Source organism: Strongylocentrotus purpuratus, unplaced genomic scaffold (assembly GCF_000002235.5).
Source record: "Strongylocentrotus purpuratus isolate Spur 01 unplaced genomic scaffold, Spur_5.0 spur5_scaffold_21, whole genome shotgun sequence".
Classification (NCBI taxonomy): Eukaryota; Metazoa; Echinodermata; class Echinoidea; order Camarodonta; family Strongylocentrotidae; genus Strongylocentrotus; species Strongylocentrotus purpuratus.
In genome coordinates this window covers 17,961,415-18,033,503 of record NW_022145607.1, presented here as the reverse complement: position 1 = coordinate 18,033,503, position 72,089 = coordinate 17,961,415, and the positions used below count along the sequence as shown (strand labels likewise).

The 72,089-nt window shown below is 35.4% G+C and overlaps 1 protein-coding gene across 1 annotated transcript; it reads right to left on the bottom strand.

Moving 5' to 3' along the window:
• Positions 1–31,559: 31,559 nt before the first annotated feature.
• Positions 31,560–69,119, bottom strand: LOC754459 (E3 ubiquitin-protein ligase SHPRH). Its single transcript, XM_030994207.1, has 27 exons — positions 69,038–69,119; positions 65,421–66,337; positions 64,519–64,710; positions 63,318–63,399; positions 60,889–61,908; positions 60,215–60,401; positions 59,380–59,487; positions 58,188–58,311; positions 57,009–57,133; positions 56,151–56,229; positions 55,537–55,700; positions 54,842–54,949; positions 54,100–54,168; positions 53,248–53,460; positions 51,935–52,111; positions 51,208–51,315; positions 49,664–49,794; positions 42,499–42,678; positions 41,026–41,094; positions 39,688–39,913; positions 38,808–38,951; positions 37,495–37,668; positions 36,308–36,610; positions 35,600–35,695; positions 34,918–35,096; positions 32,939–33,019; positions 31,560–32,169 (listed from the first exon to the last, which is right to left on the bottom strand). Exons 2-27 carry the CDS (start codon positions 66,322–66,324, stop codon positions 32,088–32,090), a joined length of 5,325 nt encoding a protein of 1,774 aa, XP_030850067.1. The 5' UTR covers positions 66,325–66,337; positions 69,038–69,119; the 3' UTR covers positions 31,560–32,087.
• Positions 69,120–72,089: the final 2,970 nt, after the last annotated feature.

The window sequence follows — 72,089 nt, the reverse complement described above, 5'->3', positions numbered from 1 at the left end:
TGGCCAAAATTCATGAATTTCAAAAAGGCTTATTTTCATATCTTTTCATCTTGAGAAGGTGTCTATGACCCTCTCTATTGAAAATATGCTAATTGCAGATCATTTATGAAATGTGAAAAAATGACACTTTTTGACAAAAATGGCAAGGGGTTAGCCCCTCATTTTGGCCAAAATTCATGAATTTTCAAAAAGGCTTATTTTCATATCTTTTCATCTTGAGAAGGTGTCTATGACCCGTGTCTATTTAAAATATGCTTATTGCAGATCATTTCCTGAAATGTTAAAAAATGACACTTTTTGACAAAAATGGCAAGGGGTTAGCCCCTCATTTTGACCAAAATTCATGAATTTTCAAAAAGGCTTATTTTCATATCATTTTAACTCTTTGACCCCAGTCTATTTAAAATATGCTTATTGCAGATCATTTCATGAAATGTGAAAAAATGACACTTTTTGACAAAAATGGCAAGGGGTTAGCCCCTCATTTTGACCAAAATTCATGAATTTTCAAAAAGGCTTATTTTCATATCATTTTAACTCTTTGACCCCAGTCTATTAAAAATATGCTTATTGCAGATCATTTCATGAAATTTGAAAAAATGACACTTTTTGACAAAAATGGCAAGGGGTTAGCCCCTCATTTTGACCAAAATTCATGAATTTTCAAAAAGGCTTATTTTCATATCATTTTAACTCTTTGACCCCAGTCTATTTAAAATATGCTTATTGCAGATCATTTCATGAAATGTGAAAAAATGTCACTTTTTGACAAAAATGGCAAGGGGTTAACCCCTCATTTTGGCCAAAATTCATGAATTTTCAAAAAGGCTTATTTTCATATCTTTTCATCTTGAGAAGGTGTCTATGACCCCTCTCTATTGAAAATATGCTAAGTGCAGATCATTTCCTGAAATGTTAAAAAATGACACTTTTTGACAAAAATGGCAAGGGGTTAGCCCCTCATTTTGGCCAAAATTCATGAATTTTCAAAAAGGCTTATTTTCATATCTTTTCATCTTGAGAAGGTGTCTATGACCCCTGTCTATTCAAAATATGCTATTGCAGATCATTTCATGAAATGTTAAAAAATGTCACTTTTTGACAAAAATGGCAAGGGGTTAGCCCCTCATTTTGGCAAAAATTCATGAATTTTCAAAAAGGCTTATTTTCATATCTTTTTATCTTGAGAAGATGTCTATGACCCTTGTCTTTTCAAAATATGCCATTGCAAATCATTCATGAAATGTTAAAAAATGTCACTTTTTGACAAAAATGGCAAGGGGTTAGCCCCTCATTTTGGCCAAAATTCATGAATTTTCAAAAAGGCTTATTTTCATATCATTTCAACTCTTTGACCCAGTCTATTAAAAATATGCTTATTGCAGATCATTTCATGAAATGTTAAAAAATGTCACTTTTTGACAAAAATGGCAAGGGGTTAACCCCTCATTTTGGCCAAAATTCATGAATTTTCAAAAAGGCTTATTTTCATATCTTTTCATCTTGAGAAGGTGTCTATGACCTGTGTCTATTCAAAATATGCTTATTGCAGATCATTTTATGAAATGTGAAAAAATGACACTTTTTGACAAAAATGGCAAGGGGTTAGCCCCTCATTTTGGCCAAAATTCATGAATTTTCAAAAAGGCTTATTTTCATATCTTTTCATCTTGAGAAGGTGTCTATGACCCCTCTCTATTGAAAATATGCTAAGTGCAGATCATTTTATGAAATGTGAAAAAATGACACTTTTTGACAAAAATGGCAAGGGGTTAACCCCTCATTTTGGCCAAAATTCATGAATTTCAAAAAGGCTTATTTTCATATCTTTTCATCTTGAGAAGGTGTCTATGACCCTCTCTATTGAAAATATGCTATTGCAGATCATTTTATGAAATGTGAAAAAATGACACTTTTTGACAAAAATGGCAAGGGGTTAGCCCCTCATTTTGGCCAAAATTCATGAATTTTCAAAAAGGCTTATTTTCATATCTTTTCATCTTGAGAAGGTGTCTATGACCCCTCTCTATTGAAAATATGCTAAGTGCAGATCATTTTATGAAATGTGAAAAAATGACACTTTTTGACAAAAATGGCAAGGGGTTAACCCCTCATTTTGGCCAAAATTCATGAATTTCAAAAAGGCTTATTTTCATATCTTTTCATCTTGAGAAGGTGTCTATGACCCTCTCTATTGAAAATATGCTAATTGCAGATCATTTTATGAAATGTTAAAAAATGACACTTTTTGACAAAAATGGCAAGGGGTTAGCCCCTCATTTTGGCCAAAATTCATGAATTTTCAAAAAGGCTTATTTTCATATCTTTTCATCTTGAGAAGGTGTCTATGACCCGTGTCTATTCAAAATATGCTTATTGCAGATCATTTCCTGAAATGTTAAAAAATGACACTTTTTGACAAAAATGGCAAGGGGTTAGCCCCTCATTTTGACCAAAATTCATGAATTTTCAAAAAGGCTTATTTTCATATCATTTTAACTCTTTGACCCCAGTCTATTTAAAATATGCTTATTGCAGATCATTTCATGAAATGTGAAAAAATGACACTTTTTGACAAAAATGGCAAGGGGTTAACCCCTCATTTTGGCCAAAATTCATGAATTTTCAAAAAGGCTTTTTTTCATATCATTTTAACTCTTTGACCCCAGTGTATTAAAAATATGCTTATTGCAGATCATTTCATGAAATTTGAAAAAATGACACTTTTTGACAAAAATGGCAAGGGGTTAGCCCCTCATTTTGACCAAAATTCATGAATTTTCAAAAAGGCTTATTTTCATATCATTTTAACTCTTTGACCCCAGTGTATTAAAAATATGCTTATTGCAGATCATTTCATGAAATTTGAAAAAATGACACTTTTTGACAAAAATGGCAAGGGGTTAGCCCCTCATTTTGACCAAAATTCATGAATTTTCAAAAAGGCTTATTTTCATATCATTTTAACTCTTTGACCCCAGTCTATTTAAAATATGCTAAGTGCAGATCATTTTTGAAATGTTAAAAAATGACACTTTTTGACAAAAATGGCAAGGGGTTAGCCCCTCATTTTGGCCAAAATTCATGAATTTTCAAAAAGGCTTATTTTCATATCTTTTCATCTTGAGAAGGTGTCTATGACCCCTGTCTATTCAAAATATGCTATTGCAGATCATTTCATGAAATGTTAAAAAATGTCACTTTTTGACAAAAATGGCAAGGGGTTAGCCCCTCATTTTGGCAAAAATTCATGAATTTTCAAAAAGGCTTATTTTCATATCTTTTTATCTTGAGAAGGTGTCTATGACCCTTGTCTATTCAAAATATGCCATTGCAGATCATTCATGAAATGTTAAAAAATGTCACTTTTTGACAAAAATGGCAAGGGGTTAGCCCCTCATTTTGGCCAAAATTCATGAATTTTCAAAAAGGCTTATTTTCATATCATTTCAACTCTTTGACCCAGTCTATTAAAAATATGCTTATTGCAGATCATTTCATGAAATGTGAAAAAATGTCACTTTTTGACAAAAATGGCAAGGGGTTAGCCCCTCATTTTGGCCAAAATTCATGAATTTTCAAAAAGGCTTATTTTCATACTTTTTATCTTGAGAAGGTGTCTATGACCCCTGTCTATTCAAAATATGCTTATTGCAGATCATTTCCTGAAATGTTAAAAAATGACACTTTTTGACAAAAATGGCAAGGGGTTAACCCCTCATTTTGGCCAAAATTCATGAATTTTCAAAAAGGCTTATTTTCATATCTTTTCATCTTGAGAAGGTGTCTATGACCCGTGTCTATTCAAAATATGCTTATTGCAGATCATTTCCTGAAATGTTAAAAAATGACACTTTTTGACAAAAATGGCAAGGGGTTAGCCCCTCATTTTGACCAAAATTCATGAATTTTCAAAAAGGCTTATTTTCATATCATTTTAACTCTTTGACCCCAGTCTATTAAAAATATGCTTATTGCAGATCATTTCATGAAATTTGAAAAAATGACACTTTTTGACAAAAATGGCAAGGGGTTAGCCCCTCATTTTGACCAAAATTCATGAATTTTCAAAAAGGCTTATTTTCATATCTTTTCATCTTGAGAAGGTGTCTATGACCCCTGTCTATTCAAATTTAAACATTGCAGATCATTTCATGAAATGTGAAAAAATGACACTTTTTGACAAAAATGGCAAGGGGTTAGCCCCTCATTTTGGCCAAAATTCATGAATTTTCAAAAAGGCTTATTTTCATATCTTTTCATCTTGAGAAGGTGTCTATGACCCGTGTCTATTCAAAATATGCTTATTGCAGATCATTTCCTGAAATGTTAAAAAATGACACTTTTTGACAAAAATGGCAAGGGGTTAGCCCCTCATTTTGGCCAAAATTCATGAATTTTCAAAAAGGCTTATTTTCATATCATTTTAACTCTTTGACCCCAGTCTATTTAAAATATGCTTATTGCAGATCATTTCATGAAATGTGAAAAAATGACACTTTTTGACAAAAATGGCAAGGGGTTAACCCCTCATTTTGGCCAAAATTCATGAATTTTCAAAAAGGCTTATTTTCATATCTTTTCATCTTGAGAAGGTGTCTATGACCCCTCTCTATTGAAAATATGCTAAGTGCAGATCATTTCCTGAAATGTTAAAAAATGACACTTTTTGACAAAAATGGCAAGGGGTTAGCCCCTCATTTTGGCCAAAATTCATGAATTTTCAAAAAGGCTTATTTTCTTATCTTTTCATCTTGAGAAGGTGTCTATGACCCCTGTCTATTCAAAATATGCTATTGCAGATCATTTCATGAAATGTTAAAAAATGTCACTTTTTGACAAAAATGGCAAGGGGTTAGCCCCTCATTTTGGCAAAAATTCATGAATTTTCAAAAAGGCTTATTTTCATATCTTTTTATCTTGAGAAGGTGTCTATGACCCTTGTCTTTTCAAAATATGCCATTGCAATCATTCATGAAATGTTAAAAAATGTCACTTTTTGACAAAAATGGCAAGGGGTTAGCCCCTCATTTTGGCCAAAATTCATGAATTTTCAAAAAGGCTTATTTTCATATCATTTCAACTCTTTGACCCAGTCTATTAAAAATATGCTTATTGCAGATCATTTCATGAAATGTAAAAAAATGTCACTTTTTGACAAAAATGGCAAGGGGTTAACCCCTCATTTTGGCCAAAATTCATGAATTTTCAAAAAGGCTTATTTTCATATCTTTTCATCTTGAGAAGGTGTCTATGACCTGTGTCTATTCAAAATATGCTTATTGCAGATCATTTTATGAAATGTGAAAAAATGACACTTTTTGACAAAAATGGCAAGGGGTTAGCCCCTCATTTTGGCCAAAATTCATGAATTTTCAAAAAGGCTTATTTTCATATCTTTTCATCTTGAGAAGGTGTCTATGACCCCTCTCTATTGAAAATATGCTAATTGCAGATCATTTTATGAAATGTAAAAAATGACACTTTTTGACAAAAATGGCAAGGGGTTAACCCCTCATTTTGGCCAAAATTCATGAATTTTCAAAAAGGCTTATTTTCATATCTTTTCATCTTGAGAAGGTGTCTATGACCCGTGTCTATTCAAAATATGCTTATTGCAGATCATTTCCTGAAATGTTAAAAAATGACACTTTTTGACAAAAATGGCAAGGGGTTAGCCCCTCATTTTGACCAAAATTCATGAATTTTCAAAAAGGCTTATTTTCATATCATTTTAACTCTTTGACCCCAGTCTATTAAAAATATGCTTATTGCAGATCAATTTGAAAAAATGACACTTTTTGACAAAAATGGCAAGGGGTTAGCCCCTCATTTTGACCAAAAATCATGAATTTTCAAAAAGGCTTATTTTCATATCTTTTCATCTTGAGAAGGTGTCTATGACCCCTGTCTATTCAAATTTAAACATTGCAGATCATTTAATGAAATGTGAAAAAATGTTTTTTTTTGACAAAAATGGCAAGGGGTTAGCCCCTCATTTTGGCAAAAATTCATGAATTTTCAAAAAGGCTTATTTTCATATCTTTTCATCTTGAGAAGGTGTCTATGACCCGTGTCTATTCAAAATATGCTTATTGCAGATCATTTCCTGAAATGTTAAAAAATGACACTTTTTGACAAAAATGGCAAGGGGTTAGCCCCTCATTTTGGCCAAAATTCATGAATTTTCAAAAAGGCTTATTTTCATATCATTTTAACTCTTTGACCCCAGTCTATTTAAAATATGCTTATTGCAGATCATTTCATGAAATGTGAAAAAATGTCACTTTTTGACAAAAATGGCAAGGGGTTAACCCCTCATTTTGGCCAAAATTCATGAATTTTCAAAAAGGCTTATTTTCATATCTTTTCATCTTGAGAAGGTGTCTATGACCCCTCTCTATTGAAAATATGCTAAGTGCAGATCATTTCCTGAAATGTTAAAAAATGACACTTTTTGACAAAAATGGCAAGGGGTTAGCCCCTCATTTTGGCCAAAATTCATGAATTTTCAAAAAGGCTTATTTTCTTATCTTTTCATCTTGAGAAGGTGTCTATGACCCCTGTCTATTCAAAATATGCTATTGCAGATCATTTCATGAAATGTTAAAAAATGTCACTTTTTGACAAAAATGGCAAGGGGTTAGCCCCTCATTTTGGCAAAAATTATGAATTTTCAAAAAGGCTTATTTTCATATCTTTTTATCTTGAGAAGATGTCTATGACCCTTGTCTTTTCAAAATATGCCATTGCAAATCATTCATGAAATATTAAAAAATGTCACTTTTTGACAAAAATGGCAAGGGGTTAGCCCCTCATTTTGGCCAAAATTCATGATTTTCAAAAAGGCTTATTTTCATATCATTTCAACTCTTTGACCCAGTCTATTAAAAATATGCTTATTGCAGATCATTTCATGAAATGTAAAAAATGTCACTTTTTGACAAAAATGGCAAGGGGTTAACCCCTCATTTTGGCCAAAATTCATGAATTTTTAAAAAGGCTTATTTTCATATCTTTTCATCTTGAGAAGGTGTCTATGACCTGTGTCTATTCAAAATATGCTTATTGCAGATCATTTTATGAAATGTGAAAAAATGACACTTTTTGACAAAAATGGCAAGGGGTTAGCCCCTCATTTTGGCCAAAATTCATGAATTTTCAAAAAGGCTTATTTTCATATCTTTTCATCTTGAGAAGGTGTCTATGACCCCTCTCTATTGAAAATATGCTAAGTGCAGATCATTTTATGAAATGTGAAAAAATGACACTTTTTGACAAAAATGGCAAGGGGTTAACCCCTCATTTTGGCCAAAATTCATGAATTTCTAAAAAGGCTTATTTTCATATCTTTTCATCTTGAGAAGGTGTCTATGACCTCTCTCTATTGAAAATATGCTAAGTGCAGATCATTTTATGAAATGTGAAAAAATGACACTTTTTGACAAAAATGGCAAGGGGTTAGCCCCTCATTTTGGCCAAAATTCATGAATTTTCAAAAAGGCTTATTTTCATATCTTTTCATCTTGAGAAGGTGTCTATGACCCCTCTCTATTGAAAATATGCTAAGTGCAGATCATTTTATGAAATGTGAAAAAATGACACTTTTTGACAAAAATGGCAAGGGGTTAACCCCTCATTTTGGCCAAAATTCATGAATTTCTAAAAAGGCTTATTTTCATATGTTTTCATCTTGAGAAGGTGTCTATGACCTCTCTCTATTGAAAATATGCTAAGTGCAGATCATTTTATGAAATGTTAAAAAATGACACTTTTTGACAAAAATGGCAAGGGGTTAGCCCCTCATTTTGGCCAAAATTCATGAATTTTCAAAAACTCTTATTTTCATATCTTTTCATATTGAGAAGGTGTCTATGACCCGTGTCTATTCAAAATATGCTTATTGCAGATCATTTCCTGAAATGTTAAAAAATGACACTTTTTGACAAAAATGGCAAGGGGTTAGCCCCTCATTTTGACTAAAATTCATAAATTTTCAAAAAGGCTTATTTTCATATCATTTTAACTCTTTGACCCCAGTCTATTTAAAATAGTTTATTGCAGATCATTTCATGAAATGTGAAAAAATGACACTTTTTGACAAAAATGGCAAGGGGTTAACCCCTCATTTTGGCCAAAATTCATGAATTTTCAAAAAGGCTTTTTTTCATATCATTTTAACTCTTTGACCCCAGTGTATTAAAAATATGCTTATTGCAGATCATTTCATGAAATTTGAAAAAATGACACTTTTTGACAAAAATGGCAAGGGGTTAGCCCCTCATTTTGACCAAAATTCATGAATTTTCAAAAAGGCTTATTTTCATATCATTTTAACTCTTTGACCCCAGTGTATTAAAAATATGCTTATTGCAGATCATTCCATGAAATTTGAAAAAATGACACTTTTTGACAAAAATGGCAAGGGGTTAGCCCCTCATTTTGACCAAAATTCATGAATTTTCAAAAAGGCTTATTTACATATCATTTTAACTCTTTGACCCCAGTCTATTTAAAATATGCTAAGTGCAGATCATTTTTTGAAATGTTAAAAAATGACACTTTTTGACAAAAATGGCAAGGGGTTAGCCCCTCATTTTGGCCAAAATTCATGAATTTTCAAAAAGGCTTATTTTCTTATCTTTTCATCTTGAGAAGGTGTCTATGACCCCTGTCTATTCAAAATATGCTATTGCAGATCATTTCATGAAATGTTAAAAAATGTCACTTTTTGACAAAAATGCCAAGGGGTTAGCCCCTCATTTTGGCAAAAATTATGAATTTTCAAAATGGCTTATTTTCATATCTTTTTATCTTGAGAAGATGTCTATGACCCTTGTCTTTTCAAAATATGCCATTGCAAATTATTCATGAAATATTAAAAAATGTCACTTTTTGACAAAAATGGCAAGGGGTTAGCCCCTCATTTTGGCCAAAATTCATGATTTTCAAAAAGGCTTATTTTCATATCATTTCAACTCTTTGACCCAGTCTATTAAAAATATGCTTATTGCAGATCATTTCATGAAATGTGAAAAAATGTCACTTTTTGACAAAAATGGCAAGGGGTTAGCCCCTCATTTTGGCCAAAATTCATGAATTTTCAAAAAGGCTTATTTTCATACTTTTTATCTTCAGAAGGTGTCTATGACCCCTGTCTATTCAAAATATGCTTATTGCAGATCATTTCCTGAAATGTTAAAAAATGACACTTTTTGACAAAAATGGCAAGGGGTTAACCCCTCATTTTGGCCAAAATTCATGAATTTTCAAAAAGGCTTATTTTCATATCTTTTCATCTTGAGAAGGTGTCTATGACCCGTGTCTATTCAAAATATGCTTATTGCAGATCATTTCCTGAAATGTTAAAAAATGACACTTTTTGACAAAAATGGCAAGGGGTTAGCCCCTCATTTTGACCAAAATTCATGAATTTTCAAAAAGGCTTATTTTCATATCATTTTAACTCTTTGACCCCAGTGTATTAAAAATATGCTTATTGCAGATCATTTCATGAAATTTGAAAAAATGACACTTTTTGACAAAAATGGCAAGGGGTTAGCCCCTCATTTTGACCAAAAATCATGAATTTTCAAAAAGGCTTATTTTCATATCCTTTCATCCTGAGAAGGTGTCTATGACCCCTGTCTATTCAAATTTAAACATTGCAAATCATTTAATGAAATGTGAAAAAAATGTTTTTTTTGACAAAAATGGCAAGGGGTTAGCCCCTCATTTTGGCAAAAATTCATGAATTTTCAAAAAGGCTTATTTTCATATCTTTTCATCTTGAGAAGGTGTCTATGACCCCTTTCTATTCAAAATATGCTATTGCAGATCATTTCATGAAATGTTAAAAAATGTCACTTTTTGACAAAAATGGCAAGGGGTTAGCCCCTCATTTTGGCAAAATTCATGAATTTTCAAAAAGGCTTATTTTCATATCTTTTCATCTTGAGAAGGTGTCTATGACCCCTGTCTATTCAAAATATGCTTATTGCAGATCATTTCATGAAATGTTAAAAAATGACACTTTTTGACAAAAATGGCAAGGGGTTAACCCCTCATTTTGGCCAAAATTCATGAATTTTCAAAAAGGCTTATTTTCATATCTTTTCATCTTGAGAAGGTGTCTATGACCCCTCACTATTGAAAATATGCGAAGTGCAGATCATTTTATGAAATGTGAAAAAATGACACTTTTTGACAAAAATGGCAAGGGGTTAACCCCTCATTTTGGCCAAAATTCATGAATTTTCAAAAAGGCTTATTTTCATATCATTTTAACTCTTTAACCCCAGTCTATTTAAAATATGCTTATTGCAGATCATTTCATGAAATGTGAAAAAATGTCACTTTTTGACAAAAATGGCAAGGGGTTAGCCCTCATTTTGGCCAAAATTCATGAATTTTCAAAAAGGCTTTTTTTCATATCTTTTCATCTTGAGAAGGTGTCTATGACCCGTGTCTATTTAAAATATGCTTATTGCAGATCATTTCCTGAAATGTTAAAAAATGACACTTTTTGACAAAAATGGCAAGGGGTTAGCCCCTCATTTTGGCCAAAATTCATGAATTTTTAAAAAGGCTTATTTTCATATCTTTTCATCTTGAGAAGGTGTCTATGACCCGTGTCTATTCAAAATATGCTTATTGCAGATCATTTCCTGAAATGTTAAAAAATGACACTTTTTGACAAAAATGGCAAGGGGTTAGCCCCTCATTTTGGCCAAAATTCATGAATTTTCAAAAAGGCTTATTTTTATATCTTTTCATCTTGAGAAGGTGTCTATGACCCGTGTCTATTCAAAATATGCTTATTGCAGATCATTTTATGAAATGTGAAAAAATGACACTTTTTGACAAAAATGGCAAGGGGTTAGCCCCTCATTTTGACCAAAATTCATGAATTTTCAAAAAGGCTTATTTTCATATCATTTTAACTCTTTGACCCCAGTCTATTGAAAATATGCTAAGTGCAGATCATTCTATGAAATGTGAAAAAATGACACTTTTTGACAAAAATGGCAAGGGGTTAACCCCTCATTTTGGCCAAAATTCATGAATTTTCAAAAAGGCTTATTTTCATATCTTTTCATCTTGAGAAGGTGTCTATGACCCGTGTCTATTCAAAATATGCTTATTGCAGATCATTTTATGAAATTTGAAAAAATGACACTTTTTGACAAAAATGGCAAGGGGTTAGCCCCTCATTTTGGCCAAAATTCATGAATTTCAAAAAGGCTTATTTTCATATCTTTTCATCTTGAGAAGGTGTCTATGACCCGTGTCTATTCAAAATATGCTAATTGCAGATCATTTTATGAAATGTGAAAAAATGACACTTTTTGACAAAAATGGCAAGGGGTTAGCCCCTCATTTTGGCCAAAATTCATGAATTTTCAAAAAGGCTTATTTTCATATCTTTTCATCTTGAGAAGGTGTCTATGACCCGTGTCTATTCAAAATATGCTTATTGCAGATCATTTTATGAAATGTGAAAAAATGACACTTTTTGACAAAAATGGCAAAGGGTTAGCCCCTCATTTTGACCAAAATTCATGAATTTTCAAAAAGGCTTATTTTCATATCATTTTAACTCTTTGACCCCAGTCTATTGAAAATATGCTAATTGCAGATCATTCTATGAAATGTGAAAAAATGACACTTTTTGACAAAAATGGCAAGGGGTTAGCCCCTCATTTTGGCCAAAATTCATGAATTTTCAAAAAGGCTTATTTTCATATCTTTTCATCTTGAGAAGGTGTTTATGACCCCTCTCTATTGAAAATATGCTAAGTGCAGATCATTTTATGAAATGTGAAAAAATGACACTTTTTGACAAAAATGGCAAGGGGTTAACCCCTCATTTTGGCCAAAATTCATGAATTTTCAAAAAGGCTTATTTTCATATCATTTTAACTCTTTAACCTCAGTCTATTTAAAATATGCTTATTGCAGATCATTTCATGAAATGTGAAAAAATGTCACTTTTTGACAAAAATGGCAAGGGGTTAGCCCCTCATTTTGGCCAAAATTCATGAATTTTCAAAAAGGCTTATTTTCATATCTTTTCATCTTGAGAAGGTGTCTATGACCCGTGTCTATTTAAAATATGCTTATTGCAGATCATTTCCTGAAATGTTAAAAAATGACACTTTTTGACAAAAATGGCAAGGGGTTAGCCCCTCATTTTGGCCAAAATTCATGAATTTTTAAAAAGGCTTATTTTCATATCTTTTCATCTTGAGAAGGTGTCTATGACCCGTGTCTATTCAAAATGCTTATTGCAGATCATTTCCTGAAATGTTAAAAAATGACACTTTTTGACAAAAATGGCAAGGGGTTAGCCCCTCATTTTGGCCAAAATTCATGAATTTTCAAAAAGGCTTATTTTCATATCTTTTCATCTTGAGAAGGTGTCTATGACCTCTCTCTATTGAAAATATGCTAAGTGCAGATCATTTTATGAAATTTGAAAAAATGACACTTTTTGACAAAAATGGCAAGGGGTTAACCCTCATTTTGGCAAAATTCATGAATTTTCGAAAAGGCTTATTTTTATATCTTTTCATCTTGAGAAGGTGTCTATGACCCGTGTCTATTCAAAATATGCTTATTGCAGATCATTTTATGAAATGTGAAAAAATGACACTTTTTGACAAAAATGGCAAAGGGTTAGCCCCTCATTTTGACCAAAATTCATAAATTTTCAAAAAGGCTTATTTTCATATCATTTTAACTCTTTGACCCCAGTCTATTGAAAATATGCTAAGTGCAGATCATTCTATGAAATGTGAAAAAATGACACTTTTTGACAAAAATGGCAAGGGGTTAACCCCTCATTTTGGCCAAAATTCATGAATTTTTAAAAAGGCTTATTTTCATATCTTTTCATCTTGAGAAGGTGTCTATGACCTGTGTATATTCAAAATATGCTTATTGCAGATCATTTTATGAAATGTGAAAAAATGACACTTTTTGACAAAAATGGCAAGGGGTTAGCCCTCATTTTGGCAAAATTCATGAATTTTCAAAAAGGCTTATTTTATATCTTTTCATCTTGAGAAGGTGTCTATGACCCGTGTCTATTCAAAATATGCTTATTGCAGATCATTTTATGAAATGTGAAAAAATGACACTTTTTGACAAAAATGGCAAAGGGTTAGCCCCTCATTTTGACCAAAATTCATGAATTTTCAAAAAGGCTTATTTTCATATCATTTTAACTCTTTGACCCCAGTCTATTGAAAATATGCTAAGTGCAGATCATTCTATGAAATGTGAAAAAATGACACTTTTTGACAAAAATGGCAAGGGGTTAACCCCTCATTTTGGCCAAAATTCATGAATTTTTAAAAAGGCTTATTTTCATATCTTTTCATCTTGAGAAGGTGTCTATGACCTGTGTATATTCAAAATATGCTTATTGCAGATCATTTTATGAAATGTGAAAAAATGACACTTTTTGACAAAAATGGCAAGGGGTTAGCCCCTCATTTTGGCCAAAATTCATGAATTTCTAAAAGGCTTATTTTCATATCTTTTCATCTTGAGAAGGTGTCTATGACCCGTGTCTATTCAAAATATGCTTATTGCAGATCATTTCATAAAAAGGGAAAAAATGACACTTTTTGACAAAAATGGCAAGGGGTTAGCCCCTCATTTTGGCCAAAATTCATGAATTTTCAAAAAGGCTTATTTTCATATCTTTTGATCTTGAGAAGGTGTCTATGACCCGTGTCTATTCAAAATATGCTTATTGCAGATCATTTTATGAAATGTGAAAAAATGACACTTTTTGACAAAAATGGCAAAGGGTTAGCCCCTCATTTTGACCAAAATTCATAAATTTTCAAAAAGGCTTATTTTCATATCATTTTAACTCTTTGACCCCAGTCTATTGAAAATATGCTAAGTGCAGATCATTCTATGAAATGTGAAAAAATGACACTTTTTGACAAAAATGGCAAGGGGTTAACCCCTCATTTTGGCCAAAATTCATGAATTTTCAAAAAGGCTTATTTACATATCATTTTAACTCTTTGACCCCAGTCTATTGAAAATATGCTAAGTGCAGATCATTCTATGAAATGTGAAAAAATGACACTTTTTGACAAAAATGGCAAGGGGTTAACCCCTCATTTTGGCCAAAATTCATGAATTTTCAAAAAGGCTTATTTACATATCATTTTAACTCTTTGACCCCAGTCTATTTAAAATATGCTTATTGCAGATCATTTCATGAAATGTGAAAAAATGACACTTTTTGACAAAAATGGCAAGGGGTTAACCCCTCATTTTGGCCAAAATTCATGAATTTTTAAAAAGGCTTATTTTCATATCTTTTCATCTTGAGAAGGTGTCTATGACCTGTGTATTTCAAAATATGCTTATTGCAGATCATTTTATGAAATGTGAAAAAATGACACTTTTTGACAAAAATGGCAAGGGGTTAGCCCCTCATTTTGGCCAAAATTCATGAATTTTAAAAAGGCTTATTTTCATATCTTTTCATCTTGAGAAGGTGTCTATGACCCGTGTCTATTCAAAACATGCTTATTGCAGATCATTTCCTGAAATGTTAAAAAATGACACTTTTTGACAAAAATGGCAAGGGGTTAGCCCCTCATTTTGGCCAAAATTCATGAATTTTCAAAAAGGCTTATTTTCATATCTTTTCATCTTGAGAAGGTGTTTATGACCCCTCTCTATTGAAAATATGCTAAGTGCAGATCATTTTATGAAATGTGAAAAAATGACACTTTTGGACAAAAATGGCAAGGGGTTAACCCCTCATTTTGGCCAAAATTCATGAATTTTCAAAAAGGCTTATTTACATATCATTTTCATCTTTGACCCCAGTCTATTTAAAATGTGCTTATTGCAGATCATTTCATGAAATGTGAAAAAATGACACTTTTTGACAAAAATGGCAAGGGGTTAGCCCCTCATTTTGGCCAAAATTCATGAATTTTCGAAAAGGCTTATTTTCATATCTTTTCATCTTGAGAAGGTGTCTATGACCCGTGTCTATTGAAAATATGCTAACTGCAAATCATTTCCTGAAATGTTAAAAAATGACACTTTTTGACAAAAATGGCAAAGGGTTAGCCCCTCATTTTGGACAAAATTCATGAATTTTCAAAAAGGCTTATTTTCATATCTTTTCATCTTGAGAAGGTGTCTATGACCCGTGTCTATTCAAAATATGCTTATTGCAGATCATTTTATGAAATGTGAAAAAATGACACTTTTTGACAAAAATGGCAAAGGGTTAGCCCCTCATTTTGACCAAAATTCATAAATTTTCAAAAAGGCTTATTTTCATATCATTTTAACTCTTTGACCCCAGTCTATTGAAAATATGCTAAGTGCAGATCATTCTATGAAATGTGAAAAAATGACACTTTTTGACAAAAATGGCAAGGGGTTAACCCCTCATTTTGGCCAAAATTCATGAATTTTCAAAAAGTCTTATTTTCATATCTTTTCATCTTGAGAAGGTGTCTATGACCCGTGTCTATTCAAAACATGCTTATTGCAGATCATTTTATGAAATTTGAAAAAATGACACTTTTTGACAAAAATGGCAAGGGGTTAGCCCCTCATTTTGGCCAAAATTCATGAATTTCTAAATAGGCTTATTTTCATATCTTTTCATCTTGAGAAGGTGTCTATGACCCGTGTCTATTCAAAATATGCTAATTGCAGATCATTTTATGAAATGTGAAAAAATGACACTTTTTGACAAAAATGGCAAGGGGTTAGCCCCTCATTTTGGCCAAAATTCATGAATTTTCAAAAAGGCTTATTTTCATATCTTTTCATCTTGAGAAGGTGTCTATGACCTCTCTCTATTGAAAATATGCTAAGTGCAGATCATTTTATGAAATTTGAAAAAATGACACTTTTTGACAAAAATGGCAAGGGGTTAACCTCTCATTTTGGCAAAATTCATGAATTTTCGAAAAGGCTTTTTTTTTTTTATATCGTTTCATCTTGAGAAGGTGTCTATGACCCTTCTCTATTGAAAATATTCTAACTGCAAATCATTTCCTGAAATGTTAAAAAATGACACTTTTTGACAAAAATGGCAAGGGGTTAGCCCCTCATTTTGGACAAAATTCATGAATTTTTAAAAAGGCTTTTTTTCATATCTTTTCATCTTGAGAAGGTGTCTATGACCCGTGTCTATTCAAAATATGCTTATTGCAGATCATTTTATGAAATGTTAAAAAATGACACTTTTTGACAAAAATGGCAAGGGGTTAACCCCTCATTTTGGCCAAAATTCATGAATTTTCAAAAAGGCTTATTTTCATATCTTTTCATCTTGAGAAGGTGTCCATGACCCGTGTCTAATCAAAATATGCTTATTGCAGATCATTTCATGAAATTTGAAAAAATGACACTTTTTGACAAAAATGGCAAGGGGTTAGCCCCCTCATTTTGGCCAAAATTCATGAATTTCTAAAAGGCTTATTTTCATATCTTTTCATCTTGAGAAGGTGTCTATGACCCGTGTCTATTCAAAATATGCTTATTGCAGATCATTTTATGAAATGTGAAAAAATGACACTTTTTGACAAAAATGGCAAAGGGTTAGCCCCTCATTTTGACCAAAATTCATAAATTTTCAAAAAGGTTTATTTTCATTTCATTTTAACTCTTTGACCCCAGTCTATTGAAAATATGCTAAGTGCAGATCATTCTATGAAATGTGAAAAAAAATGACACTTTTTGACAAAAATGGCAAGGGGTTAACCCCTCATTTTGGCCAAAATTCATGAATTTTCAAAAAGTCTTATTTTCATATCTTTTCATCTTGAGAAGGTGTCTATGACCCATGTCTATTCAAAATATGCTTATTGCAGATCATTTTATGAAATGTGAAAAAATGACACTTTTTGACAAAAATGGCAAGGGGTTAGCCCCTCATTTTGGCCAAAATTCATGAATTTTCAAAAAGGCTTATTTACATATCATTTTAACTCTTTGACCCCAGTCTATTTAAAATGTGCTTATTGCAGATTATTTCATGAAATGTGAAAAAATGACACTTTTTGACAAAAATGGCAAGGGGTTAGCCCCTCATTTTGGCCAAAATTCATGAATTTTCAAAAAGGCTTATTTTCATATCATTTTAACTCTTTGACCCCAGTCTATTTAAAATGTGCTTATTGCAGATCATTTTATGAAAAGTGAAAAAATGACACTTTTTGACAAAAATGGCAAAGGGTTAGCCCCTCATTTTGACCAAAATTCATAAATTTTCAAAAAGGCTTATTTTCATATCATTTTAACTCTTTGACCCCAGTCTATTTAAAATGTGCTTATTGCAGATTATTTCATGAAATGTGAAAAAATGTCACTTTTTGACAAAAATGGCAAGGGGTTAACCCCTCATTTTGGCCAAACTTCATGAATTTTCGAAAAGGCTTATTTTCATATCTTTTCATCTTGAGAAGGTTTTTATGACCCTTCTCTATTGAAAATATGCTAAGTGCAAATCATTTCCTGAAATGTTAAAAAATGACACTTTTTGACAAAAATGGCAAGGGGTTAGCCCCTCATTTTGGCCAAAATTCATGAATTTTTAAAAAGGCTTATTTTCATATCTTTTCATCTTGAGAAGGTGTCTATGACCCGTGTCTATTCAAAACATGCTTATTGCAGATCATTTCCTGAAATGTTAAAAAATGACACTTTTTGACAAAAATGGCAAGGGGTTAGTTAATCCCTCATTTTGGCCAAAATTCATGAATTTTCAAAAAGGCTTATTTTCATATCTTTTCATCTTGAGAAGGTGTCTATGACCCCTCTCTATTGAAAATATGCTAAGTGCAGATCATTTTATGAAATGTGAAAAAATGACACTTTTTGACAAAAATGGCAAGGGGTTAACCCCTCATTTTGGCCAAAATTCATGAATTTTCAAAAAGGCTTATTTTCATATCTTTTCATCTTGAGAAGGTGTCTATGACCTCTCTCTATTGAAAATATGCTAAGTGCAGATCATTTTATGAAATGTGAAAAAAATGACACTTTTTGACAAAAATGGCAAGGGGTTAGCCCCTCATTTTGGCCAAAATTCATGAATTTTCAAAAAGTCTTATTTTCATATCTTTTCATCTTGAGAAGGTGTCTATGACCCGTGTCTATTCAAAATATGGTTATTGCAGATCATTTCATGAAATTTGAAAAAATGACACATTTTGACAAAAATGGCAAGGGGTTAGCCCCTCATTTTGGCCAAAATTCATGAATTTCTAAAAAGGCTTATTTTCATATCTTTTCATCTTGAGAAGGTGTCTATGACCCGTGTCTATTCAAAATATGCTTATTGCAGATCATTTTATGAAATGTGAAAAAATGACACTTTTTGACAAAAATGGCAAGGGGTTAGCCCCTCATTTTGGCCAAAATTCATGAATTTTCAAAAAGGCTTATTTTCATATCTTTTCATCTTGAGAAGGTGTCTATGACCCGTGTCTATTCAAAATATGCTTATTGCAGATCATTTTATGAAATGTGAAAAAATGACACTTTTTGACAAAAATGGCAAAGGGTTAGCCCCTCATTTTGACCAAAATTCATAAATTTTCAAAAAGGCTTATTTTCATATCATTTTAACTCTTTGACCCCAGTCTATTGAAAATATGCTAAGTGCAGATCATTCTATGAAATGTGAAAAAATGACACTTTTTGACAAAAATGGCAAGGGCTTAACCCCTCATTTTGGCCAAAATTCATGAATTTCTAAAAGGCTTATTTTCATATCTTTTTATCTTGAGAAGGTGTCTATGACCCGTGTCTATTCAAAATATGCTTATTGCAGATCATTTTATGAAATGTGAAAAAATGACACTTTTTGACAAAAATGGCAAGGGGTTAGCCCCTCATTTTGGCCAAAATTCATGAATTTTCAAAAAGGCTTATTTTCATATCTTTTCATCTTGAGAAGGTGTCTATGACCCGTGTCTATTCAAAATATGCTTATTGCAGATCATTTTATGAAATGTGAAAAAATGACACTTTTTGACAAAAATGGCAAAGGGTTAGCCCCTCATTTTGACCAAAATTCATGAATTTTCAAAAAGGCTTATTTTCATATCATTTTAACTCTTTGACCCCAGTCTATTGAAAATATGCTAAGTGCAGATCATTCTATGAAATGTGAAAAAATGACACTTTTTGACAAAAATGGCAAGGGGTTAACCCCTCATTTTGGCCAAAATTCATGAATTTTCAAAAAGGCTTATTTTCATATCTTTTCATCTTGAGAAGGTGTCTATGACCCCTCTCTATTGAAAATATGCTAAGTGCAGATCATTTCCTGAAATGTTAAAAAATGACACTTTTTGACAAAAATGGCAAGGGGTTAGCCCCTCATTTTGACCAAAATTCATGAATTTTCAAAAAGGCTCCTTTCCATATCCTTTCATCCTGAGAAGGTGTCTATGACCCCTGTCTATTCAAATTTAAACATTGCAAATCATGTAATGAAATGTTAAAAAATGTCACTTTTTGACAAAAATGGCAAGGGGTTAGCCCCTCATTTTGACCAAAATTTATGAATTTTCAAAAAGGCTTATTTTCATATCGTTTTAACTCTTTGACCCCAGTCTATTAAAAATATGCTTATTGCAGATCATTTCATGAAATGTGAAAAATGTCACTTTTTGACAAAAACGGCAAGGGGTTAACCCCTCATTTTGGCCAAAATTCATGAATTTTCGAAAAGGCTTATTTTTATATCTTTTCATCTTGAGAAGGTGTCTATGACCCTTCTTTATTGAAAATATGCTAACTGCAAATCATTTCCTGAAATGTTAAAAAATGACACTTTTTGACAAAAATGGCAAGGGGTTAGCCCCTCATTTTGGCCAAAATTCATGAATTTTTAAAAAGGCTTATTTTCATATCTTTTCATCTTGAGAAGGTGTCTATGACCCGTGTCTAATCAAAATATGCTTATTGCAGATCATTTTATGAAATTTGAAAAAATGACACTTTTTGACAAAAATGGCAAGGGGTTAGCCCCTCATTTTGGCCAAAATTCATGAATTTTCAAAAAGGCTTATTTTCATATCTTTTCATCTTGAGAAGGTGTCTATGACCCCTCTCTATTGAAAATATGCTAAGTGCAGATCATTTCCTGAAATGTTAAAAAATGACACTTTTTGACAAAAATGGCAAAGGGTTAACCCCTCATTTTGGCCAAAATTCATGAATTTTCAAAAAGGCTTATTTTCATATCTTTTCATCTTGAGAAGATGTCTATGACCCGTGTCTATTCAAAATATGCTTATTGCAGATCATTTCCTGAAATGTGAAAAAATGACACTTTTTGACAAAAATGGCAAAGGGTTAGCCCCTCATTTTGACCAAAATTCATAAATTTTCAAAAAGGCTTATTTTCATATCATTTTAACTCTTTGACCCCAGTCTATTGAAAATATGCTAAGTGCAGATCATTCTATGAAATGTGAAAAAATGACACTTTTTGACAAAAATGGTAAGGGGTTAACCCCTCATTTTCGCCAAAATTCATGAATTTTCAAAAAGGCTTATTTTCATATCTTTTCATCTTGAGAAGGTGTCTATGACCCCTCTCTATTGAAAATATGCTAAGTGCAGATCATTTCCTGAAATGTTAAAAAATGACACTTTTTGACAAAAATGGCAAGGGGTTAGCCCCTCATTTTGACCAAAATTCATGAATTTTCAAAAAGGCTCCTTTCCATATCCTTTCATCCTGAGAAGGTGTCTATGACCCCTGTCTATTCAAATTTAAACATTGCAAATCATTTAATGAAATGTTAAAAAATGTCACTTTTTGACAAAAATGGCTAGGGGTTAGCCCCTCATTTTGACCAAAATTCATGAATTTTCAAAAAGGCTCCTTTCCATATCCTTTCATCCTGAGAAGGTGTCTAAGACCCTTCTCTATTGAAAATATGCTAACTGCAAATCATTTCCTGAAATGTTAAAAAATGACACTTTTTGACAAAAATGGCAAGGGGTTAGCCCCTCATTTTGGCCAAAATTCATGAATTTTTAAAAAGGCTTATTTTCATATCTTTTCATCTTGAGAAGGTGTCTATGACCCGTGTCTATTCAAAATATGCTTATTGCAGATCATTTTATGAAATGTGAAAAAATGACACTTTTTGACAAAAATGGCAAGGGGTTAACGTTAACCCCTCATTTTGGCCAAAATTCATGAATTTTCATATCTTTTCATCTTGAGAAGGTGTCTATGACCCGTGTCTATTCAAAATATGCTTATTGCAGATCATTTCCTGAAATGTTAAAAAATGACACTTTTTGACAAAAATGGCAAAGGGGTTAGCCCCTCATTTTGACCAAAATTCATAAATTTTCAAAAAGGCTTATTTTCATATCATTTTAACTCTTTGACCCCAGTCTATTGAAAATATGCTAAGTGCAGATCATTCTATGAAATGTGAAAAAATGACACTTTTTGACAAAAATGGCAAGGGGTTAACCCCTCATTTTGGCCAAAATTCATGAATTTTCAAAAAGGCTTATTTTGATATCTTTTCATCTTGAGAAGGTGTCTATGACCTCTCTCTATTGAAAATATGCTAAGTGCAGATCATTTTATGAAATGTGAAAAAATGACACTTTTTGACAAAAATGGCAAGGGGTTAACCCCTCATTTTGGCCAAAATTCATAAATTTTCAAAAAGGCTTATTTTCATATCTTTTCATCTTGAGAAGGTGTCTATGACCCTTCTCTATTGAAAACATGCTAAGTGCAGATCATTTCCTGAAATGTTAAAAAATGACACTTTTTGACAAAAATGGCAAGGGGTTAACCCCTCATTTTCGCCAAAATTCATGAATTTTCAAAAAGGCTTATTTTCATATCTTTTCATCTTGAGAAGGAGTCTATGACCCCTCTCTATTGAAAATATGCTAAGTGCAGATCATTTCCTGAAATGTTAAAAAATGACACTTTTTGACGAAAATGGCAAGGGGTTAGCCCCTCATTTTGACCAAAATTCATGAATTTTCAAAAAGGCTCCTTTCCATATCCTTTCATCCTGAGAAGGTGTCTATGACCCCTGTCTATTCAAATTTAAACATTGCAAATCATTTAATGAAATGTTAAAAAATGTCACTTTTTGACAAAAATGGCAAGGGGTTAGCCCCTCATTTTGACCAAAATTTATGAATTTTCAAAAAGGCTTATTTTCATATCGTTTTAACTCTTTGACCCCAGTCTATTAAAAATATGCTTATTGCAGATCATTTCATGAAATGTGAAAAATGTCACTTTTTGACAAAAACGGCAAGGGGTTAACCCCTCATTTTGGCCAAAATTCATGAATTTTCAAAAAGGCTTATTTTGATATCTTTTCATCTTGAGAAGGTGTCTATGACCTCTCTCTATTGAAAATATGCTAAGTGCAGATCATTTTATGAAATGTGAAAAAATGACACTTTTTGACAAAAATGGCAAGGGGTTAACCCCTCATTTTGGCCAAAATTCATGAATTTTCAAAAAAGCTTTTTTTCATATCTTTTCATCTTGAGAAGGTGTCTATGACCCTTCTCTATTGAAAATATGCTAAGTGCAGATCATTTCCTGAAATGTTAAAAAATGACACTTTTTGACAAAAATGGCAAAGGGTTAACCCCTCATTTTGGCCAAAATTCATGAATTTTCAAAAAGGCTTATTTTCATATCTTTTCATCTTGAGAAGATGTCTATGACCCGTGTCTATTCAAAATATGCTTATTGCAGATCATTTCCTGAAATGTGAAAAAATGACACTTTTTGACAAAAATGGCAAAGGGTTAGCCCCTCATTTTGACCAAAATTCATAAATTTTCAAAAAGGCTTATTTTCATATCATTTTAACTCTTTGACCCCAGTCTATTGAAAATATGCTAAGTGCAGATCATTCTATGAAATGTGAAAAAATGACACTTTTTGACAAAAATGGCAAGGGGTTAGCCCCTCATTTTGACCAAAATTCATGAATTTTCAAAAAGGCTCCTTTCCATATCCTTTCATCCTGAGAAGGTGTCTATGACCCCTGTCTATTCAAATTTAAACATTGCAAATCATTTAATGAAATGTTAAAAAATGTCACTTTTTGACAAAAATGGCTAGGGGTTAGCCCCTCATTTTGACCAAAATTCATGAATTTTCAAAAAGGCTCCTTTCCATATCCTTTCATCCTGAGAAGGTGTCTATGACCCTTCTCTATTGAAAATATGCTAACTGCAAATCATTTCCTGAAATGTTAAAAAATGACACTTTTTGACAAAAATGGCCAAAATTCATGAATTTTTAAAAAGGCTTATTTTCATATCTTTTCATCTTGAGAAGGTGTCTATGACCCGTGTCTATTCAAAATATGCTTATTGCAGATCATTTTATGAAATGTGAAAAAATGACACTTTTTGACAAAAATGGCAAGGGGTTAACGTTAACCCCTCATTTTGGCCAAAATTCATGAATTTTCATATCTTTTCATCTTGAGAAGGTGTCTATGACCCGTGTCTATTCAAAATATGCTTATTGCAGATCATTTCCTGAAATGTTAAAAAATGACACTTTTTGACAAAAATGGCAAAGGGTTAGCCCCTCATTTTGACCAAAATTCATAAATTTTCAAAAAGGCTTATTTTCATATCATTTTAACTCTTTGACCCCAGTCTATTGAAAATATGCTAAGTGCAGATCATTTCCTGAAATGTTAAAAAATGACACTTTTTGACAAAAATGGCAAGGGGTTAACGTTAACCCCTCATTTTGGCCAAAATTCATGAATTTTCATATCTTTTCATCTTGAGAAGGTGTCTATGACCCGTGTCTATTCAAAATATGCTTATTGCAGATCATTTTATGAAATGTTAAAAAATGACACTTTTTGACAAAAATGGCAAAGGGTTAGCCCCTCATTTTGACCAAAATTCATAAATTTTCAAAAAGGCTTATTTTCATATCATTTTAACTCTTTGACCCCAGTCTATTGAAAATATGCTAAGTGCAGATCATTTCCTGAAATGTTAAAAAATGACACTTTTTGACAAAAATGGCAAGGGGTTAACCCCTCATTTTGACCAAAATTCATGAATTTTCAAAAAGGCTCCTTTCCATATCCTTTCATCCTGAGAAGGTGTCTATGACCCCTGTCTTTTAAAAATATGCTTTTTGCAAATCATTTCCTGAAATGTTAAAAAATGACACTTTTTGACAAAAATGGCAAGGGGTAAGCTCCTTTTTTGGCAAAAATTCATGAATTTTCAAAAAGGCTCTTTCCATATCCTTTCATCCTGAGAAGGTGTCTATGACCCCTGTCTATTCAAATTTAAACATTGCAAATCATTTAATGAAATGTTAAAAAATGACACTTTTTGACAAAAATGGCAAGGGGTTAGCCCCTCATTTTGACCAAAATTCATGAATTTTCAAAAAGGCTTATTTTCATATCACTTTAACTCTTTGACCCCAGTGTATTAAAAATATGCTTATTGCAGATCATTTCATGAAATGTGAAAAAATGTCACTTTTTGACAAAAATGGCAAGGGGTTAAACCCCTCATTTTGGCCAAAAGTTCATGAATTTTCAAAAAGGCTTATTTTCATATCTTTTCATCTTTAAAAGATGTTTATAAATCCGGTCTATTGAAAATATGCTATTGCAGATTATTTCATGAAATGTGAAAAAATGTCACTTTTTGACAAAAATGGCATTTTTGGCCAAAATTCATGAATTTTCAAAAAGGCTTATTTTCATATCTTTTCATCTTGAGAAGGTGTCTATGACCCCCGTCTATTAAAAATATGCTTATTGCAAATCATTTCCTGAAATGTTAAAAAATGACACTTTTTGACAAAAATGGCAAGGGGTAAGCTCCTTTTTTTGGCCAAAATTCATGAATTTTCAAAAAGGCTCCTTTCCATATCCTTTCATCCTGAGAAGGTGTCTATGACCCCTGTCTATTCAAATTTAAACATTGCAAATCATTTAATGAAATGTTAAAAAATGTCACTTTTTGACAAAAATGCATTTTGGCCAAAAGTCATGAATTTTCAAAAAGGCTTATTTTCATGTCTTTTCATCTTGAGAAGGTGTCTATGATCCCTCTCTATTGAAAATATGCTAAGTGCAGATCATTTTATGAAATGTTAAAAAATGACACTTTTTGACAAAATGCCAAGGGGTTAGCCCCTCATTTTGGCCCAAAGTCATGAATTTTCAAAAAGGCTTATTTTCATATCATTTTATCTTGAGAAGGTGTCTATGACCCTTGTCTATTCAAATTTAAACATTGCAAATCATTTAATGAAATGTTAAAAAAATGTCACTTTTTGACAATGGCAAGGGGTTGAACCCCTCATTTTGGCAAAAATTCATGTATTGTCAAAAAGGCTTATTTTCATATCTTTTCATCTTGAGAAGGTGTCTATGACCCCGGCCTGTCTATTGAAAATATGCTTATTGCAGATCATTTCATGAAATGTGAAAAATTTCATTTTTTGACAAAAAATTTCAAGGGGTTAGCCCCTCATTTTGGCAAAAATTCATGAATTTTCAAAAAGGCTTATTTTCATATCTTTTCATCTTAAGAAGATATTTATGACTCCAGTCTATTGGAAATATGCTATTACAGATTATTTCCTGAAATGTGAAAAAATGTCACTTTTTGACAAACATGGCAAGGGGTTAGCCCCCATTTTGGCCAAAAGTCATAAATTTTCAAAAAGGCTTATTTTCATGTCATTTCAACTCTTTGACCCCAGTCTATTAAAAACATGCTTATTGCAGATCATTTCATGAAATGTGAAAAAATGTCACTTTTTGACAAAAATGGCAAGGGGTTAACCCCTCATTTTGGCCAAAAGTTCATGAATTTTCAAAAAGGCTTATTTTCATATCTTTTCATCTTTAAAAGATGTTTATAAATCCGGTCTATTGAAAATATGCTATTGCAGATTATTTCATGAAATGTGAAAAAATGTCACTTTTTGACAAAAATGGCATTTTTGGCCAAAATTCATGAATTTTCAAAAAGGCTTATTTTCATATCTTTTCATCTTGAGAAGGTGTCTATGACCCCCGTCTATTAAAAATATGCTTATTGCAAATCATTTCCTGAAATGTTAAAAAATGACACTTTTTGACAAAAATGGCAAGGGGTAAGCTCCTTTTTTTGGCCAAAATTCATGAATTTTCAAAAAGGCTCCTTTCCATATCCTTTCATCCTGAGAAGGTGTCTATGACCCCTGTCTATTCAAATTTAAACATTGCAAATCATTTAATGAAATGTTAAAAAATGTCACTTTTTGACAAAAATGCATTTTGGCCAAAAGTCATGAATTTTCAAAAAGGCTTATTTTCATGTCTTTTCATCTTGAGAAGGTGTCTATGATCCCTCTCTATTGAAAATATGCTAAGTGCAGATCATTTTATGAAATGTTAAAAAATGACACTTTTTGACAAAATGCCAAGGGGTTAGCCCCTCATTTTGGCCCAAAGTCATGAATTTTCAAAAAGGCTTATTTTCATATCATTTTATCTTGAGAAGGTGTCTATGACCCTTGTCTATTCAAATTTAAACATTGCAAATCATTTAATGAAATGTTAAAAAAATGTCACTTTTTGACAATGGCAAGGGGTTGAACCCCTCATTTTGGCAAAAATTCATGTATTGTCAAAAAGGCTTATTTTCATATCTTTTCATCTTGAGAAGGTGTCTATGACCCCGGCCTGTCTATTGAAAATATGCTTATTGCAGATCATTTCATGAAATGTGAAAAATTTCATTTTTTGACAAAAAATTTCAAGGGGTTAGCCCCTCATTTTGGCAAAAATTCATGAATTTTCAAAAAGGCTTATTTTCATATCTTTTCATCTTAAGAAGATATTTATGACTCCAGTCTATTGGAAATATGCTATTACAGATTATTTCCTGAAATGTGAAAAAATGTCACTTTTTGACAAACATGGCAAGGGGTTAGCCCCCATTTTGGCCAAAAGTCATAAATTTTCAAAAAGGCTTATTTTCATGTCATTTCAACTCTTTGACCCCAGTCTATTAAAAACATGCTTATTGCAGATCATTTCATGAAATGTGAAAAAATGTCACTTTTTGACAAAAATGGCAAGGGGTTAACCCCTCATTTTGCCCAAAATTCATGAATTTTCAAAAAGGCTTATTTTCATATCTTTTCATCTTGAGAAGGTGTCTATGACCCGTGTCTATTAAAAATATGCTTACTGCAGATCATTTCATGAAATGTTAAAAATTGAAACTTTTTGACAATAATGGCAATGGCCTATGAATTCTTAAAAAGGCTTATTTTCATTTCTTTGACACTTGTCTATTTGAAATATGATATAGCAGATCATTTCGTGAAAAAAATGAAACTTTTTGACAAACATGGCAAGGGGTTAGCCCATTATTTTGGGGCAAAATTCATGAATTTTCAAAAAGTCTTATTTTCATTTGTGGAAGGTGTGTTTGCCCCCTTTCAATTTGAAATATGATATTACAAATCATTTCATGAAATGTGAAAAAATGTTAGCCATCATTTTAGGTCAAAATTCATGAATTTTCAAAAAGGCTGATTTTCATATCTTTTCATCTCTTTGTCCCTGTCTATTGAAAATATGACATTGCGGATCATTTCATGAAATGTTAATGTTTTTTTAAAAAATGGCAAGGGGTTAGCCCATCTTCTTTGGCCAAAATGTATAAATTTTCAAAAAGGCTTATTTCCATATACTTTCATCTTAAGAAGGTGTCTTTGACCTTGTCTATTCAAATTATGATATTGCAAATCATTTCATGAAATGTGAAAAAAATGGCTAGGTGTCTATGACCCCTGTCAATAGTGATTTGCCATACATTGTCTAGTTTTATATTTGGAATTATCATAGTGTATTGGAATTTCAAGAATACATCATGATCTCTAATATATGGGTGGCAGGAAACCTGCAGTGGTTGCCCCATTCCACTACACCCTAAGATAAGGTAGGTTATTGAACCCCCAAAGTCAGGTTGAGCTCACCCATGTACCGAAGTTTGTCACTTTGTCATACGCATGATTTAAAACTAGATTATGAGTGGGTAAAAGAAAACAATCTGGCATTAAACCACAAAAAAAAAACAGAATTTATGTTATTTGGCTCACAAATTAAATTGGCTAAACTTGAAAAATCTATATGCATTCAACTCGAGCAACACCAAATCTGTCAGGTTTATATCTATAAATACTTGGGAGTCTGGCTAGATCCAACATTGAGCTGGAAAGATCACGTGACAAAAACAAGTAAAAAGATGGGGTCAAGGATAGCATTACTTGGTCGTTCAAAAAGATACCTACCTTTGGAGGGACTGAAGCTTCTTGCCAATGCATTAATTTTGGCTTTATTTGAATATTGTTGTAATACAAGGTCTAATTGTTCACAAAATGTCCGAGATGTAATCATTAAACATTTTTTGAAAATCAAACTCCCGTCTATACATGTATTTTACAAATGTTTCAAAAAAGATGAACATAACATTAGAACACGCAGTGCACAAAGTGCAGGATTAATTTTTCCCAAAATAAAAACCCAGATGGGGAAACAAAGTTTTTCGTTTGATGGCGCGGCTTTCTGGAATACATTACCTAATTTTTAAAAAAATGCGCCATCAAATTCTTCATTTACTCTTTTGTTTTGGCGATATAATAATTAAAAATCATTGAACTGGTCCATTGTGTTGTGTTTGTTTTTCTTTTGTTCGAAAATGTTGTAACTTAATTGATTTGTTTTGATTTGGATTGTTTGTTTTCAACATGTTTGTTAATTTTGTATTTATGTTGTAGGGCCTCCATGGAAAACAGTTTTTAACTACTGATGGAGATACCCTACTAAAAAAAAGATTGATAATAAAAATAAATAAATAAAAAATGAGCATCTTAAATTCAATACAACAGGGGAGCATGAAAATGATGGACGTGTTTACATAATCTGGATTTTTTTTTTTTTTTTTTTTTGGGGGGGGGGGTCCGACATCACCTTTCAGGCTCTTTTTCTGACAATTTGTTCAAGGGGTAAATTCAACGGCTACATTCAGGTTTTAATAAAAAGTCAATTAAAAACGATATTTGTATATTTCCAAATTTAATGAAAACATTGGATAGATAATTTTCTTTTTAAGCATGATTTTTCATGTCCCAAAGACAGAGTTCAATGACCTTTAAAGATAGTTTGTCCCTGTTGCAGCCAACATCAAATTCTATAGAACTTTGCAGGAATTATGAATATGTCAGGTATGTCCTATCTGTGAAATTTAAATGTTAGCAGTGTCCTAGTATTCAAATTAATTATGCAAGGAAACCTGTTTACTTTCTAGACTTTCCTGTCGCACACTATTTAGTGACTGACATCTTTTTTTCTTTGGTAATAACATACATAAAATGAGCTTTAATAACCCACTACTAGTAATGGCCAAAAATAAACTGATTGAATCTTTGTGCAGCACAAAACGTATGACCATTCGGTACAAGGGTCCGAAAATTCAAGTAAAGTTCTAAATAAGTATTGTCTGTCAAATGCTGTTGGAATTTACCTTTTTTGTTGTTGGAAAGGTTAAATTCCGCAAAAAGCCCTTTTGTTTTGAGGGAAGTTCTAAATTAGTATTGCTGTTGGAAAATAACGACCATACTGTAAGTGATTGCAATCACCTAAGTAATAGTCTGATTTTCAGACCCTTTATAGTCCAATGGTTGTATGTTTTGTGCTGCACAAAGATTCAATCAGTTTAATTTTACAAGTACTGTAGTGGGTTATTGATGTAGACAAATGCTCATGTTATGTACAGTATGTTATTACAACAACAAAAAAAGTCAGTCAGTCACTCACTAGTGTCTGACAGTGAAGGTAAACAGGTTTCCTTGCATAGTTTACATACTAGGACACTGATGATGTTTAAATTTCACAGATAGGACATACATGACTCTTAATGGCTGCAAAGGGGACATAGTATCTTTAAAATTATATTCTTAAAATAATGCTCTAAATATTTTCACTTTTTGTAAACAAAAACAAAATAAATAAAATTGAATGGAAGACGTACATTAAAGAAATGGCCTATCAAATCAAATGTACTACAAATAAATTAGGCATCCTTTAACTTTTTGCAATGTCCAAAATCTAATCGGTAATACTAGTTATTTATGCTGCCCAGTGCCATCAACTATTCATGTGATGTTACCTGCATAATATGCAAAATAGATATTTCACTGCTCTGAATTTAAAAAAGTTGGAAAGCAAATGAAAAATATTACATCTCCAATTTTTTGGTATGATTCAATTTTATAACAGGTGTTGAACTCTGTTGTTAGGACATGGAAAATAACAGACAAATTTGACCAGGGAGGGGGGGGGGGGTGAAATGCCACAGCATGGACACAGTTTGGCTGATGGGGCTAAATTTTAGGCTTTAAAAGCCTTAATTAACCCAGTACCAAATTTAGGGTTAAAGATTGAGTTCTGGTCAAGGGGCATTTTTCATATATTTTCCACCCTGACCCAGTAAACTCTTCTCTCAAAGAAGGCAGGTTTAAGTTTCAACCAAATTTTCATGATTTCACATGGAATGACACTACTAAATCTTTTGTGTATAAAACCAAACAAACATACCGTACAGTGGAATTAAATTATGCAGAGAGTTATAACAAGATACCAGATATAACATTATAAATATCGTGGTCTCATCTCCACTGTTCTTGTTATGTACTACACATTGACGTATGCCTTTTAGAGATTGGGAAAGAATTCTATGTACTTCCAAGTTCAAGGATAACACTCATTTTAATCTCAATAGTACGGGAAACCAGGGAGACATACCCCCCTGGCTAAAAAAAAAGGGGGGGGGACTTTTGTAGCAGAATGTTCAATCACACTTTTGCACACCTCCTCCCTGCTAGAGAATCCTGGATCCACCACAAAAGGCCTAAGGGTGATGGTTGCATGAATTCTTGGGACAACTACTCAACCATCATATGAGGACTATTTTTAAATTTACAATGAGTTGTTGATAACATACATGTAATACAGCAATACAACTGATAAAGCAAAACATCTATAAAAGATAACTATAGGGAGGGGAAAAGAATATCAGGATTGTGGAAAATTATAAAATGGTGGGGAAGACAATGGTGAAGACCATTTCTTCATCAATAAACCCTTCCCCCGAAAGAAATATATAAATCCTGCGTACCTGTGGATGTTACAGGTGTTCATGGAGACACAGGTGTAACATTAACATCTGATCAACCGAATACAAAAATATATTACCCTTTTTGACATATACATGTATATATACATACTGACATGATTTCTGGCAGCAATACACTGTCCTGAGGTCTCATTGCACCTAATTGTACATACACCTACCTTACACACACACTGTTTGTTTCAAAACAAAATACAGAAACCCATTTTCAACCCCTTTGAAATTATAACTGTACACATGAATATGGGTGATGGAAAGACACTGAGGGGTCCGGTCTGATCAGTGATAAGGCATTCATCTTAAAGAGGGTTTACAATTGGTACAAAATATCAAGGTGTTTCATCAAAACATTTTGATCACCGAGGGACATGATTTTGATGAATTACATCTAGATCTAACGGTACTTCAAGTGGGTTTAACCAATTTTTTTGTGCTTGTAATCAGGAATATTTGAGAAGTAAATCTAATGCTTTCCTTCTATTCCAGTTTAAATGAGCCATTTGTAAGGTCGTCTCAATTATGGGTTGGTGTTTTTGAGGTTTTAAATGTACGTAAAGAAATGTCATGCCCCAAATCATCAAAGTGAAAATCTTCAAGTTCCATTCAGCCTAATAATACGAGATTTCTCTCTTTTTTTGTACCTTGGATTAAAATTTTGCAAATGCACTTTCTCATACATCTCAATGTCATTTTGTGACTAAGAATTGTAAACACATCTAGTGAATTAACCCTTAATTTGCCTGAGTTAAATGGAAGAATTTAGACAAAGACATCTGTGATCTATCTGAAGGATGTAGTGGCTCGCTGGATTAAGTTTCCGATGTGAACAGCTCTTTGAGGTCAGAGAAGGTCATATCTCCAGTGTCGGTCTCCACCGAGTTCAATCCATCCCTGATTGAAGAAAGCAAATGAGAGAAAGAGTCTATTACAATGTACACTGTACAACAAGAACATTTGGGGATTTTGTAAAGTTGATTAGAGTCATGCTACAAAGTGACGGGCCATTTTCATAATGTAACCAAATTTATTGCATACATTTTTGAGAAGTGCCTATTTAAATACAATTATTTGTAACAAGTGGATAAAATAATTTTTATCGAGGCACTTCTCAAAGATGTTTGCATTATGAAAAGAGCTTATTGATTACATTACTAAAAAGACACTAAATTTTGGCAAGTCGCATATTTTCTTTCAATAAAATGGCTATGGTTAGCAACTCATCCATGGTAAATTCACCTTTTTTATATATGTACACTAGTAACATGACGGACAAAGAAAGCGGACAAAATATACAGTTCCTTATTCTGCTCTCAACAATTGCTATGGTAGACAAAGGAATATCCTTTCACTGCTATTATGTAAAAATCTGTAGAACAGGTGTCACATGCATATTCACCTGTTCTACACGTTTTTAAATAATAGCAGTGAAGGGATGTTTCTTTGTCTACCATAGCAATTGTTTAGGGTAGAATGAGGAACTGTATATTTTGTCCGCTTTCTTTGTCCATCATTTTCATAGTGGTAGTTCTGTTTTCTTTCTCTCTCTCTCTCTCTCAAAGATTTATCTCCACTTTGCATTCATATGAAGTGCATACAGAAGTGCATAAAAAAGCTACAAAATACGGTCTTGTGGGACCTACAGTCAAGCACGAGCTCTTACCTGATAATGTGAGTGCTGAGGTAGCTGTGAAGTTTCTCTTCAATTGTTTCATGGACGAGGTAACGATGGACAACAGTTGGCCTGGCAACAAAAATCAATTACGAAAACAGAATTTAGATTATTCTAAAATGATACATATAACATGATCACAAACGTTAGGCTTCAAAGAAATCAACCTGAGGCAATTTCAAAAGCCTTGTTCATCACCTTTAGAATGTATAAGCATAATATTTTACTTTATCCAGATTTGATTTCTATTAGGCAGTATTAGAAAGCTGATTGGTCCACAGCTTGTCACATGACATCATTTGCAGGGATCGTATTTAGCATAGATCACTCCTGATCATTTTTTAACGGGTACATTTTTGCTTGATACCATACATGTATCTAAGCAAACCTGCAGCCGAGCGCATTTTACGAGAAAAACAAACTTTAAGGGAAAAACTTAATTTGAGAAGAAAAAAGAATTGGATTTAAACAAATTGACCCTCCCCCCCAACAACCACAATTCCCCGAAATTTAGAATTTGTGATACATGTACATGTCAGAAAAACACTGTCTTCAAGAGGGCGACATGCATTCATTAAAAATATGTTCATTTGACCAGTTTGTCAATATAACCATCAAAGGTGACCGGCTAGGAAAGTATAAGGATTTTGATACTCGCAATCGATATTACGTGACGCGCTGTGGACCAATCACATCTGTCTAAGCTATCTAATATAACAAAGTATAATCAAGGCTATGTAATATAACAGATATTGACTAGTAGGGTGACAATAATATTCTACTCGAAAATGTATGGGTGAGTCTTTACAGAAGTTATATTGAAACTTATATCTTTAATATAGTATGGCCACAAGGAACCCTTAACCCTACGTTAACTGGGGGGGGGGTCAATTTGACCCCCCCTGTAGAAATTTCGCGACTACTCCGAAACCACGGCAGATATAAAATTTTTCTTTCCTGACTTTTTACTTTCGAGTCTTACGCATCTTTTAAAACGATTTTTTTGAAAATCGGACCTACGGTTACAAGGTCACGTGACCTTTTGTCTTTGCATGTCAGCCCGAAAATCGCTCATTTTCGTGATTTGTGTACAAAACATATGTAAAAGTCATTTTCCCTAAAAATAGATAAAACATTGGTTATTCAGTCTTGTTTAAAGTTTAGATGTTTGTTTTGGGGTCAAAATAGTTGAATTGTAGTTATAAATGAAATAAAACAACAAAAACAATAAAATACATAAGTTAAAAAAACAATGAAATACATAAGAAATTATAAAAAACAAGAGATAACATAAGGAATAACCAGCCTCTTCCAATTTTTTGTGTTGTATTATTACTCCAAATGGTCTAATAAATATATGTGGTGAAAAAGAATAGGTAAACATGAATAATCTATGATTTATGGGCAGAAATGTGAATTTGATGACCTTATTTGCATAAATTACCATAAATATGCAAATGAGTGAATTTTTCAAAAATTTGAAATTACCATAGTATTCTATACACTTCACTTGACATGCATGCAAATTTTCGCGGCGATCGGCGGTGAAACGGCCGAGATCTTAGGGGGGGGGGTCAAATTGACCCCCCCCCCCCAGTAAAAACCTGGTCTGAAATAGCCCAGTTAAAATAGGGTTAAAGGGAGTGTAGCTTGGCAAATACGGATTAACGCCATCTACTTCTTCTTTTGGACAACTGTATGTAAACTAATGGACTTGATTAACAGTAGTCAGCGACTTAATCTCTACATGGTCATCACACTTCGGTTTCGCGATGTTGTCCGTAGTCGTATTATACCCGAGTCAGCCCACAGACATGGAGTCTCGTCGTGCTACACCCCCTTTAACATAAAGAACAAAATATTGTGTTGGTGATTGGTACATTTTAAATAGCAATATATGCATATCTATTTAAATGAAACCCTGATGTTATATTTATTTAAGGAACATTGTGAAATGGTCGAGATCTCACTTTGTTTGCCCAATACGATGCACCCTGCCGACGGCTTGCATCTCGCTTGCTGGGTTGAGGATGGGTTCTACCAGAAGAACGTGAGTGGCCTCTATGAGGTTCAGACCCTTGCTACCACTGTGAACCGGTAGGAGGAGAGCTGTGATGTCTGCTTCATGCTTGAAATCCATCAATGCAGCCTGAATACAGATACAAGGTCAAATGGTAGTGATACAGTCAAACCACCTGTCTACAAAGACCACATTTTTTGTTTCCCTTGAAAAAAAAATTTCATTGACACATGTACTAAAGGAACCTGCCTATAAAGACCACTTTCCTTGTCTCTCTTGGGTGGTCTTTATAGACAGGTTTCAATGTAGTAATAACAATATTTGCTGTGCAAGTAACAATATAATGCCAGAGTGTTGAAAAGGGGGAATCGGGGCATATTTCATGCAAATGTGAAACAACAATTCCAACAAAAACTGCAAGGAGCTAATTCATCAGTTTTGGCACAACATCAGACTTTTTTTTATTTGGGCCTATTTTCATATATCATATGTCATCAAACCAGGGTAAATGTAACCCCAACTTGTCGAAAAGGGGTTATTTTTTAACACATTTAAAAATATAAAAAATGAAATACAAATTTAACAAAATCAAAATGTGAAATCAATTTAAATCAATAGCTAAATGACCTCACCTGGAAATGTTTTGGTCCTCCCTGCTTGCCAGCATTCCTGAATTTGATCTGATTCTGAGTCAGAGCTTTGGAGATGAGTTCAAGCACCTCAGACCACTAGGGAGAAAATAATTATTTTAACAAATTGTTGAAAGGAAGCATATTTAGAAGATCAGTTTCCACAACAAATTTAGTATCAGAGCCTCAAGAGTCACTACAGTGATAAATCATGTTTAAACAAAATTCTCGGGACAGAGATGGGATAATTTTATAGCGGTTTGTCAGATATTCACAATGGTTCCTAAAATTCAGATGTCATGCAATGGCATTCAAAAGCAGCAGAAATTATGAAATGTGACAAGAATACATGTAGGTCTTTATAGAATGCAGAATGCCTACTAACAAAAATGGATCAGAGACCCATTAACAAAGTGTGAAAATAGGATATGGAGAAAATGAGAAAAAGAGAAAACGAAGAAAGATAGGAGGTGACAGCGAATTTACGTATGTTCAGATAAAGAGTTGGCCATTACAAAATTTAAACAAAATGGAATGTGATGAGAGAGAGAGAGAGATAGAGAGAGAGAGGGGGGGGGGGAGAGGTGGAAGGAAGACAGAGGATTTTTGTGATTAATGGAAAGGTTCCTACAGAACAATGAGAGACATTCAAAACATCAAATAAATGCTAGTTTCCTAGCCTTACAAGATAAATAAGGAATTGCTACTCACAGTGGAGAAGACGATAGCCTTCGCTCCCGGCTCCTTCAGCTGTATCCCCTTCAAAGTTCTTACCACTGCCTCAATCTTTGTAGAGTGATCTCCCTGGACCTTGATACTCTCCTCTGCCGCCGCCTGCTCGGCTGCATCCTGCTGCTGCAGAGTCACACTGACGTAGGAGACGTCGACGCCTTCGGTGGGCATGCGGCAGACGGCACACTTGACGGGGCTCTGACGACCGGCGATGTGGACGCGTTTTAGCATGGTCTCCATGCACTCGTTGCAGAAGCAGTGCCCACATTGCAGGACTGTCCACTGTGAACAGAGGACACGCAATGAGGCATAAAAACTTCCCATTTACAAATAATCACATGCAGCCACTTGCTAATGTCATGTTACAATTGTTATAAGACCTGATAATAGTTTCTATAAACAAGGTGCATTTTCCTTTACATTTGTAGATGCGCACACATTATATTTACACATGTACAAGGAAAGGCTTAGATTAATTCCGCAAAGCTTGAATCGTTTAATAGTTACTTGAGCACGTCAGTATTGAAAGCATTTTCTCCCAATCTGAATGCTTTTAAATGGATACATCTCATAATTAATCTTGATGAAAGCCACAATTTGAATTTATTTACATTATAACCAGTGACCTGTTCAGATTTCAAGACATGATCCAATGGAGACACCAAGCTAGTCGACTCATTTTATTTTACTGCAAAGACAAAACTATTTTTTTTAAATTTAGTCTTGAAACAGAAGTATGGAAGGACACATGGTAGGATTATGTTGGTAACTTTTGCATGTATATGAACCAATGAAGGTCCACTCATACAGAGTAACATTTTCATAAATTTCCTAGAATTTCATAGAAGTACTTTCATGACAGTTGAGTTTCATATCAAATATTCACTAACTAAAAAATATTGAATCTTAAGCAGCTTTGTTACAGAATGACCAAAAATATGCCCTTCTATGACATTCTGTAACTATATCAAATCCACTATTTCATGAATTTGATGAATGGTTGATAGGAAACCCAAATGATCTGAAAAAAGCTCATACTAGATATTTTCAGTAAAACGTATATAATATTTTTTAATCAATCTTGAAAGTTCTCTGGAAATGTCATTTTGTAAAGCTTGGAAATGTTACCAAATACATTACAATGATACTGAAAATGACTGAACTACCTGTTTGCCAAGGGGTCTGACACAGATAGGACAGGGCTCCGGATTATAACCGTCCTTCAGGTCATACTGAGCTTTGTTGAGATTCCGTAGGTAGACCAGCTGACCTAGCTTACGTCTGAGGTCATTCTTGGCAAAGAGACGGTCGTTCAGGAAACTGTACCTCTGCTGGTCAATCTGAAAGATAGAGGTGGTAGTGGTTAAATGACCCGACAGCTAAGAAAGCATAAATGCTTGTTAGTAAGCAACCAGGGAACCGATGGCATTAGGTCCTCTCCGAGAGACCTGGTAATGGGGATTAATGCCTTACCAAAGGGCACTAGCGCATCACCTTTGTTTCGAACCCGGGTCGCCGGATTACGAGACCACTGCTATACCAACTGAGCTATCGCGCCTCCTCTAGAGGTGCAAGTACATGTAAGGTGCCTGAAAGAAACTACACACACATATGCTCTCTGTATTATCAGGATTCTTTTAACTCATTGACTACTGAATTATCTAGATCCCATTGGCATAATACAGAGACCTCTCGATTCCAGTAGGCTATGGGTTAAAGGTAAAGACCGGAAGTGGTAAAATTGCGTTTCAAGGGTTTCGGGTACAAAATATCTATTCAATATTGTTTAAATTTTGCCTTCAGAGGTTTAGATGGCAATACTTCAACCTAAATTCGCAAAAAAACAGAAATATATGCCCAAATGATCAATGTTAAAGGGCATTCGCGACATCTATCTAGGCCAGATCGATATGATAATTTACCAAATATATCAATTTTGTAGGAGATTCGGTTTCTTGGCAAAACTTGTATCATCACGTATTAGTCAACACATATTCTTACACGTGATTGGTAATAAGAGCTTCCATTTCATTTTTTGAGAGGGGGGCGCTTCCAAAACTGGTCTATACCTTTAACTGACTAATGTGAGGTTCATGCAATAAGCCTTGGGGAATTAGAAAAGCCAACATGAAAACTACATTGTATTACACATTTTTTGTATTCTATTTTAAAAGGGTTTGAGCGTATACAGTTTGTATAATCAAATATACATGTACATAAATGCTGATGTTGTGAGCACATACATCACAATTCCTTGAAAGATCTATATGCGCTTGACTTTTCTGCAAGCTTTTGGGTTGGCAACAAGGAAGTTGGTATGGCCCAAGCTATCACACCACAAGTCAATATGATGCTAACATGTTATTGCCTGGAGTCGCAAACATTTTATGCATGCTGTATATTCAAAACTGAGCAAAACTTGTTCATGAACTACTACTAATATCGGTAGTTACTTCAAATACTGTATAAAGTGACATACCTCATGAGGTTCGATGATGTAAGGCTGAGAGGCTGGGTCCGTTTCCTCTCCTGGTAATTTGACCCTTAACCTCAACATCGCCATCTCCAGTTCATCCATGGCTGCCACTCGGTCACGCATAGCACCCCAGTAGGCTCTCAGGGGCTGAAGGAAATGAGATCAACATTAAAATTCTTTAAAAGTTTGATAATTTGACTTTGTGTTCCTAAGCATGCTGCTTTCACAAGTTAGGAGGAAAAGGCCTGAATGGTTGTAGTCATTGAAATTGCTCTTTTCCTTCAAAGCAAAAATGTGGGAACATGCTCTTGAATATATTATGTTTTCTAATACATTTGTACATTCTTTGTGTTGCCAATCATTTTCACTCATTGGTTTAAACTTTGAATGATTGAAATCAACAAATCTATATATGTTGATTTGCCAAAAGTGAATGAATTGTTCTTCATGATACAAATAGATAAATCTTCTTTGCTCCACTTCTTAGTGATCCCTATGAATTTAGTTTCTTTCCTTTGCTTTCCTAACCGAACCTTAAAAACCTTTCATGTTCACTTTTATCTATAGAACTTCAATTATTGCTTTCCTCCCTTCTAAATTCATATCTTGAACAACATGTATTTCTATGCACTTTCCTACATATCGGTACATGTATACCTTCGGTGCAAAAGTATAATTCATCTTTTCCTTTCCTTGTTTACTTCACCTTTTAAATCCTACTTAGATTATCATTATAAAACCTATTGTCCTACACATTTCACTACTCAGAAAACATTCAAATTTACTTTCCTTTCCTAGCAAACTACATATTCTTCTTCTTCTTTACATATGTCCTTTTCACTCTCTCGAAACCTTCCTCTCTCCACCGGCTCTTGCAACATACCTTAAATTCTTTCCTCTGCTGTTCCAGCATCTCCAAGAAGTTGGTCCCCTCCTCCAGCGTGATGTCATCTGCACTGCAGCTCCTCAGGAAGCTGTGAAGGATACGTAGCGCCCTCTCATGATCGCTGGCAGCCCAGTTACCGCGAGGTCCTCCAGCCATCAGGTTGAAGCGGTCTTGGTTAGGGTCAGCGTTGGCAGGACCAGCTACCTCCTGGACCTCTAAATTCCTGAAATACAAAAGAATAATGAGTCCTGGGGAGTGTTTCACAAAGAATAACATCGACTTATAGTTGGACTTAAATATGGCATGCCGCTGTTTGCTCTCACCATTTTGATCTTCAGATAATATTTTTTCCTTCAATAATGAATTATCAAAAAAATATAAATTATGTAGATTTGTGACCATGAGTTGTACGTCCCTTGAGAGACCAATGCCAATAAACGGTGAGAGCGAACAGTGGCATGAGTGGCCTGCCATAGTTAAAGACACTCAGTAGTTAGCTCTCATGGGGAATTCAACACCGTTCGGGTGTTTGCCCAATAACAGGTGTTGTGAATCACCAGGGTTAGCCTTGAGTTTTAAGACCATTATATTTGACCTTATGTATATGCTTTGCTTTTCCCTCACCCGATCCGAAGCGTGATCCGAAGCTAGACTCTCCGAAAGATAAGGGGGTAATTCTTGATTGGCCTAGGTTTGCTGTGTGCAGATTTGTACTCCCATTAATGGTTTTCCCACCAAGTCTAGTGTCAGCGAATTATGGCCTTCTGCACATGGAAACTGATGCATGACTCCCTTTAAGTCAAACTTAAAGTCGACCTCAGTCTTTGTGAAACACCCCCAGGTGCGAATTTGTAATACTTTGCCACAAAGTGCAGACCCAGTTTGGTGCATTTCTATCCACACATTGCTTTACATATATTTGTATGCATCTATAGAACACAGAGTAAGATAAAACACACACTTTAGGCCTATGTCTGCTGAATGAATCTTATTATTACTATTATTACTCTCAGGTACAAGTCAAAGCCCATTCGATTAAAGTAGATTGAAAAATGCTCTTGAAATATCAACAACAACAAAATTTTGCAACAGCATTTTTTGAGTAGATGATGTTTATAGTCTAAGAATAAAGGATGACTTTCACATCTCCATCTTTTTCTCTTTAGAATATATATCTTAAATGCAGGTGAACATAACTTTACTCTTTGGATTTTCTCTTTCATAGTAACTGTTTTCTATTTTTTCCTGCATATTATGACCACAAATTAATCTTGACCACTGCTGTTTATTCCCACAAATATAAAAGTGTTTTACTCTATCTGATACTGTACATACCTGACATCAAAGGAGAAGAGTTTCATCTCATACTTCTGAAGCTGATCCTCTACTTTACAAAAGGCACATCTATAGAAATAGAAATAGAAAGAGATAGAGAGATAGAGAGATAGAGAGATAGAGAGAGAGAGAGAGAGAGAGAAATGGAAAGAGAGAGAGAGAGAGAGAGAGGGGGGGGGGGTAAATTTATTGCTTGTGCGGCAATTCTGTAAAGTATGTCAACCAATAATACTTTTATTTTGGGTGTAATTTATAATGTACGTTACATGTATATGTATATACAGAACAATAACATGTTCATGCATGCCGTTGTGATACAGAAGCCATCATACATCCCAGTGATGGTGTGGACAGCTTAAAGGTGAAGACCAGTATTAGAAACGCCCCAATTTCAAAAAATAAAATGGAAGCTCTTATTACCAATCATGTGAAAGAATGTTTTTACTAATAAATGAGGATAAAAATTTTGCCGGGAAACCGCCTACTAATTGATATATTTGGTAAATTAGTTTATCTACATGGTCTGTGAGAGATAAACGCATGTGTCGCGCACGTGTTCGTATAGTCCCATATACATCTTTCTGTGTACAGTGCTTGTAACTTTACGAAGACTGGGCCAAATTTCTTATCATTTTGATGATTCCAGAACCTTGCAGTACACACTAATACCGTATTTGCCGGCGTAAAGGCCGCAGTATTTTTGGAAGAGAAAATATCAAAAAGTCGGGGTGCGGCCTTTACGACGAAAGAGTAAAAAAAAAAAAAAAACGAAGTCAAAATCAGCACGAATTTACCCATATAGGACTACAAACGGTAAAATAACTATACCACTATGGTACAGGACATTTTCAAACATCTTACCGACAATTTTCTCTTGCATTGTTGACATGAAGACGAAAATAACTTCCTAAAACAACATTTGCCGATATATATCTTTATCTAAGTTTGTGCCAATGCATTGCAAAAGTAAAGGAAGGGACCGTTTAACGGACCAGCCGCGAAGCATCCATCTGAAGTCGCCATTTTGTTTTTCCATTTCATGCCATTTCGCATTACACCCTACATTATGGTAGGGGTATATCGGCCAGCAAATCTGCCTGCGATCATCTTTTTAGCTAAACTTCGGTAAATTATAAGAATATTGATGAATTTGGTATCAGTTTGTAAAAAAAATTAGTGTTTTAAGAGAAAATTACGATTATTTTGTTTTGTCCGTTTTTTGTTTTTTTCCCTCTTTGAAATGTCAAAGTTGGGGTGCGGCCTATGCGGCGGTGCGGCCTTATCACCGGCAAATACGGTAGTTATATGCTAGATGATCAACCTTTTCTGATTGATTCCACAACGTTTCTTTCACAATGCAATCGCATGACCATAACTGGTCTTTACCTTTAGGTCAAGTCAAGCATGCAATATAAAACTGCTTAACAAAAATTGAGGGTATTATGATCTTTCTTTCTTTCTTTTTGAGCTTACGTGTGTTTGTGCCTCCCTTTGAATGGTCTAAGATGGCAGTCTGTTGCTTCTGCTAAGAGAGCCTTATCCTTGAGTTTGTCTTGGAGACTGGTCACCCCATCCCAGGCTGACTCGTAGAGCTTGGCTAGCTCCTCTAGCTCAGAGACAAGGACAAACTGGAATCCTCTTGCATCTCGGAATCTGCAGAGAAATTGAAAGCTTGTAAGTGACATGTATCCAATTATTAAAATGTAGTTGGTCTACTCTCCTATCTCCTGACTGGTTGAATAATATTGAGCTAAAGCAAAGTTTATATAAGGCCATAACAGATACATTAATCCTTTTTTTTTTTGCATGGCGCATAACACATAGGCATACTTGCACCTCTCTATGAGCTTTACAGAATAGAATACAGGAGGAGCAGAAATGGTGCACGGTTCATAATTGTGAGATCTTACAAATCAAAGTGCTAAATAGATATAGTTTCAAATTACTTCTGAACTTTCTTTTCTTTTACATTGTCTGTGATATATACATGTATGTAGTCAACACAAAATACAGATTATCATTATTTGAAATGAACATTAGGAAAACATCTCATTTGAGCTCTGCTCACCAGTTCACCACTTTTCCTGGAGCTACCATAATCTGATAGGAGCACTGACCACTGATAAAGGGATTACCAGTAGGGTCCATGGGGAGAGAGACAGTGGTCAATCATAGCCTAGTTACTGATAAAGGGATTACCAGCTGGTATCTGATATCCAGTCCAGATTCATAGTCTTCTCATCGCAGACCCTACACCTATATTTATAATAGGCCTGGATTCAGTGTGTCTAAAGTCTCACTTCATATTGTTTTTTTTTAGCAAGTACTAGCTATTTAAGTTTCTTTTACGTATAGAAGAGAACATTGATGTGCTTGGCAATGGAAAAATGCAGAAGGAAAATATAAAGGGAGGATAAAATAGGGAAAGACGGGTGATAATAAGGAAAGATGGAAATGGAGGGAAAGAAGGAAGAGAAAATAAAGAATAGCATAAGGAAAGATGGAAAAGGAAGATAAAAAGTTTAAAAAGAAATACATAAGGAAAGATGGAAACAGAAGATAAAGAAGGTTAGAAAAAAAAGAAATACATGAGAAAAGATAGAGAGAATAAAACAAGGTGAAAATAGAGGAATACATAAGGAAAGATGAAAAAGATAAAATTAGGAGAAAATAAAGAATAACATAAGGAAAGATGGAAAAGGAAGATAAAAGAAGGTTTAAAAAGAAATACACAGGGAAAGATGGAAACAGAAGATAATGAAGGTTAGACATAAAGAAATACATGAGAAAAGATAGAGAGAATAAAACAAGGTGAAAATAGAGGAATACATAAGGAAAGATGAAAATTAGAAAGACGGAGAAAATAAAGAAGGGCATAAGGAAAGATGGCTAAAGAAGATAAAATTAGGAGAAAATAAAGAAATATATAATGAAAATTAGAAAAGAGATGCTGAAAGAAGGAGAAAAATAAAGAATAATATCAGCCGAAAGGTATATAGAACAAAGGTGATAATAGTGAAAAACATGAGGAAAGATGGAAAGGAAACATTGAGAAGATATAGAAGTTAATTGGACAAATAAACTTTAAAAAAACCACCAACCAACAAGCGTTAACTGGACCAAACTTTGATTGGTCATGTTGCTGCATAATAACCTAAAAAGGGCGACTTGAAATAATCGCACTGTCACAAGTATTTTAGTTTTTCTGCATAAATATAATCATTACCTTAAAACATAAAGGTTAGATGGCGTATGTATTGAACCAAATCATTAATAGGCAAGCTTGCCCAGTACCTCTTTGATCAAACGACACGGCAAATTTTTAAGAACACTAAAAGAAAATACACTGAAAAACGGCCGATCAGAGTGCCGGGCGCATTAACGGTACTGCATGTGACAAGCTGTTCCGAATTGGGTGGTGGAGTAACGCCTTTAACCGAGGCTATATTTGTCGAACTTACCCGACTTTCAAATGGAGAATCTCACTTTTCGGTGAACGGGGACCGAAATACCCCACTTGCGTGTCTGGTATTACAGACCGCTTTCTTTCCCGATATCTTCGCGTACACCAAGCTTCGTGAGAATGAGCAATCTCAGAATCTTGATGAATGTTGTCCTTGTAGTGTGAGGTTCATGAGTAATTATTGTTATAAACTACGACATATAGTATGGATGATAATGTTTGTCAAGTTTATTGCGGACTATGTCATCCTCATAAAAGTATTAGATCAAGTAAAAAGGCTTCAATTAAAATAGTTAAACATGACCAGAAATCATTTCGATGTTAAGATATTTTTGACGCACTTCTCGTCGATCGTCATGATATTAAATTTATAACATACAACGAAACGAGGACATCATAATCATAAAGACGTTCGTTGTGCAGATATGTATTTGCTTATTAATACATACAGTGACAAAAAGAATAATGCGCTATATAATCATATGCAAAAAACCAAGAGGTTTCGGAGAAAGGTAAAAAATCATCCGAGCAGTCAATTAGGCAATTCTTCAACAATCTTTAGTATCAAAAAGTGAAAAAGGTTTAACTGTCGTGATAAAAATGAGCTTGTCATAGAGATTTATTATACAAGTGAGCATCGAAATGTTTCTTTAACGAACTGCTATAAAATTTTGAAACCAAATACACTTGTGCTGAAATTTCATATCCTCGGTATCGAGAAGCATTATGTTCCATTATGGTTGCATCAACTATTGTAAAATAGATTAAGTCCTTCGATGTCTTGTAATGCCCTAATTACTCGGCTAATTATTATCTTTCTAAAGGATTGTAGATTTGAGAGTTTCTGTTTCTTTCGTGTTACATGCAATGGACATTCAATCATCACGGCTTGATGTGTTGTGGGGAAATAAATATTGTATCCTATACGTATACAGATCATATTAAATCGAATAAAAGTTTGATGAAATTCAATTCTTATCTTGCCAGAATCATCATTTTTTTTAAATACCGTCTTTATAACGAATTCCAAGAAATATGCCGTCTGCCTAAACAACCACCCCCCCCCCCTATTTCAAATTTGACGTCTGAGCCCCGGCCACTCCCTATTTTCAAATCCTTGATCTGCCGTTTGGGGGGGGGGGCAAGAAATAGGCAAAGAAAGTTGAGTAGACCTTGAGATTACGCACAGAATAAATGTAACGAAAACAATATTTACAACATTCTATTCTTGCTTTAATACCTCAAAAATATTTAACGGTCAAACCAACAAAATGTATGTTTTCCCGGCCTTTCCTTATAGGCCTAGGCCTACACCATTTTTCTAAACGCGTTCGAGATTATTTCGTCTATGCGAATAAATTTGGTGGCGGAGTAACGCCTTTAACAGAGGCTATATTTGTCGACCTTACCCGACTTTCAAATGGAGAATCTCACTTTTCGGTGAACGGGGACCGAAATACCCCACTTGCGTGTCTGGTATTACAGACCGCTTTCTTTCCCGATATCTTCGCGTACACCAAGCTTCGTGAGAATGAGCAATCTCAGAATCTTGATGAATGTTGTCCTTGTAGTGTGAGGTTCATGAGTAATTATTGTTATAAACTACGACATATAGTATGGATGATAATGTTTGTCAAGTTTATTGCGGACTATGTCATCCTCATAAAAGTATTAGATCAAGTAAAAAGGCTTCAATTAAAATAGTTAAACATGACCAGAAATCATTTCGATGTTAAGATATTTTTGACGCACTTCTCGTCGATCGTCATGATATTAAATTTATAACATACAACGAAACGAGGACATCATAATCATAAAGACGTTCGTTGTGCAGATATGTATTTGCTTATTAATACATACAGTGACAAAAAGAATAATGCGCTATATAATCATATGCAAAAAACCAAGAGGTTTCGGAGAAAGGTAAAAAATCATCCGAGCAGTCAATTAGGCAATTCTTCAACAATCTTTAGTATCAAAAAGTGAAAAAGGTTTAACTGTCGTGATAAAAATGAGCTTGTCATAGAGATTTATTATACAAGTGAGCATCAAAATGTTTCTTTAACGAACTGCTATAAAATTTTGAAACCAAATACACTTGTGCTGAAATTTCATATCCTCGGTATCGAGAAGCATTATGTTCCATTATGGTTGCATCAACTATTGTAAAATAGATTAAGTCCTTCGATGTCTTGTAATGCCCTAATTACTCGGCTAATTATTATCTTTCTAAAGGATTGTAGATTTGAGAGTTTCTGTTTCTTTCGTGTTACATGCAATGGACATTCAATCATCACGGCTTGATGTGTTGTGGGGAAATAAATATTGTATCCTATACGTATACAGATCATATTAAATCGAATAAAAGTTTGATGAAATTCAATTCTTATCTTGCCAGAATCATCATTTTTTTTAAATACCGTCTTTATAACGAATTCCAAGAAATATGCCGTCTGCCTAAACAACCACCCCCCCCCCCTATTTCAAATTTGACGTCTGAGCCCCGGCCACTCCCTATTTTCAAATCCTTGATCTGCCGTTTGGGGGGGGGGGCAAGAAATAGGCAAAGAAAGTTGAGTAGACCTTGAGATTACGCACAGAATAAATGTAACGAAAACAATATTTACAACATTCTATTCTTGCTTTAATACCTCAAAAATATTTAACGGTCAAACCAACAAAATGTATGTTTTCCCGGCCTTTCCTTATAGGCCTAGGCCTACACCATTTTTCTAAACGCGTTCGAGATTATTTCGTCTATGCGAATAAATTTGGTGGCGGAGTAACGCTTTTAACAGAGGCTATATTTGTCGACCTTACCCGACTTTCAAATGGAGAATCTCACTTTTCGGTGAACGGGGACCGAAATACCCCACTTGCGTGTCTGGTATTACAGACCGCTTTCTTTCCCGATATCTTCGCGTACACCAAGCTTCGTGAGAATGAGCAATCTCAGAATCTGGATGAATGTTGTCCTTGTAGTGTGAGGTTCATGAGTAATTATTGTTATAAACTACGACATATAGTATGGATGATAATGTTTGTCAAGTTTATTGCGGACTATGTCATCCTCATAAAAGTATTAGATCAAGTAAAAAGGCTTCAATTAAAATAGTTAAACATGACCAGAAATCATTTCGATGTTAAGATATTTTTGACGCACTTCTCGTCGATCGTCATGATATTAAATTTATAACATACAACGAAACGAGGACATCATAATCATAAAGACGTTCGTTGTGCAGATATGTATTTGCTTATTAATACATACCGTGACAAGAAGAATAATGCGCTATAATCATGAGCAAAAAAACAAGAGGTTTCGGAGAAAGGTAAAAAATCATCCGAGCAGTCAATTAGGCAATTCTTCAACAATCTTTAGTATCAAAAAGTGAAAAGCTTTAACTGTTGTGATAAAAATGAGCTTGTCATAGAGATTTATTATACAAGTGAGCATCGAAATGTTTCTTTAACGAACTGCTATAAAATTTTGAAACCAAATACACTTGTGCTGAAATTTCATATCCTCAGTATCGAGAAGCATAATGTTCCATTATGGTTGCATCAACTATTGTAAAATAGATTAAGTCCTTCGATGTCTTGTAATGCCCTAATTACTCGGCTAATTATTATCTTTCTAAAGGATTGTAGATTTGAGAGTTTCTGTTTCTTTCGTGTTACATGCAATGGACATTCAATCATCACGGCTTGATGTGTTGTGGGGAAATAAATATTGTATCCTAAACGTATACAGATCATATTAAATCAAATAAAAGTTTGATGAAATTCAATTCTTATCTTGCCAGAATCATCATTTTTTTAAATACCGTCTTTATAACGAATTCCAAGAAATATGCCGTCTGCCTAAACAACCACCCCCCCCCCCCCCTATTTCAAATTTGATGTCTGAGCCCCGGCCACTCCCTATTTTCAAATCCTTGATCTGCCGTTTGGGGGGGGGGCAAGAAATAGGCAAAGAAAGTTGAGTAGACCCTGAGATTACGCACAGAATAAATGTAACGAAAACAATATTTACAACATTCTATTCTTGCTTTAATACCTCAAAAATATTTAACGGTCAAACCAACAAAATGTATGTTTTCCCGGCCTTTCCTTATAGGCCTAGGCCTACACCATTTTTCTAAACGCGTTCGAGATTATTTCGTCTATGCGAATAAATTTGGTGGCGGAGTAACGCCTTTAACAGAGGCTATATTTGTCGAACTTACCCAACTTTCAAATGGAGAATCTTACTTTTCGGTGAACGGGGACCGAAATACCCCACTTGCGTGTCTGGTATTACAGACCGCTTTCTTTCCCGATATCTTCGCGTACACCAAGCTTCGTGAGAATGAGCAATCTCAGAATCTGGATGAATGTTGTCCTTGTAGTGTGAGGTTCATGAGTAATTATTGTTATAAACTACGACATATAGTATGGATGATAATGTTTGTCAAGTTTATTGCAGACTATGTCATCCTCATAAAAGTATTAGAGGCTTCAATTAAAATAGTTAAACATGACCAGAAATCATTTCGATGTTAAGATATTTTTGACAATTTTAGACAATATCATATTTAATTGTGTCCATGTACTATATCGAACTAGACAATTATGATGAAACTTGAAAGGAACATAATTATAACCAGGAAGTTCCTGATATAAAGTGAAGCAAGGAAGATGAAACTGGCATCTCCCATGTATACCGGTAGCTATGAGAATGGACATAATCCGAACCTATATGAGACTGCGAATAAGACTAGAACATCATGGAGGAGTTCCAAGCAGTACTTATCAAGGTTGGGCTGGCGATGTCCTGGCAAAGTTTGTTTATACTGCAGATTAGGGACTCTACCTCTCTCTTGCTCTGTGGTGAGCTTACCACCAAAATGCACCCCACTTTCGGGTCCAAAGTGGGGTGAAGTTTAAATGGACTGTTTTCGTCATGCCTCCACAGAAAATCAGACAGGATACTGGGATCAAGCATTTCATACAGATATTTAAAAAACAAATTAATTGTTCACATAATTTTCACATGATTAGAGGCTGCAGTTAATCCCAATAAGTCTACACAGTTTGAATTTTACTGATTTCAAAATTAGTCTACTGCACCAAAAATATGTACAACATTGATACAACTGCCTGGTAATTGATTCTTCATAGTATTAGGCTTACTTATCAGCTAGTCCCATAACTTCACTCTTGGCCTCAAGTTCAGTCTTGAGTCTGTCCACAAGGTCCGGGCCTAGTCCCTGGTATATGGCCCATTGTATGCCGTCTAGATACCATGCAGGACCAGGTGGAATCTAAACAAATTAACAAAACACAAAACAAAAAATAAAATGTTAATAATAATAAAAATGACAACAACATTGGTGTCCATGACCTGTAAAATGAATGTTCAATAATTAATCTGGTGGAACAGCTGGAATCTGGAGGGGGGGGGGGGGATTTGAAAGCTTACAGGTGCCAAGGGGTCCAAATGACCCCCCCCCCCCCCCAAGATCTTGACCATGAAAGGTCTGATCAACACAAAATTGTGTATGTACGTTGAGACATGTAAGAGGACTGCTTCACTGCTATGTATCGAACTACAATTAAGATTTATAGTTTCAACTAATTTCTACAACAAAAAAAATACAACAAATGTAATATAACTTACAGTTCAGATGTCAAAACTGTAAAGTAAATAAAGGTGAGGGCTGACAAAGTCTTTGCACCCATGACATGAGGTGCATGGGACTTGCCAGTGTACAGCATTTACTAAGCCTACACAACACATGGCTTGTAACTGTCCCCTACTACGTTCCTAACATCTCCTCACCACACAGCTAGCACACATCTGTGTCTCACAAGATCTAAGAGTAATTAGGCTCTCTATGCACTGCCCAAAATTCCTTTCATTCACCACACAAAAGATCACACCTGTTTAAAGAACTAATTTACCCCTAAATAGTTCCTGTATTGGTTGGCAACGAAACCTATTCACCTTGCAGGCTTGCTAAATTCTTTTTCTATTCAACTACATGTAACAGTTTTAAGAATGTGAAAACATGCATTCACATTGTCACATACACTTTACACTTTAGGGATCATTTTGTACAATGTAAAGCACTCATCACAGCTGAGTGGATTCCTTTTCCCATAGCAGTTCAGAGATTTTTAAATGTCTAAATGAATCAGTTTTATCTCCTCAAATTGGCACCACTTTTTGTACTTCCACTCTTTCATAGTTCAAGAAATAAAAAAAGTTTATCGAATGAATAACCAGTGTTAATGAAAACTAAAATATTCAAAAAGACATTGCCAAATTGTACAAACAAAACAGTCATTATAAATTTTATTCTGCGTTGCCAATTTAGAGAGTTCAATGATTTGTTGTTGTTGAATTGCTCTCATTCATGAAGGGCACAATCCACTGTAACAGAAATTGACTCAAATTATCAAGAAAATTTTGCATTTTCTGCTTGTGTAAAAAAATTATTTCAGATCATTCTGGATCAGCAGATAAAAATAAAAGGTAACTAAACAGAGGTACTAAACTGCTATGGGTTCTAAATGTCGCCTGAATTTTCTCATTCCATACAAGTATGAAATGTGTAACATTTGCAATATTTTGTTTGTTATATATTTGTAAAAATGCAAAAGAAAATTAATATCAAACAGAAATAAATAAAATCAAATCTGTTTTCAGTAAGCAATGGGTTAACAGTGTATACCTTCTCTTGCTGCTCCAAAACCTTGTCTCTGATTGGCTGCAGTGTATATAGGCTACTGGTGACAAGGTACGCTGTTTTCTGCAAGTACTGGTCTCTTAGAAACACCATCTACCGGTAGAGTAAAAATTACAAAATGAATAAGAAGAATATGTAAACATGATATCACCAAATGGGTGATGCAGAGCTGACTGACCATTTGCTCTGGCAAATAACACATTCAGTTTGCAGGCACATATCCTAGCCAATCTTGATGTGTGGCAGTGAATGAACTGCTGGGTTATGTTAGGCAACATGTACAGATAGGACAAGATGAGGATGATGAATATGAATATGATTGTAATGATGATGATGTTGATAATGATGATGATGATGGTGATGATGATGATGATGGTGATGGTGATGGTGATGATGATGATGATGATGACGATGATGATGATGATGGTGGTGATGATGGTGATGATGACGATGGTGATAATGATGATGATATTGTGATGACAATGACGATGATGAGGGTGATGATGATAACGATGATGATGATGATGATGATGATGATGATGATGATAATGATGATGATAATGTGATGATAATGATGAGGGTGATGATGATGATTATGATGATGATTATGATGATGAGGATGATGATGATGATGATTATGATAATAACATCAACAATTCCACACTCGATCATGATCATGTTAACATCCCTACATTCCAGTGTCATGCCTCACCCTTTGCGCGAGGTCACCATCCTCCGGGCTGGGTTCAACGACCTCTGGTCTGTCCTTGAGTATCTCGTTGAGGTTATGAATAGCATGCATCATCTGGAGCTTGTCTGTCTTGATGTGGTCTTTGTGTTCCTCGGCTGACTTCAGAGCCTCCCGATACAAGGCAACGGCTTCTGGGAGCTACAATGTAATAAAAATAGTTTGTTCTTATATAGCGATTTTCAGGACTGCAGGCCCTCTCAAAGCGCTTTACAGATATATACTATTACCCCGGTCATCGAATGCAGGCTTAATCGCACACAATGTATGCACATTCTCTACTTTCTGGGGAGCATTCCATCCAGGCGTCATTTTTTACAAGCGCACACTTGCTCATCTAACCACATTAACTTTCGCATTCTACCGGGTACCAATTTAACACCTAGGTGGAGAGTGGCAAATGTAGATCAATGTCTTGCCAAAGGACATTAGTGCCGTGGCAGGAGTGATCCGCAGTACGGTGACATATCCACTCGACCACGACACCTCTATGCATTGATGCATTGAAGACAACATAATTGCTGATACAGTCTTCTGGGGGACAATCAATACAGCTTTGTCAAATACTGTCTGTTGATTTCCTCTGTATTGTATCAAGGTTTACTTGTACTGTATATATGAGGTTTTCTTGTACTTTGTATGACTTTCATGTCAATATAACTTGTGATATTTCATAAATTGCAAATAATAATAATAATAATAATAATAATAATTTTTAGCTTTTACATAGCGCTTAATACAAATGTCTCTAAGCGCTTTACAAATATATAGATGATAAAAAATAATAACAATTGCCTTCAGAGTAAGAGCGCTATCCAAATGTAGGCTTATTCATTCCATTGTGTTGTTAAAAAAAAAAACATGATGGACTACCGATGCATAAGTGTAATTGAAACTTCGCCAGTGATCAAGATTGCAAAAAATTCCATTTTGTAAAATGTTAGAATTAAATAGAATCACAACATGAAATATTTCCTTTAGGTACACTTCATTGCCTTGGATTGTCCTGAACAATATGCAAAAAGTTAAACCCCCTCTGCACTAGTTTGGCATGGAGGGATTAGACCTCCCTGCAAGGTCACTGGCAGGTGGTTATCTCATCAAATCAGCTCTCGATTAACATAAGAAAAAGGGCATCATGGGGGATCAACAGGTACTGCTTAGGCATTGTTGACTGTATAGAGGGCGCAAGTAGCTATAAGTAGTGCACTGGGGCTTTAAGGTCACAATAATAATTTTTTGTATACAAAATATTCTCTGGGAAACTTCTATAATACCTCATTCTTGATGCAGTGTACAGCCGCCAGTGCATTCATGGCACAGACCAGCTGACGATGCGCCCCATCGCTCTCAACCTCAGCCTTAGCGATCATGGTCTTGAGGAGATCCTCCATGCTCAGCTGCTTCTTCTTCTGCAGGGTGGTGAACTCACCCCGGACCACGTGGGGATGACAGCAGGCCTGGCGCACCCTCAGGAGGGGACCCAGGAGCTGAGGGGGGAAGGGGGAGGGGTCGAGGAATTAATAATAATAAAAATAAAAGGCATTTCTATAGTGCCGTCTATCTAGAAATTCTATTCCGAGGCGCACTACCGGTAATTATTACCCTGGCTTTAGCCTAGCTGCCATTACAGCGCTCTAGCATTTCAAGGAATTAATTCCTGCCAGGTACTCATTTACCTCACCTGAGTCGAGTGTGGCAAATGAAGAATAATGCCTTGCCAAAGGATGTTAGTGCCTATCGGGTATCGAAATACAACCTTTAAATTTCAAGTCAAGTGTTTAAACCACTCGACTACGACATTCTACAAGTAATTACAAGTAGAGCTGGGACGAAAATCCCCTTGGACCACTATAAAGGGGATAGGACTGAGAGGATTCTTTAAGAAGGTTATCAAATGACCCAAACTCAACTTCATCTTTAAATATACCAATACTGATGTAATATACTTTCAGCGAGAATAATGAAATGAACTTCAACATTCCATACAGAAAGTGGGGGATATAAATACCCAGAGAGGACAAGAAATAATAAATAAATTGTATTTTCTTGAATAAAAAGGGAAACTATAGAATGTTTTACAGCATCAATACTCGGAAGCCAAAATGTCAAGCTAAGAATTTACTTACACTCTGAAGTGACTGCCTGTCCAGGGTGGACAGCTTGGTTTCAGGAAGGACACTGGTCTTGCGAGAGTTCTGATTTACAGAAAGAAAAAGCAATGAGATATACCATAAAAAAGTTGTGTGAGTCAAAAAAAGTTTACACCTAGAAATTAATTCTCTTACTTTAATACTTTTGCCCAAGTCAATATTTGCAATCTCTCAAACAATGCCTCTTGTTCATCCAAGCGCGAACACATACCACACAAAAATGATACCAAACTATTTGGGATATAACACTCTTTCAAAACATGTATGATAACTTCTCGTTCATAATTGACTTTTAAAATAAATGACAATTTTCTGAGTGTAATTTTTTTGACTCACACCGTATAGAGCGAGTTAACTGTTTCATACATTCAAAGATACCCGATCAAACATCAAAGATCATACATATTGCATGAAGAAAATTCAAATATGAATGATCAAAATTGGCTGGGAAGACAATTGTAACAAAAATGTTGTCAGGTAATTGTTTACCATTGGTCCCAAATGAGGAGAATATGATTACAAAGGATTAAAAAGACAGTTGTAATTTCCATCACTTCAACAACAAAATATATATATATATATATATAATAATAATAATAATAATAAAGCCATTTTTATATATCGCATAATAACAAATTCTCTTTGAGCTTTAAACCAATCAATTATACAATATATTACATGATTAATCTAAAGATTTAAAATATAATTATATACTCACAGATGTGAAGTTGATCGAGCACTCCTCATGCTTCCTCTTGTAGAAGTATGTCTCTACAGGTGAGAAATCCAACCAGTGGATTTCCTCCCTCTGAGGTGGGAGTGCTATCTATATACATGTATCAACAGAAGTAAATTGGTTTATAAATGGATATCATGTACAGAACAACTGAGAAATCAAATTCAACAAGTGGATTTTCTCCCTCTGAGGTGGGAGTGCTATCTATAGAACGACAACAGAAGTAAATTTTATCATATCACATCCCAAACATTCCCAAACAAATCTAAGATTGGGGCACAGATGGTGATTGTATTGAAGGGAAGTCCACTCTGGCATCATTTTGATTAAACATAGGCCTAGAACTGAGTGATGCAGAGTAGTGAACTTGAGAGGACTGAATTTAAGGATACAAAATAAGTGGATTTTTACAGTAATAATCAACCAAAAGCAAAAGTGGAGTGTGGAACATCCGTGTAATCTTTGTCACACTTATTAAGATGCCCACTCCTAGATGACCAATGCTTCCTGGAAGACGTAGTGGCAGCAAATGAGAAGGCTCTTCAGTGTGCAAGAGCCTGGCAGAACATTTGAGATCAGATCATGGACACGAAAGAAGAAGCTAATTGGCAGCTCTGCAACTTACATATACCTTGTGTCTAATCAAAGCTTTAGTGGGAGAAAAATAATTGGCGTACCTGGTCTATGACATCCCTCTTTGCGGAGCGCCAGAAGATCTTGCAGAGTGCCTTCTGGAGTGGTTCTCGGTTCCCTTGGCTGTAAGGGATGCTGAGGAGTAGGTCCCACCAGTCCTTAACCCAGTAAGGCTCAACACCAAGAAACAGGAACAGGCCATACAGATCTACAATGGGGAAAGTGAACACAGATGAAGCGGATCTATACAACCAATGTTGACAAAAGTAGGAATTGTGCTAGTGTAATATCGAAAAAGAGAAGTAAGCACATAATTTATTGAGCATTTAATTCCAACTAACATATAATGGCACCCAAGAAAGGAAGCATGGCTCGATGCATCAGGTCAGCAAAAAGCACTGCTAATGTGTGTTTTACAACTACATGGTTCTACTTCTTTCTTTTCTAATGAATATACAGACACCAGACATTATTTTTCCAAATCGCTGCCACTAGTAAGATTCACATAATTGACAATTATTGAGTCCAACAAACAAAAGGACATCTAAATTATGAAAGTACTGTACAATTTCTAAACAACACTATAAAGACAAAAGAGGACACCAACAAAATCATTCAACTCAGTGGGGACTGGCAAAGCAGTAATCATCTCACTCACCATCAAGGCTCTTCTGTATGGGAGTTCCTGTCACACACCATCTGTTCCTTGCAGACAATCTGTTAGCCATCTTAGCAGACTGGATAGAAAGATAACAACAGGTCAATGATATACATGACAACATGTATGTAATCTTAAATTATCAAATGAAGTTATGAAGCATTATTAAATAATATTAGCCTTTTCGTAAATACTATCTGCACATGGGCAGATAAAGGTCATTTCTGATAAAATTGTAAAATCCACCGACAGAAATACGTACTCATGTTATGTAATCATTATTCATGTGTGCACCTACAGTACATTCTTATGATACAAGAGGGCAAACAAAAGCTTTTCATGAAGCACATACACAACTTTGGCATTGATTATTCTAAAATACACAAAGTGGGACTTCTCTATGAGTAAAAGATCTGTGGATATTTGGGGTCTTTTTACCCATGTGCTAACTACGAAATGGCCTATTGGCTGTGAGCAGGTCAAGGATAATGCATTCGTAAGGAGGAAAATGGCTATAAAGCTTCTGCCTGTCAAATCAAATTTGAGAAAACCCAGTTGGACGACTAAAGTAAGCTAGTTTACAGTGGGAAACATTAAATGGAACACCATGGGGAGGACAGTCATCACCATTGCACATTTAGAATCCACTGCACTCAGAAGGAAACCCCTGTGTAATGGTACACATGCATACTGCCTTCAGTTATACTAAGAGCAAAGACCTGATGGTCACACTGATCAAGCTTGAGTTTTGTTGATAATACTAATAATTTGGGACATCAACAGACTTTGTACATCAGTATTTCAACAAATGATAATTTGCAATGCCATTGCTAGTAATTATTTATCTTGAAGTCTCACCTTTGCTGTAGTGCTCTCGATCATCTGTGCCTCATCCAGGCATATTCTCCACCATTCTACACAGGGTAGAGGGCTGGGTGTGGTCTGGTACCGCTTACCATGGCGAAGACTACGACCCTCAGTGCCTGTAAAGATTGATTTGTATTTTACAGGCTTTGTAGAGCATTTACCAACAAGTATTTATGCTTTCTTAGCAGTCAGGTAAAATAACCAACACTACATACTTAAAGGGGGTGTAGCATGGCAAATACTGGTTAAAGCCATCTACGACTTCTTTTGGATAACTGCACGTACACGAATGGACTTGATTAACGGTCAGCGAAATAGACCAAAGTTCTCCTCATGCTTCGGTTTTGCATATGTTGCTGGCACGTGAATACTGCGGTCGATTCAATTTTCAATTAATATTAAAACATGCAATGTTTTTACACTGTACCTATATTAATAATAAGTTTTATCTTCCGTGCTCCCTTCCACATATACTTAACAGTCTCTCTATGGATTTTTGTATTTATTTGTAAGGTATGTCTTTACCATTTCATTTGAATAGCTGTTATCGCTTCAGTGAAGTCGCACTGAATGAATATGAAATGCAGTGATGACATCCTGAAACAGTAAACAATATCAACAACCTTACTACTGGAGATGCGAAGGTCGAGGGTTTGAATCCCGACACGGCACTAATATCCTTTGGCAAGATATTAATCTGCACTTGTTACTCTCCACCCAGGTGTTAAATGGGTACCCGGTAGGATGCGACCATCATTGTTGGTCAAACAGTTCTAAGCGTCAAGTAACGCCTGGCTAGAATGATCCCCAGGGAGTGGAAATTGTGCACACATTGTGTGCGGGCAAGTATTGAATCCAATGACCGGGGTAATAGTATATCTGTAAAGTGCTTAGAGACACCATGGATGTATTAAGCTCATATAAGCGCCATTAAGCGCCACTCATCCTCTCCAAGCACTATAGTTCTTCTTAGAACTATAAGCTAAGAAAGATAACCAACAGTCTTTTTCAAGACTACACAAACAGTCCTTTTCAGGACTACACACCCTTAAGAAAGATTACCGAGAGTCCTTTTCAGGACTCTTCAATCCTCTCTCTCTCTCTCACTCACATGGTGCACCGCAAGCCTACTGTATAAAAGCAGAATTATTATTATTAGAGGTGTGGTACCTGGTTGAGAGAGATTGGCATAGTCTAGCTCCACCCGGAGTGTGTTGTAGGTTGTGATGACTATGTCACACTCTGCAAGGGTGCGAGGTTGGACGTAGCCCTGCTTCTTCACACCCTCATATACCTGGGAAATGAAATATGATTTGATTTTTCCAAATATAATAACTGAATAACAAAGAACATATAACGTAAGGTAAAATACAAAATATACAAGCAATAATAACTTCACATCAAAATGTTTTTGTGCAAGAGACCGCAATCTCTAGAATCTCTCTCCGATGCTTGACTAGAATGGCGGCCTTCATGACGAAATAGTCAAGATTATTAAAAACTGTATTTTATGACTAACGCTACTTCATCCAAAACAACACACATTTTTCTTGGCTACATTTATCACATACAAGTTGTATCACGAGAGTAGTAGACTAGCTTTTGTACATGTATATGTTATATAGAATTACTTTTTTGTACAAATCTCTACCTTGATCATTGGTTGAATGTGCATGATTTTGTCATGACTGATGTGTTCGATCAACCAATGAACATCCCCAAATTGCCAATGTGAGATGCTTGTAGGATACTTAACAGGAGAGAATGGGCAATTTGCCGTTGAAAATGGCACACACACACACACAACATATAAAACGAGGGTGGGGAAAAAAACCAATTACGATTTTATTTCATCACATGTATCTCAATCATGTTCTTGGGGTATCTGATAGAGCAACTCAATAGAAAACAAATTGGTGATTTATGAATTTTACCTGACCTATAGCTACAACACCTATCCCAGGGACTTGGTAATTGAGAAATGAATGCCTCACTGAAAAGCACTAGCATATCCACTAGGTTTCTAACCTTGGACCCCTGATTACAAGAGTACTGGGGCCTGTTTCACAAAACTTGTCATCAGTGACAAATGACAGTAAGCTACTGAAATCCTTGCTTCTGATTGGCTATCAGCAGATTTGTCACTAATTTTTGTCATTTGTCATTGAAAAAAGGCTTTGTGAAATGGGTCCCAGCTCTACTACAGTTATACCTGTCTCAGTGGCCACCTCTCTACAGTTTAAAGGCCACCTGTCTACAGAGGCCACGTTTTCTGTTTCCCTTGCACGGCCATTGTAGACAGGTTTGACAGTACTAACTTATCAAGCCTTCTCAATCTGGCTTAGTCTGACTAGCTACTTACCACAACTTTGAGAGTAGATGAGTTGATATGTCTGTTAATCTCATCCACCCACTGGTGACATATTGAGGCAGGTGAAATGATCAACGTCGCACCGGAAACCAACGGTGGCTGTAAAGAAGTAATTCAATTCCATGTGAGAAAATGTACACTACTCACCTTTCATTTATGGCAACTCTGAGTCACACCAAAAAAGCGATATAAGATTGATGAAAATATTTCCAACTACATGAACAGAAGGAACATCCTGGAGCTGTGTTTCCTACTGTGCTTTTAAAACATGAACATTAAGAGCACCTGCATATATGGGGCAATTTTTGTTTCCCTGGCATATTTATGGGTTCAAATGTCTCTTCTGGTATAATTTGGAATTGAAAATACACTACAGCGTAAAAAAGCTCATTAAAGCAAAGTTTCCACAATATAACCTCTGTAGAGCAAGCATTTGTATGATTTTCCTTTTAAGTTTTAACCGCCAAAACAATCATTTAGGGAAAGATGATTTAAAGCCCTGTCAATGACAGTAGGCATATATGTACATGGTATGAAAAATGCATGTCTCTCATTAACCCATTGCAATCAATTACAGTCAAACCTGTCTAAAGCAACCGCCCAAGGAAGGGAAACATAAAAAGTGGCCTTTGTAGACAGGTGGTCTTTGTACACAGGTTCCTTTAGTACATGATTCAATGAGGAACCATTTTCAAGAAAAGCAAAACATATGGCCTTTGTAGACAGGTGGTCTTTGTAGACAGGGGGTTACTAAAGCAGGTTTGACTGTATATCAAATTCTACAAACACTCTCAAACATTTTTAGTTCCAAAAATCTTCCACTTACCACTTTGGGAAAACAGTTAGGGCACCAGAATTGCAGGTCCTGACTGGGTGTGTCTGGCATGTGAATATCAAAGCCAATGCATGCAGCATGAAGCCAGGAGCGACATCTAAGGCACTGCACACACGTGGGTTGGCAAATATTCCGCTCATTCCGACCACATGTACACTGAAAGACTTTGGGTTTCTCTCTACGGATGGATAAAAAACAAAAGTACAGTTAGAAGGTAAATAAAATAAATATAAAATACACATAAAAGTACTGGTAGAATGTGTACAATTTATAAAAACATTCTATTACTTCCATGTTTGTACAATGCACCTTAATGGCTGATAGTGAGATAACTATTAACAACCACAATACAAGGTAGTGTAATTTACACATGAATATAATATTCTGTTTCAAAGACAGAATTAATACCTTCCTTTAAAAGAGAGCAGAGTTCGACCATAAAATCTACCCTAAGATAAGATGATTTGCTACTAGATGCAGATGCCATAAAACCAAATGCTTTTAATCAAATGATCAATACTACCCTATACTGTTCCGTGTGTGGTATTCTTTCTGACGCCTTTTTAGGATAAAGAATTCTTTAAAGAGTCAACAATTTCTACAAGGTGTTATGTTATCAAAGTGTAACACATGTACATGTACATGACTGTACAATTAAAATTTACCTTTCTTGTGTGGCTTCTTTCTCATTTTCTATTGCTGATTCCATATGGCTTTCATTTGCACCTGGAGGGGCTTCTTCGTCTTCAGTCACTTTCAAATACTTTACTTCTTTTCCTTGTAAATGAAAGGAATCTTTGTCTTTTGAGTTTTGAGCAGTACTGTTACTTTGTTTAGTTGCTTGGCTAGCATATTGCACATCAGGTCCTGAGAGTGATTTGTTGTCTTGGGGCTCTTGCTCTACAACGTTCTTGAGATTCCTTTCTGATTCAGTTCTTGATTCTACCTTTACAGCGGTGTTTTTCATTTCAGTCCCATGTACTTGAATTAATGACATTGTTTCCTCTTTCCTGTTGCATGTAATATTCTCATTGTTTTGTGAAGTACACGAACTACTGCCTTCTGAGACTTCTTGTCCGAGGAGGTTAACTGGTTTTTTATCAAGGACAGTTTCTGTTTCATTGCTCTCCATTGCAGTTCCATGTACCAGAACTGACGACATGCTGTCACCTGCCACCATAGTACCAGTTCCTCCTTGGAAGCCGCTTCCATTTATTCTGTTGAAATCTGATATATCTGATACCTCCACCTCTACATCACTTTGTGCTTCAGGCATGGTGACATTCTTAGATGAAACCAATGTCCCTGAGGTCTTACACTCCAACTGTTCTCCCTCTGCAGGAGTGGCAACATCAGTTCCTGCACTCTCTGGTAGTTTGTCCTGCGTGGAGGATGAGGTGTCCATGTTCAAGGAGTGGTCTTTGGAAACGGCACTGTTTGGCAGTTTATTTTGTGTACAGGATGAGGTGTCCATGTTCATCTGGGAGTGGTCTTTGGAAACGGCACCATCTGGCAGTTTATCTTGTGTACAGGACGAGATAGCTGTGTCCTGGGAGTGGTCTTTGACCCATCTTGGGTGAGCTAGGACCATGGCCAGGACTTCCACCGTCTTCCCCAGCCCCATCTCGTCGGCCAGGATGCCTCCAGGAAAGGCCTCGGGCATCTCCTGTCTCCGGTCTGTTATTCTGCAAGGTAAACAAAACAATACAAAAAAAGATAATGTTAAAGGTAAAGACCAGCATTGGAAACGCCCCAATTTCAAAAAATGAAATGGAAGCTCTCATTACCAATCATGTGAAAGAATATGTTTTGACTAATACATGATGATACAAAATTTGCCGGAAACCACCTACTAATTCATATATTTGGTAAATTTGTTTCTCTCATGGTCTGTGAGAGATATAGGGTAGTCTCATATACATCTTTCTGTGTATAGTGCTTGTAACTTTACGAAGAATGGGCCAAATTTCTTATCATTTTGATGATTCCAGAACCTTGCAGATGCTAGATGCTAGATGATCAACCTTTTCTGATCGATTCCACAACGTTTCTTTCACAATGCAATCGCATGACCATAACTGGTCTTTACCTTTAATGATTTTCAAAAGCTGAGTGGGGTTAATGAGTAGATGAAGGCTCTGCAGTAGTCTACGGGTGCGTTTATATATTTTGCCACTCAGCGTTTCTACACATACATATCGTACCCCACTATACAAACGTGATTTGAGGGATGTCGCGTTTATCAACTCATCATGATTCGAAATAAAGGTCTTGTCTCTGCGCAACTGCTTTGCGCTGTTTGACCCCGTAACCAGAGAATTGCTTGGACGTCAACTACTTTTTTGTTATTCATTTTTTTCGATCTAACTACTAGTGCACGCGATGACAATACAATAGTTAAAGCATAATTGCATAATACATAAACAATGAACAATTAAAAATGAACGAGTACGCATGCAGGCATGCTTGTACAACAACATGACACAGCACATGGCACACGCTTTTTCTCTGAACCGGAAGTTAGCCTGGGAAGATCCGATATGTATGTGTCTTTCTAAACAGCTTTGCGTTTATCATCTCTCAGAAACGTGATTTTGGCTCATACTCACATTCAAAACGCACTTTTTTCGGCGTTCTAATATACCCATATCTAAAGACGATTGAAAACACGCTTGCGTTTATCACCATGCAAATTTGCCCGAAACACGTTTGAAAACGCCGAATCTAGGCCAGAAAGGGATGATAAACACACCCTACATCTATCTGTCTTATCTCTTACTCCTCACTTCATTATGATTTTTAAAACATGGTGCATGCGAGTACATGAATACTTAACAGAAGCCATCTCTATATATGTTGCTGTCTACAAGTTTCCCTCCCTTCCTTCCTTTCCATCCGAATCTTGTTACAATGTTTACCCTTGTGCACATACAAGCCGTGTTCTTTTCTTTAATTGTTGATGGACTGATAACTACTCATTATCTAATTTACTGCAAACTACATTGATATTTGGTAGTAACACACAAGCCTTGTTTATTCTACACATTTCTGATGGAACTAATATATTCATTCTAAAATTAAAAACAGAACTCACTCGCCACTGTTTGGATTATAGTAGAGGGTCTTGTCATCAACTGTCTTGAACAGCCTCCAAAGAATGTGCAGCTGGCCTTTCTCTGTCAACACACACAGATTTTTTTTGTGAAGAAGAAAAAATATATATATTAATGTACATTTTGCAATTACCAAAACTATATTACTTTTCACATTGTACTAACATTAAAATGTACCTGCACTGAATTAATATACTGGTTCATAATACACTGAAAAATTACTTCACTTATATCTATCTAACCAGAATCAGAACAGGTCTCAAACTATCACAGTTGTTGGTCAAAGACACCCGACTTGTTTGAAGGACATATTGTCAAATTGTTTATCATGAATTCCCAGATTTGAGGGTTACTGTATAAAAAAATATCCAAACAACTACAGACCATAATATGAAAGGGAATTAAATCCATTCATAGCTTTTCAAAAATCAGTTAGGATTACCCAATAAGAAACTGAAAGTAAACATTAGACTCTAAGGTCTACCATGTCTCCATGGATACAATATACATGACCACATCTATACATGTATATCCCGAGTGTAACTGTTATATTGTATTGTAATACATAGACCAAATTCAATGATAATAATATGCCATTCGTATAGGGCGTATATCACAAATATGTCCCTTCAGTATGGACTGTGAGAGAAGGAAAGAAAAGAATAGAGAAGAGTGAGATACACTCAGCATACTTTCTTAAGTCATCAGTAAACACTGAAAATTATTTATAAAAAGAAATGTTTTAGGACATGTTTTGAAGTTTTGAATGTTATCACAATTTTTTTTAAGATTCTTATAATTTATTCCATACCTGTAGCTCTGCTGATGCAACCAGATAAATCCATGACCCATAAAACTTTTTACGCATTTGAGGGATAGTAAGGAGAGACTTTTGGGAAGACCCAAGGTTTTTGGTAGGGATGTATTGAGTGAGCAGTTCAGTCAAATAAATAAGAGCCGGAGCCAGACTACAGTGTACAAGCCATGTCTGACATATCAGGGGGGAAATATTTAAAAAATGGGGGGGGGGGGGGGCTACTTTTCTAGCTTGCTTGCATGAAATTAATTGAACTCTATGGAAATTTTGTGGGGCTCTTTTTACGACTTTCAGGGGCTCTTTAGGGCATTTCGGGGGCTACTTTGCCCCAAGCCCCTGTGTATTTTTTTCCCTGCATTACTCACCATTTTGTTTCACTTTTTCCTTCTTGACCATCCAACAGACCGCATCACGCTGGTAAGGCCGCAGGGTCGGGACAAGGATTGGGTGCTGGACACTGATCGTCTCCACCACCTCCTGGGTCTGGTGATACTGACGCACCTTGTCAAAGAGGGCTGTGTAGTCGTACCTCTTGTGGGCCTTGTATTTTTTACGAGCTATTAGTGGAATGTAAAAAGAAAATAGTTGAGTGGTGAGTCGCTTTAAACACACTCCTATTAAAAGCCTCAAACATTGTACAGCATATAATACTTCAGTTTCCAAGTTCAGAATTTTATGCAAAAGTTTGAGGGGGATGGCGATTGAAGTGTACATTTCAGATACTCACATGACAACAACAAAAAGAATTTGATCTGAGAGGTTTTGACCGGAATACAAAAGCAAAAGAAATGACAGAACTTACAAGTTGTAAGATATCAATTCATTTGCCACACTCGACCCCGTTTAGGTAAATGGGTACCTGGTGGGATAATTCCTTGAAATGCACTGTGTGTTGATTATGGCTGCCAGAGCTTAAGCTAGGGTACTATTTTCCAAAGCTTTTTGGAAGCGCATAGAGATGTTATGTAATGTGATATTATTATGACAAATGCTTCAGTGGCAATTGCTCCGCACTTAACTTGAGAAAACTTTTAACACTTACCGAAATCCTAAAAACCCAAACCTAACCAAATATCTAACCTTCATCCTTCTCCTAATCCTATTATAACATGAAATCCCATTGCAACCGAAGCCTAAATGTTTTTAAATTTTGTCTGTTTGGAGCCACATGGGCATCAAATTTCTGTGTACAATGATACAAATTAATGCCCCTGAGACTCCAAACACAAATTGAAGCCCATAGGATGTGTCACATCACCACATTCACCTGGTAGCGGGAATCCATGATACCAGTTCATCAAGTGGGGGACATATTCAAGGTACTGTTTTCTGGAGGGAAATTGAGCTCCATTTAAAGCTGGCTGAGACACGATGCCAGAAAGTAACCAAGCATCCATCGAGGCACACCCGGATGCGGGATCGTAGTCACGAAGACAGAGCCAGAGCAGCTTCCCTTGGTAGAGTCTGGCGAGTTCTTGGAAGCTCTCAAGGCAAGAGGTGCTTGGCCTTCTCTCCATCTCTATGGAGAACGCCAGAAGGCTACCACGTCCCAAGAGAAGATCCTTCCTGCTAAATTGGAGCCGACTCAACGAATTGATCTGTTGGTCCGGAAACACAAGGAAATCATAACCAGGTGCCTCTCGCAGTAAAAGGGTGCTGCATCCATCTGTCGGGAGTTGGGGGTTGGGCTGACTCACGATAGCGGGCGCGACGGGCAACAGCCTCATCTTCAAGGTGCACAGAAGACCTACCCGATCCCTCTCTGAAGGTTGGTCCAGGTGAACCTTGACCCGGTAGTCCGCAGCTCTTTCTAGAATCAAATACTTGGACTTTGACACCTTGAATTGGTAGAGGACATCGTTCGGCTCTGTATGAACTACATCCTCCAAAATAGGATCCACATATAGGGCCAGCTCCTGGAGGTCATCGTCTCCTGTCAAGTCGATAACTTCCTCATCCGACGAAGAATCTGGTACCTCGTGAGGACCATCTTCTATAAGGTCAATAACACAAAGGTCCACATCCGGCTCTATGCCTTCATCTGTTTGGCTAGTGCTTGGACCAGCCTCGCTGGAACCACTGTTTACTGCATCGTACATGTCCCATGACAGGCACTGCCTCTTGTCCGGGTCAAGCTGTTGAGTAGAGGAGGGTTTGCGCTTCTGTCTCATGGTGCTGCTTGAGCTGCAAGGATATAAAAGAGTCCATTATGATCAGTGTGGTTTCCAAGCTTTTGTAAACATAAGTAAAGAACAGTGATTCAAGCTCAAGATTACCCATAGACCAATAAATGAAACCTGCCGTCTCCTTTTTGCAAATCTTATAATTACATTATAGTGGTGGGGGCAATGATTGAACTGTTATACATGTACTACATGTAGCTATTTCGCCAGGATCTGGTAAAATGTTTCCCCTGGTTATGGCTGGTTTTCTTTATTTTAATAGATCTAATTATGTTATTCATAAATCAGACAAGGGAATTTACAATGTTTCTTATATAAAATATATAAAAATTGTCATTACTTACATGTATTTACCGGCTTACTGTACACGAATATGTTCAATTCCATCTTAAAACCAGCAAGCTGTACCAATCGATCCAAAAAAATATACAACACGGCAAGACTATAGACTAAAGTAGGAGGCTTTGACGAAAATGCCTGTATCTATCTATGTACAAACAATGCAATGTGTCAAGTAAAAAAAATGACCGCCTCTGGCTAGCACAAGCATGGAACTGAAGAAAATAGCCTACTTGGCGAGTGAAATAAATAAAGCTTTGCCGTATACAGTCCACGGAAGACGAAATCCGATCGCAGACGATTTAAATCGCGAAAAAATTAAAAAGATGCGAAAGTCGTACGCTACAAAATAAGTATGGAGCGGTGATGCATTGACTGTCCCGTAATAATGTGCGTCTCTATTGAGTACAAATGGAAGAGTGGCGAAAAATTACGCATCTGGGTAAAAACACAAGGCTATGGAACACAATGATTTGACGTCTCAGAAAAACTAACCATGGAAACTACGAATGTCTATCGCAGGTGCGAGGTCACTTAAAATATGCATGTCCATGTCATTTACCGGGCAAGAAGGAAATGCTGATATAAGCTATCTTGGATGTTCTGAGAGCTTGTTGACCCAAACAAGAATGAGGTGTATGGAACACTACACATTTAATGTGTTCGAACTAGTGCTGTAACATCACGGATATCTCCAATTCTGTTTAACCGCCAGTCAAAACCGGACGGTTTTCGGTTAAACGATTACAAAAATATATTTAAAAAAAGAATTTAAAAAAAAATGATTTTTTTTTTTTTTTTTTTTTTTGACCGACTCTGTCGGCAGCAAGGCAGGTCCGTGTGAAAAAGCGGGATTTGTGCTTGTGAACTTGTCACAAATAATAGTAACAATGTCGTATTTATAAGAATGTGTAAGATCATTAATGTAAATTAAAAACAGTAGAGGACCTAGGATAGAACCTTGTGGTACACCTTGTGTAAAAGTTGGATGAATTATTATTATAAACTACATATTGAGATATATTACAAAGATTACTTTCAAACCAAGATAACAGACAAATTGGAGTGTTGTTCTAGTTTCGGAGTGGTGAGTCAACACACAGATTAATCATTCATGAATATTTGTTATACTTGAACCAAGGTGGCTGACAACAAATCCTGTTTTTGCTACTTTTGACAATAAGGCAAAATAATACAAAAATTATGTTCAGCGTCCCTGCCCGCTTCCTTTTTAACCCAATCTAGTCTGGGCAATAAAATGCATAGCCTGGGAGGGGGGGGGGGGGGGGGCTTAACGGATTCTGTGTAAGATAATAACCCAGGTTCACAATCTACTTTAATGGGTTGTCCCTCTTCCCAAGGATTTATAGGAAACATAAAAGTCTCTGTAAAATGCATTAAGAAAATCCATCCCGGAATCCGTTTTTCGCTAACACACGGATCAGAAATATGAAACATCTGCGAAAATGCGGACAATCCTTATTTTAGCGGACGCATCCGTCCGCATGTACTAAGACGATCCTAGTTTATGCGGACGATCCTCATTCTCGGACAAATACCCCTACTATAATGCGTGAGCCGTGACAAAATGAATAGCCCTTAAATAACGACCAAACCATAGAAACTTTACCTCGCTATTCATATTCATAGGGTGTTTGAACGAATTTTCAATTTTTAATTTGGGATCGTTTTTCACCATTATGGTTGAATCTTTGAAAACAAATGTTAACAGAATAATACATTTCAAATTTCAAGACTCACCAAAGTTTCTATCAAGAGATACAGCCCCTCAAAATCTAGGCATTATTCATGCAATTTTGTCAGAATTGACGAAAAAGACGTACATGTACACGCAGAGTTATGTGATTTTGCAAAATTTAGCAAAACAGCTGCGTTGCGCAATATGTAAGCGTACACTTGCAAGTGTAGACCTACACGTCTTGCTTAGCTACAAGCTGTATGATGCATGCGCAACTCGAGCGATCCCAACCAATACACAAACATGAAACACACTCGCTGTCACACCAGTCCGAATTGCATATTCATGTGCAGATTTCCATGATAACGCGTGACTAAATGAATAGCGGTCTTTTATAAATAGCGGTCCTTATGAATAGCGAGCAGATCCCATGATCAGTGATCTCAATCCCCAGTCAAGTTTTCAGATCATCATGCCACACAAAAATAAATACCTGGGACTGTACTTTAGCATCTTGGTAGTAATAATTAATGCAGCACAAAATAACACACCCATAATTACACTCACACATGACCATAATGATGTAGTCTATGATAGGTTTTAATATATTACACTTGTTCAGCTCAATTGGAATTCAAATTTGTAATAAAGAACGTTTCTTACATCCTAGAGCTGAGTCTAGTCCTGGGATGTGATGGCTTGGGATTAGTGAAACTGGCGACTATTAAGCCACCAATAAGGAGGAGGTTAGCCACCAACAATGAGGCCTAAAGTATCTCTAAATCGAAAAGGATAAAGAAAATGTTGTAATTGTGTCGGCTGACGGTAAAAGAATAGATTTGGATTTTTCAAAACCTATCGTATGAAATTTAAACTAAATAATGACTGACACATTTTAAAGGTGGTATCTTACTTTTTACTCTCATATGTCACATGCCGTAGCAAGTTGTCTGGGTCTTACTGTCTCAGATTGAATTTACAGCTGAAACTGGCATATATATATATATACGGGGTTTTATATCCAGGCATTTCGAGTATATTGGACAAAATGCATTTTATATTTTGAAAGCTTTTAAAACTATCGTATGACATTTAAACTAAATTATGACTAACACCATTTGAAAGGTGGATCTTACTCTTTACTCTCATATATGTCACATGCCGAAGCAATTGCGTCTGAGTCTTACTGTTTTAGATTGAATCTAGGGCTTTACAAGGCGTAGACCTATACGAGGTTTATCCGGGCATTTCGAGTATGTGATTGGACAAAATGCGTTTTTATACTTTGAAGGCTTTTAAAACTATCGTATGACAATTTAACTAAATAATGACTGGCACCATTTTAAATGACCGCTATTCACAATCAAAGAAGATGATCGGTATTCATGATATGAGAAGAGGGTCGCTATACATATGAGGGTCGCTATTCATAATACGAAATGACCCTATTCATAATAGGAGAAGAGGGTCGGTGTTTAAAAATACGAGAAGAGGGTCGTTATTCATAATACGAAATGAGAGTCGCTATTCATAAAACGGGATGAGGGTACAAAATGATGAGAAGAAAGCGAAATCCCCAACGGCTGTGGCGTAGATGCGGGGCCGGGGGGGGGGACGCCACGTGACCCCAAATTTTTCCAGAAAACATTTATCGAAAACATGGATTTCAGAATTAGTAAAGAAAAAGGCGTGCCCAATATTACGTGAATCATCATCCCGCCCCCCCCCCCCCCCACCCCCCCAATCAGTCCGACCACGCTGTGCGATGCGGTCTACATATTATTACCGACAATTTTTGTCCAAGTAGTTCATAGATGGCGTAGCCTCTTTGTGTTTCACGGGGGGGGGGGGTGGTGGTGGGGTGGCCGTGTGTAGCAGCAATGCCATCACGGGGGGGGGGGGTAAGAGGACACTCTTTTGTTTTGTTTAATAAAACAAAACAAAAAACAAAAAAAGGGAGGGGGGGGGGGGTTCTTCCAAGATACACACATACAAACTACCAAAGGGTTCACCCCCCCCCCCCCCCCCCCCCCCCTGCGGACGCGCCTGAAGCAGGCCAATTATCATAGCCATTTAAGGACTGGTTTGCTATTTTATAAACTAGCAATAATTGTTTACACGAAAATAATGTTTTTCTAGAAAGTAGATTTTAGTAGGACTTATGGACCTACAAATTATATAGCCTTAGCCATATTCAGGCACCGAAAAACTCATCAATTTCAGCCGATGAAGAGTTTCAAGATTATAATTTTTCCATGAATTATCATAACTCATGATACTAGTAATCATATTTATTAACCTAACTTGATTTATCCACAATCTTGATTTCCTGAAACTAACACCGTAAACAAACGGAGTTGGACCTGACCATGAGCTAGCTAGATACTGTTTCTTAACCTAGCTACCCTTCAAAATGGCAGTGTAGGGCATTGCAAATAAAATCATATAATCCCATCAGATTTTGTTTGTCTGTACAAATTTAGTATTTTTTAAACAAAAGTAGCGTTTGCTACTATACTGTTCATACATGAATTTTTATACTATATATCATATCTTTCTTGGCATTTCTTTCAATGATTTCTCACAAAAGAAATTAGTAAAATCACATTGCGTGATTGGTAATGAAAGGAAAATGCCCTTTTGTGATTCCTGGAACAGAGGGGAAAACCACCAGAAATTCATGACAATACGACTTTTAGTAGGCTACCAATTGCAATTTGTTAACATGAAAAACAAATTGTTTTCCTTCTTCTAAGTGGGAAACAGGTTTCAGTTCCAGTATCAGTTTATTGTTTCCATATTACACATAATACCAGGGGCAGCGATCCCGGGTGGACGGGGGGACATGCCACCTCGCCCCCCCCCTCCCCCAATTTGTTAAGGGGGATCACCCCCCCCCCCCTGGAAAATTTGAAAAATTGCACACAAAAAAGTGTATAGCAAATACTGAGGGCCCAAGAGAGTGGCGTTTAGAAAAATGAAATGCAAAAATCTTCTCGCTCCCTCGCATAATATCCTTCATAGTATACAAGTAAATATTGTAGAAAAGTGAAGTGTGAAAAATTATATTGCTTGTTTTTCTACTATAGTTTTGCTGAGGCATGTCATTTCTTAATACCACAAAACTTAAAAACCCTGTGAGGGGGTAGTCACTTCCGTCACCTTCACCCCTCTCGTTCACTATGCTCCCTCGCACTGGCGTAATGATGGGGGCTGGGGTAGTTGCCCCCTAAAAAAATTCAAACGTGGTTTATTTCCTATCATATTTTAGTCACAGAATCCTGTACCATGTGCCCATTTGATTAGATACTAAAAAATAATAATGTTAATCATGAAGAAATAAGTTCTTTGTCATCTATTCCCCTTTAGCCCCTCGTAGTAGACTAAAATCAGCCTTGAATGAAGTAGATATGTCAGATAATTAAGTTGGTCCAGTGGTCAGCTCTGAGAGGGGGGGGGGGCATTGAGATAAACAAGTTAAAGGAACTGAAAGCACTTCCCTATAGTTGTTTCAAAATAATTATAAAGACAAACAAAAACACAACAAAATAAGAAATTGGGCTTCTAGTGTATATACCGAAAATTAGATTTTATCTAGAAATAATATCGTGATCCATCTGGTTGTATTTTTCAGCAAAAAAAAAATCAACTAGTAGGACTTGGGATAAGGCGGTATACGTTCATCTTTCCCTTTTATATATTTGCAAATATTATT

Bases quoted from the DNA above. Each gene is read 5' to 3' on its own strand.
- LOC754459 (XM_030994207.1), bottom strand. From the start codon at position 66,324: ATGAGACAGAAGCGCAAACCCTCCTCTACTCAACAGCTTGACCCGGAC. The intron at 39,914-41,025 runs GTATGTACAGTA...TTTGTATTTCAG, and splicing joins CTCTTCTCCTTTGATGTCAG to GAATTTAGAGGTCCAGGAGG. The intron at 35,696-36,307 runs GTGAGTAGCAAT...TTTTCTCCCTAG, and splicing joins AGGCTATCGTCTTCTCCACT to TGGTCTGAGGTGCTTGAACT.